We start from the raw sequence: 72,089 nt of genomic DNA, 5'->3' as shown, positions 1-72,089 counted from the left end.
GGCCAACGATGCAACACGCAGCTCTTATCTGACATGGCAGCCCTGGGCTTTAAAGCCTTTCTCAAGGACATCCAGGTGGGCAAAATGGTTTTACAAGAGAAAAATGTCTTTGCTGAAGTGCTCAGATCGCAAGGACGAAGTATTGAATTCGATCATTAGATTTTAAGGCCAAAAAGGCATTATTAGTTTAGAAGGATTAACGGGCTTCTTCCACTCCTCCTACCCCTTTGATGGGAATATGGCAGACACTAAATTGATACTGAACCTAACCCATGCCAGAAAGACATTATCCTCTAATAAAATACCTCTAAGGCAAAGCATCTTGGTTTGCTCCAGCAAAGTACTTTAACCAAACCAAATGGCTGTCTGTGACTGGGGATTACAGTTTGTAAAAGAAGCTAATATGATTTTAAAATGAACAGTTTAAAAACCAAGTATCAGAGACTACTTTTTTTTCACAGTTATTATTAAGGATTCATATCTAAATAGCGTATAAGAGCTTTGGACTGTGATTCATCTGTGTTGTGATAGATGGTAAATTCATTGTAAATTCATGTAAAAGGTAGTCAATGAATTGCCCATCGCTGTAGCTTATCTTGAACAGCTCCTGCAGATGTGCTTGGACACCTTTCGAACATATTTACAACATGCCTGTGACATCTGTTGAGCCACAAAGAAATAGGACCTTAGTACAAAGGCAAGGAAACTGCAGTATTGTACAATGTTACAGCCAGGACCGATGCCAACACCAGAAAAACCCCTCTGGGCAAGCCCGTTATTCTCACCAGACCTTAGTTTTATTCACGCAATTTCTTTCTCCTTTAGCTCTAGTTTGCATCTGGGCTTGATACAGTCTCAGGAATAAAAAGTCATCCCAAGGCATCTGCAAAGCCACATTCAGCTTCAGCATATTGTAGCTTTGCTCTGGAGGCAGCAATAAATGGTAGGACAAGTGGGTGAAGAGAGGCTCCTGCACCCACCATCCCTAATTGAAAGATTGCTTTGTGGTAAGGATTATTTATATTTTTCTTCCAGGCCCTTAAGAGCATACAGTGACTGCTCTATATTACTCTCATCCCTCTATCATTCTCCTCATCCCTGTTTTCTGTAGGATTTACAGAGTCAATGTCCTCTGCAATTTTATTTCCACCATTCCTCAAAACTTGTCACACACCCCAGACATAGCGTTCACCTTTTGTGCCTAAGTTCTTTCCACTCTTTTTCCTACTGTGCTTAGATTCCAGTAGTCCACAACATTTACCATTTCTTAACTAACAGACAGAAGAAACTTCATTGTGTGAAAGCAGTAGTATTTGTCTGGACCTCACGAAATTACAGCTCAATACAATGGCTTTGTCACAGGCTTTCTATTCTATTATTGCAATACCACAAAAACCTTCAGCAGTAACAGTAAAACCTCTCCCTCAGCCCTTATTCATATTCCTGCTTTGCACTCGAAACCTTCAAAGAACAGGGAGGCCTTTGATGCAAAAGACCACTGAGCAAAAGGGGGTTTGGTTTTCCAAGAAGGTTTCATGATAAAACTGAATACCAAAACCAGCAATCAGAGGCACGTGGTAAAGTCACCTTTCAATCAGTTTGAGAAGCTCTTTTGCCATGGAAGCAGCCTGCAAGCAAGCAACTGGACTGTGAATCTCCAACATACTTTTCTAAGGACAAAAAAAAGGCAAGCTGTCAAGAACTTCTGTAGAAACATCCCTGTCCAAGTCCTACAGTAATGTAATGAACAACTCTGTGAAGAAGTCATACAATGTGCTATTCAGACTGCTAAAGCCAGACGCTTGAATGTGCTGAGTACCCTCAACTTCCCATGACCTGAAGGGAGCAGCAGGTACTCAGACACCTTTACAGTCTTGCAGAACTGGGCACTGAGCAAACAAACTTGCATATGCTTTTCTCTTTAAATATGCATTTCCATATTGCTTAATTATCTGATTCTGAAAGCATTTTGTTAGAAGCTGTGTGAGGCACATTCCAGTAATGGAGTTGTATGGCAGTTTCCAAGATTTAGTTCATAGAAGCACTGTGGTAATGTTAATATTCCAGTTACTGTTGAGAGTACAGTAGTGCAATGTTGCATCACTGTCTACCAGTTAAGGTAATGATCAGGTGGCATGTGACAGAGGGAGAAAAAGGGAGAGAGGGAGAACAAGCTACTGGCCAGTGGAGGAAAACTGCCGTACCTCCTTGCTCTCCCAGCAGAGATTTTGTTCTCAGGCCTTTCACTCCTGCTCTTCAGATATCATCCTTCTCTTTCCTTGCCTTCCCTCCCACAATATTACTTGCATCCTCACAGGGCCTCACATCTTGGTTAAGAGTTTATTCCCCCACAGCATTAGATACTATTACACAGCAGAAAGCTGACATCACCTTCTGATAGATCTAAGGCGACAAGATCTCTACAAGCATATGTTCTGACCCTCCTAACTGATGTTCCTCCTCAGACTGCTAAAATTCCTTTCTAAGCATGCCTTTCCTCAGAAGTATGATCTTCCAGCTCCCCTCTTTTGCACAAAGGGGGAGCCCCTGCCTTGGCTGAACTGATAAAACTCTAAACACAACACAGGATGTGAGGGAAACGGGTGAGTAAGTCAACACACGAAATATCTTCACCAAAACCTCAACAGAAACTGTAAAAGTGGATCTGAGCATATAAATCCCTCAAGGCCATATCAAACCAAGGACAAAATTAACTCTTGCAAGGAACTATTCTAATGAGCATGCATTTTTACAGATTAATATTTTTTATTATTTACTTGTTAGAGGCTAGCTTCTAACCTGAACCACAATGATTTATACTCATGATCTCTACTACTGATCTTCTCCACACATTGTATGACAGCACACAACTTACTTGTATTACCAGCAAGGTTCCCTTCAGTACACTGGTCACCATCCACCCACCATGGTGGTGTCTGAAGTGATGGATTGAGAGAGCACAGAGAGTCACAGCACACAGCATTACAACTGCAGCAAGCTGTTTTCTTCTTCCTTGCCATTTATGTCTGAAAACGGGATATTATTGCTGGGCCTGGATGTGGAAACTCAAAAAAAAAAGCCTGGGGAATAGCAATAAGGAATGTTGTTTGCTCAGCAAGATTTGGGAAGAAAGGAAATGATCTATTTTGTGAATTGAAATTATCCCCTTAATGAATTTGGCTCACTATTTCTAGTAAAAAAAAAATACCCATGCTTTATTTTTATAATAAAAAAAAACCATCAGCTGTCCAAAAATACTGAACAGCTGTCCTGAAATAGCAGATTTTCCTGTATGTTTTTTTTATGATTCAGTCCATTCCATAATTTTGCAATGAGAACTGCAGACAGTTCTATTTTGCTTGCAAGAAATATGCACAATATGGCATGTGCCTCATAATCTTCTGTGATTAATATATAAAAACACAGTCAGAATATATTTATATGATGGCTTGTAGAATTATAGAGATTGATCTTGGTTTCACTCACAGCCAATGGCTAAGGAACACTTTAATCTGCTACAGGTGAAAAGGTAATGCAAACACTCTCATGTTTATTTAGGACAGCGATTGGGAATACTTCATGCCATATTTCAAATACAAATACTCTTTGGCCATCTCCGAGTGAAGGAAATATAAAGTCATTAGTATATGGTTTTCTGCAATCTATTGTAAATATTAAAATTACACAGGTCATTTGACCCAAATTGAGATTTCTGCCTAGTTTCTTCACAATCTTGGCTTCCAGGGGACTGTGAGAGGAAGCAGTCTCCACCACGGCATCACAGTGCTGCAAAACCCATTCCATAATGAAGTGGCAATGGTATTTCAGGACATTCTTGTCAAAGGCTTCAAGCCACCTAAAGACTGAGAGAGAGAGTGTGCTGTCATCTGAGTCAATGGAGAAGCCCCCTTTGACTTTCAAGACTAAACACTGCTTTAAAAAAATGCCTGATGCAAACTGTCTTCTTGAATCTCTTTTTTTTTTTTTCCCTGATGTACAGGTTAAGATCCTCACCTGCTGTCAGCTGGATTACTGTTTCATCATTTACATGAGAACCCTTACTAAGGAGTCTCCAAGGAGGAGCTTACACATGCCAGCCATGCTTAGTGTTCAGCAGGCTAGTTGAGATGATCATTTTATGCAAGCTTGGACTCATTTTCATAGCAACAAAGGAAATCTCCTACAAGGACCTACGACGTGAGGTGTCCCATGATAATCCACTCATTGCATAGACACGTCTTTGGTAGGGTCACAATTTACTTCATGTATTTCCTCTCAGGATTGTGTTTCTTCTGCAAGCTGAACTTCCAAGTCTAAAACTACCCAGCGTACTTCTTGTGCTTCACATGCTAAGGAATGACTCTCCCTCCCAAGTCCCTCATACAAAAATAATATCTTAATTTTCTTCCTATGTTTAGATAAAACACGAAGTCAAGGAACACTTAAACAATGAATGACAGGATTGTAGGGGAATAGACAGGGATCGGCGACCGGAAGATTACGGGATGTGACGGAAAGATAGACTCCTCCCCATAGGAGTGGCAGGAACAGGAACCGCAAGAGCTATATAAGCGTGTGACGCAGCCAAATAGACGGACATTTTGCATCCATCATATTGATGTCTGTGCATCACTGTCCCCAGGGTGGGTAGAGCCCTGTGTCCCGGAGGTATGCGGCCCAAGATAAGTTCTCCCGTAGAAGCGTACAGCTACACAGGATAAAACTCCAGCAGCAGCAAAGCGCTCATGCATCAAGTAGCATCCAGATCCCAGACACTTTCTCCTACCTCTTCTCCCCCATCCTAACCACACCATTTTTCCAAAAACCCCATCTGCTTAATCTCTTTTTTCGGTGAGTGCCTGGAAGGCCTCAGATTCAGTAGCTTTTTACAGTTCATTTCTGCTCTGTAAAACCATGGAGAGACGCTGGAAAAAACAGAAACAAAATAAAACAGGAGAGATCAAAACAACCCCAAACACATTTTGGGTCAAACCGGCATCGATACAGAGGCTACATCTTCACTGAAGTCAGGTTTTCACTGCATGAGTGTGCTCTTTAAGGTGAATTTGGCTGATGATATGGCCTGAGACAACTTATTGCCTGAAGCCTAGAGTACCTTAGCTCAGCCTTCCAGTGATGAGGAAACCGCATAAAACTGCAGAGTTACTTTTCATCTATTTTGAATAGGCAAGTGACCCAAGTAGTCAGTCAGTCATGAACAGCAATATATGAAGCCCTGGGCATTTTCAGTCTAACAGACTGAAAATATTGGACAGAAATTATAGCCAGTAGCACAGGGTTACTCTGAAAAATGAACTCCAGCTATTTGTTCAGGTGTGACAACAAACTTCAGTCTAAGGTTAGTTATAAAAGAGCACGCCTGGGAGACCTGGGTGCTGTACCTGGCTCTAACAAGGACATTGTATGTGATTTACACTCAAAAGAGTTACTATCTAATTAACTTCAGGCACCCGACTGTGACAGATGCCCTTGACCCCTTACCAAACCTAGCAGTAGTTTGGTACAGGCTCCAAAGGAGGTAAAGGCCTGAGCCATAGACAAGCAAAGAACTCCTCTAGTTTCAATCTGTTCTCTAAAAACCCAGAAAGGAGTAGAGTGACACAGTGAGCATTGGTGCATGTAAGCTTGGAACACCAATCTTGCGATTAACACATGAATAGTGGGTGGCTTTTCCAAGACTCATTTATCATGGAACAAAGAATGTTGTGGGTACAAGGAGTCTCCTGCCTACCTTTCCCACCACATGAAATTTGACTATAAGCCAACCACTTCATTCCACACATATGACAACCTAAGTAAGCCTTCTTTGAGCTCTCCCTGCTAGGCACTGTGGGAGAGATCTCCCCTTGAGCCAGGACACCTCCCAAGGTTGCTCCTCACGACAGAGACACCTTCTACCAATGGCAGACCTTTGGCAAGTGACTGATAGCATGCAGAATTTATACTAATGAAACATTACTAATCCTTGTCACTATTAAATATTAATCACTACAAACTTTGTGTAGATAGTTCCATTAGACATAAACCATTGTCCAAGTTTGAGAGTAAGATTGGACCTAGCCACACCGAAGCTCCATCAGGAGTTTAGAAAGCAAGGGGGTCCACTCTGAACTTCATGACTCAAGGGGAGAGTCTTCCTTACCTGTTGCATCTCCAGTCTCTCTGTGAATCATTCTAACCCAATTTTCCTTTGTATGTTTCTTCCATGCAGTAATTAATAAAGTGAATCTTGCTATCAAACTTATTGAACTTTGGTAAACTACTGTTAAACTTTGTTAAAGTCCATTGAATTTATTGAACCCTGTCAAATTATTATTCTATCTCAATAAAACCTATTGCTGCTTCTCTCTTTTGAGTGAGGTGTATTCCACTCTTTCGCTACAAACTGGCATAGTCGGCAGGATCCTACATCAGGATTCGTGACACTGACTTAGGAGCTAAGGATCCTCCACACACTTAATGAAAAAAGACCAGACTCCTGAGGTAGTGTGTCTCTTTAGCAAAATGCTACTACTCTACCTTGACTGCAGAGCAAATTTTATGAATTCCTAACATTAGGGGATAAATATAACCCCGCTGGGGCACAGCTCTTTCTCTTGCCCATCTTGCAGCTCTTCAGAACATGGGGAGGTATCAACAATGTTTACTTGCATCATCTGACACATGGGGGACTTGCATCTTGATGGAGTATGTGAGCAGTGGCACGTATGTCACTACAACGCATGCTGTCCTGCGTGAAAAAAAGCTGCAGTGGGGGTGGATTAGAAGTCTAAATGTGGCACAGGGTTGTACAATCACCGAGACCAATCCATTCCACATAATCAGTAACTTAAAAGATATGCTAACTGATGCTCACTGGGTAATCTTAAGTAGCTCCTTCTGAGCATGTAAAGATAAAGGCAGAGAGCGCTAACTGGAATGCCTTCACTTCATGCTCCACATGACATTGTCTGTGCAGAGGGGGCAAAGATGTGGACATCCTTGAGAATTTTCTCATTCTTGGAAAGGTATTCCTGCTGCAAGAAACTGGGGTGGGCTGAACATAGAGCACATGCGGAGAAACTGATGGAGTTACCACCTCCAAAAAAAACATTGATTCGCTGCCTTTCACAAACTCTAAACCCTTATGTTAAAAAAAAAAAAAAAAGAAAGAAAAAAAAAAGTACCGCTTAACACTGTTTCACATGGGACTTCTCACGCAAGTTTCCACAGCTCTACCCTACTTTGCCCTGGAACAGCATGCTTCTAGGCATTCAAACACAGTGTTAGTATGCGGAGAGGTTAGAGAGAAAAAAGTCAGATCAAAATATCATTTCATCCCTTGGGTCCACGAGCTATTGGCTGTGAATGTAAAGGAATTATCACACAGGAGCTTACTTCTACAGGCAGCCTGGCAGGAATGCATTCCCTTTCAGTTAAAGATCCTTCACAGGGAGCAATAGAAATGTTCTGTTCCTTCAATATCTTTTCATTCCTTTTCAAGCATTTATACGAGTATTCAGGGGCTTAACCAGAAATGAAAGAAATTCATTTTAGGTTATGTGTATTAAGAGGCTCTGGGACTCCTATACCTGTCTGACTGTGCTAAAGATTTTGTTAGCTGACTCTTTTTTTACTCCTGGTAACTACCAGTGAATCCCAGGACTGGATTATTCTGTCCACCTGAAACAAATTCTCTTTTCACACTGAGAAGCATTCAAAGCATTTGAAGATGTATGGGATTCATTTGGCATATTTACTGAAGAATTTTGTTGTAATCACTTATAAACATCTGTTGCATTTTAGCTCAGTAAGTGTAAATAACAGAAATAGAATGGCATGTGCATGTTGAATACCACCTCTTGGGGAAGAAAACAAACCAGGAAAAAACAAACAAGTTACATTTCTCTTACCCAGTACTCGATTGCCAAAAAAAAGGGGAAAAAAAAAAAAGTACAACATACTGCTCAGGGAAGCAGAGTTGATTAATGGGCTAGCTTGTTAAACCATCTGCTCTTGAGGACCCAGGTTTGAATCCCAGTGCCCCTAGCTGGGTCAGCACTTTTTCTGGTGCTGAGAAGTGACATTAACTCTGCCGGCCTTTGCTTTTAGGAAGGAAGAAATAGTCCATGGAATTTCATTCGCCTCGGAAAAACAGAAATAACTTCCCAGACTGAGCACTGATGCTAGCAAAGTTTGGTAAAAGGGAAGCATTGGATCAGCATCATCTAGGGAAAAAAAAAAACCAAACAAACAGGTAATGCTACAGCTCAAGAGGCCTGAGTTCAAAATGTCTCTCTGGGAGCAGGGAATAATCTGATCATCTCTGGAGTGGAGTGTCATAAAATTAAAAGGAAAATAAAAAGGGACATTGGGCTTCTCTTTGGCAAACTGAATGCGCTTCCTGGCATTGTCTTTGATAGGGTCCCTATCAGCTTGTCACTTGGGCAAAAGGTAATGCTGGCCTAGCAATAAATGCTGTAATAATGTTTTGAACCCTTTGAACTAGATCTCACAAATGCTGGAGGCAGTCAAAATGCCAAATAAAGTTAACTAAGCACAAGAGTGGAGGCCAGAGACAGATGCTGTGAGCTGAACATCAGATCAAGGGATGAAATCAACAAGGTGCTTTAAGAGGCATTTCCTGGTGAACTAGGGAATCTCCATCAACCTTTGTAATCTTTCATCCAAGCCTTATTAAAATAACAGAGCGCAGGTTTTATAAACGACATGGAGATGCAAATACACATCCATTTGAATTCATCAGATCTCACTGGAACTCTTTTGGGTAGCTGCTCTCCCCAGTGCAGTGTTTCAACTGAAGTTATCATAAATAGCATACAATGAAATGAGAGATTTCAGCTCTGAAAAACTGACATAACATTTGGTTTCTTGCCTCCAGTGCCAAGTGCCTTACTACATAGACATTACTAATAACTCCTTTTTTTTCCCTGTAAAACTCATTGACAATCTTTTTCATCAATAGCAACAAATAATTAGTAGTTTGCTGGTATTCTGTGTGTAAGAAGTATATGGAAAATTAATCATAACCATACAAAATAGTGTTCACTCCAATAAGACATTAGCTTCACAGTTAAATATGGCCTACATAAAAATTGTGACAATTCAAAACTATGAGCAACGAAAACCCAGCAACTATAAGCAATAGTGGAACAACTACTGTCTGGGATACATTGCACCTTAAGCATTGGCATAGCATGGGAAAGGCTTAAGAAACTGTGCCAGTAGGATCGCAAGCCCCAAAAGCCTCAGCTCAGAAAGAAATTTCCCTTTGGCTTCCACTGCCAGCACGTTACTGCAGCATTTCCTCCAGCAGCCACCTGGGAACAGTATTTCCATGGTGCCAGTGATGTCCTAGTAATTTTAAATACACTTGTCTTTCAACTCCGATTTCAACTCAGTGACTTTGTGCTGTGTTTAGTCCCTTACTATAGCTACCTCCCCTACATCATCATGATTATTTCAATTTGCAGGCTGCGGAGGGAGCCAGGAACTGGCACCTTAGAAAATAAGGCAATCTGAATGGCTTTTTCCTTTCATGGGCATAAATATACATGTGTTTGTACATAAACACATTATGATTTTTCATACTTGTTACTGACATGCTGCCATACTGTACAATAGAGAAGGTGGAATGTAGGTATTTCATTATACATATGCAGATACATGTACTTATTGGTGTTAACATGGTACATATGCCAGACAGATATTTTGATGACTTCATAGCAAATGAGGCAACATTCTCCCAGATGGGGAACACCAAAAGTGGCAATTTTTTACAACTCGAATGCAGTCATCAAATACTCTTGCCGTGCCTTTCACAACACAGACAGAATCGTGATCCAGTGTTTTCAGACTTGAATGATTAGCCATATGGGTTTCACTGAACATGCTGAGCCAGATACCACCACCAGCGCCCACTGAAATCCCTACAGTTGCATCAGAATAACACAAGAGAAAATCTGCCTCTGATTACTGAAAAGGATGCTGTATTTTCCTCACAATTGATAGTTTGTGTTGCTGGTAGTATACCATCTAACACTATTTTATGGTATATCTCTCCCCTAGTTCCTCAACACGTGAAAACATTACAGGAGAAAGGTAACAAAACTGTGCTGTTCTCATCTCTCATCTTTCATGTGCCTGTGTGTGGCATTGCTTCCTCTAACAGGCATTGATCACTGTTCCCACAGCAGCCCATGTATTAGCATCGTTAGGTGAGTCACAAGTGAAATCTGAGCCCTGTTGCGCTGTGCTCTGTAGGCATACGCTTCTAAAGATGGTCCCAAGTACCAACCAATTCTAAGAGATGAGATAAAAAATGGTTGGAAGGAGAAAGTACAGGTGAGACCAAATGACACAATGAAAGAGGAAAGGAGTCCCATTCATCCTGCCCAGAGCATTAATCTGAGGGCACTGCACTAACCCCCATTCATCTTTTGAAACGGGGACAGAAGACAAGCTTGAGCAGCAAATTTTTTCACATTGAATGGACAGGAAATGTTAGAAACAAGCAGTAATGGGTGGCTTCTGACTGAAACAGTCTTGACATATTGAACATTGTAGAACATTAAAGTAACGTCAATATTTATTATACAAATATGTGTATTGATTGAGCAGTAAAATGATCCAAAGTAATATATGCTATAATAATAATTTAACTCCATTCAGAAAAAGAACATTGATGTGCAGAGACGGAAGAAATCACAAAAGTCTATATAAATTTATTAAATTAGTTCATGTGGGCATCTGGTTACTGAGCAAATAGAAATAGCTACTACAAAGCACCAGACATCTTGCATGAGCCAAACAAAAGAAACTATGGCCACGTTTCTAAAATACTCCATTACAGCTCGTTGGGCTTTGCCAGTTTAGAGCAGCTGAGAAATTGGCTATAGCCCTCTGCAGTTTAAACTCTCTAAGGTGTCCTGTATCCTCTCTCACTCGTTTGCTTTTTCTTATGAATGACTAATGAATTTCTACATTCAGCGTTGCCACATGACACATCAATGCAAACACTGTGCTGTGCTTTGACCATGAGGGTATTGCCATTTACAGCATAGCAACTGTTAATTCAGAAAAGATTTGGATAAAGTAAGAAAGACTGCACTTTCTCCCAAATTCAAACAGATGTGGCACCTCTTTATTCCCCCCTTCACCTTTTTGTAACTGTGGATTAAGGAAAAAATTAGCCTGCTTTGGGCTTTTCTCTGTTTTTATTCTCTCTGGTGAAACTGGATTTATTTAACTAAACTGGCTGTATATTTAAGTCTCTAAGTTGACAAATTATCCACATAGTCTTCCCAGGCTCCATTTTGCCTAATTGTTGGTACCAATTCCAGCCATACGACTGCTTATACAGCATATTTCCCACTCCTTCACCAGATGACTGATTCTTTTTTTTTTCTTTTTGCTTTTAACAGGAACAATAATGTTTAGTATTGAATTCGTGATGAAGTTCCAATTAAAAACTGTGAAACTGTTTGGACTTGCAAATATTTTTAGGAGTATCCAGCTATATGGTACCTGGAACCCAAACATCGGCAAGGAACCAAAGTCATCCATTTACAAACCTGCTTGCAAATCTGATTTTGATTATTCTTGTTAGCCTTCACTACGCACTAACCTTGTAAACATATTCTGCCTTCCAGGAAAAGTAGTTGTGATATACCTTAGGAAAGGCCACAGTTCTGACCCAGTTTGAACCATGAAGCAGCAGAATTGTCCTGATGAATGTTTCCAGGCTGACTGCAAGCTAAAAAAGCTTTTTATAAGCTCTAGAGGAACATTTAGCATTTTGCAGACCCTCACACTTCAATTCCAGTAGTCATATGGCTCTGCAACACCTACACCTCCAGCCTGTACCTTCCAGGTTCATCTGACCTGGACCAAGAGCAGTCACACTAGGAAAAAACAGGATGTTGGTGACTTGCCTCACAAACCTGCAAGTATACAAACAGGTTCGATTCACATTTCATTTTGGACATACCCCTACGTACAAAAACCATATCTCTTTGCCAAGTCTGTAATGATAGTACAGAAGGACCCAATTTACTTCGAGTTCACTCAGAGTTGGCTAGAAACATGCCAGAGCTGTACAGATGACCATTTAAAGTAGTGCTAAGCTTAAATGCTTTGCTTCTCCATACTTTGTGTGTCTCATTTCATGCCTGAATTGCATGGTCACAAAATTAATCTGGCCTTGGCTAGTTGGATATGGCCTGCATTACTTGAAATAACAAGACCCATTTCAACCTGTTCACTCAAGTTGCTTCTACCAATTAACGCAAACCACAAGCAAAACAAGTATTAATATTTTTACAATTTCTTCAAATAGTTACACTGAGAACTGGGGGATTTCCCCATGACGCTGCTGGGCTTTGTCCCAGAGAGGTGGTTTCAGCATTTCCCCCAACACTGGCTAAACCCTGGACATCCACAATGGCAAATGAAAGCACATCCTGGAATGGCCTTCCTTATGCTTCTTTCTTCCCTCTTTGTTTTTTTGGCTTTGATTTTTTTTAAAATTTAATTTCTATTCTTTTCTCTTTGGTTTAAGAGCAGCTTTGATAGGCTTGCTAAAACTGCTGTAAGCAACGCATAGGAAAAGGCAACATTAAACAGCCTAAAGCAGATAAAAATTGGCCGGGAGAAAGGCCACAGTTGGTCTGTGTCTCCATGTAGCATGAAGTTGTAGGTAAGAGTCAGCATCAGAGAAGTAACTCCCCCGACTTCACTTTATTTGTCTTTGTGTGTTTTTCTTGTTCTGTCCTCAAGGCAGAGAGGGAATTAAGCTCTGAGACAGCAGCAACAATAATAGCTCCAAGACAGTCCTCCCGCCTCTGAAAAGGACAACTTATCGCTATTTTCTCCCCATCAGGGAAAACTGTTAGTCTCTACCACTAAAAGGAAAGCAACGAGAGGCTGTTAAAATAAAAAGAAAAAAAATGAAAACCAGTGCACACTTACAGAATAACTGACTCTGTAAGTCTTTAACTCTTGTCTACTTGTATTTATTGTATTTTCTAGTATGATAAAAAGATAGCTAATGATTTTTTGTTGAGATCTAGAGTAGACTGTGGTCTTTATGTTCAAAATACTTGGTTTTATTCTACCCTTTATTACCCACTGGCAGCACCAAGTTAGGTTTAAACTTTTGTTCCTAGACCATTTTTCCCAGCAAGAGTAAGAAAGCAAACCCCAAACCCCACCAGCAGGAGTCCACTGATGAAGCCAACCTAACCCAAAAATTCCTGTTTGCTATGTGCTCTCATTTCAGGAATTTCCAATTTCCAGGAAATTTTTGCTTCAGTAACTGCTCCAGCAGCCAGTGTAACACAATGCTACCAACACATGTTCCCAAGGTTAGTTTACTCAGGCACCTGCAGACGGTAAGAGCAACAGGCCATGCCATGGACGTACGGGGGAAGAAGCTCTCAGCCTGCATTCACCCACCAGCTCCAAGCCAAGTGCCCAATCGCAGCAGTGCCAACAGATGAGGAAGCCCTGCCTCACACTGTCTAGGGGAACCTGCTCTACAGCACTTTCTGGTGACCCTGCTGATGTCACTGTGTTTCAGAGCTGTTGCAATAGGACACTCCAGACCCTACCGGACTTTGTGGTGTGGTCTAGAGACATCTCAGTTATTTGACATTTCAGTTGATATATAAAAAAGGAAAAGAAAGAAGAGAAGGGGTGGGATGAAAGCAGAATCCAGCTAGAGAAAGGGAGCACAGTCTGTTTTGGTTTTGTTTTCAAAGGGCTTTTTTCCTGAACTGAAACTGGTTGCATTTAGCTTGCAGCCCTGTTTGTATGCTGCAGTTATGCTAATGATTAATGATGTGCTAAGTGGTTCAGAGAAATTCAATTCAGACCCACAGATACTTGTCAGTCCCCAAGGAACTAGAGCATTTTTAAAACTGACCCACTAATTACCCATTAAAAGATTCAGGTAGTAGAGCACACTTGACCTTATTCTCAATGGCAGCAGCAGGTCTGATTTCAGGGAGTTTCTTTTCCATCTTTAGTTTTCCTGCCTCAAAACTTGAAAGGCCACAGTGTAAGATCAGATTCTGTTCTTCAGTAGTTTCCTAAATTTTCCAGATTATATTTTTCACAATGATGTGTCATTTCATGTTGTATCAATCACATTACAGTACGTCGCTTATTATAGCATAAGGCAATATGATTGACACAATCTAAGATGACTTGTCACAACACAACATGTCAGCTGGGACATCTGTATGTTTTGGGTTTATGTACACATACACAGAGCCTTCAAAGGATGGGGGGATGGAAGGAGGACACTCTCCCCCCTTTAAAAGTTTTCACAACACTTTCCATTGCAGCGACTGATAAGCACCTGTTAAATATACTGAAATTTCTTCGGTTCTCTCTCTAGGCTACCTGTAATAATGAACTACCAGAGCCTGAGTTTATTCCAACATCTATTTATAATGGACACCTTCTCATGACATATAAAGTACCCTGTTCCCAAGAACAGCCTTATGGTTAGGGAGTGGCATAATACAAAAACTCATTACAATTAACCACTTGTCCCTTGGTGGCATCTGACGCTAATTCAGCTCCTAAACAATTAATTTGGAGTAACCTCACAAAGTGATCCCAAAGCAACAGTAATTGGCTAATTCCCCTCTACTTATGGTTATGCTCATTATATTACACACAACTTTAAATCAGGCTGTCATCGCTAGTTCTTGCTGTCACCAAGGCAGTTCAGAAGGATAAGTTACTACACCCACGATCACTTGTAACGCATCTGCAGAAGGAACGCTTCATCCAGGAGTGCTGGGAGGGTGGGAAATCCTGGGGCGAATTCTGCAGGGGATTGAGAACACAGCATGACTGCAAGAAAAGCTACAGAAGTTACAGGACTTTAATTCCTAGTGAAGAGGCGTGGCTTCTGCATGAAATTTTAATGAAGGTATGTTTGCCATAAGATCTCCAGGCAGCATGATCTGGCAGAGAAACCCTGACTGGGCACTGGGATTTGAGTCACATTATTGTATTCTTCTGTGTTCTCAGAGCAAGGCACAGACACCCACCAGTTAACCAGGACTACCAACAAAGAGAGTTCAGACATGTCTGCACCTACCTGCAGGTTTCATGTTGTTCTGCTCCGTGCCTCAATTCTCCATTTAGTGAGCTGAGCTTGTACTTCACAGGGGTGTTTTGAAGCTAAAACTCACAAATGGTTGAAAGATGCACTGGGACTGTTGAAAAGCAGAGTACAGAAGGATTTCACAAGCCTGTTAAAGTAAACTGGATCTTTCTTGGACTGTTGCCACTTTGTGCATCTGGGGAAATAACTTAAGAGTGGCAACTGTACAGCCAGATGTTGCAAAACTAATATTTTAAGTTCTTTTTTTTTGTGGCACAGTGTGGTGCTACATAGAGATATCAGAACATACTCTTAAATATGCCAACTCAGGTACCAGGAATGGTACGTTCTGTTCAAGACAGCTCTGTCATCAGTCAAAAGTCATAGCAAAAACTATGTAATTGACTTAGAATTTCCAGCACAGAGATCATCTGATTCTACCATGGCATATGGTGTATCCTGACCTGATGAGCAGCTGTAGGGAAGCCAAAACTGCAGATATCTGCAGGTACGCCATCTCAGATCACATCTGAACAGTGGTGCCTGGTCAGAAATACAACATCCCATATTTGCTCTGAGGTTGCAGAACTACAGAGGGTGAACAAGGAAAATACTAAATACAGTAGATTCAGATGAAAGTTGTCCCCCTCAAAAAGAATCTTCAAACACTAAATGCTTCTATTTTCCCCAATATGTTCACCAGAGTCTTCTGCAACATGGTGGTTCAACTCCTATCACCCATATGGTCAGCCATTTTTTACAATTCAACATGCAAAGATATTCAAAAGCAATCAGCAATTTGTAAGCTACTGTGAATCAAGAAATGCACTGTTCTGTCACTAGTATTTCTTCCAAGCACCATAGCTCTTCCTGCTCCTAACCCTGCATTTACATATGGGACAGAAGCTCAGTGGCATAGAAAGAGCAAGAAAACTGTATAGATGAGACTGAGTAGGCGTCACATTTCATTCATAGTATTTGTAATCTGGGGAATCAGAGACCTCAGAAGCACAGACTGTAAAATGGGAGACCACACCCTCAGGTAGTATATTGCTACAACTCTCATAATATCCAGCTCAGCATATTTAGTATATCATAAATGCCAGCTACAAAAAAAAAATAATCCACATGGAGCAGTAGGACATGGGATTTTTCCTTGCTGAAGAATAATCAAAAGTTCAAAGGCAGAGAGATCAGTACCAAGAATTTCCCTGACTTCTCCCAAAACCACAACATTAATCATCAGTCCTTTCTGCAGGTCATTGCTCACCGCTCCTGTGCCTGCCCTATCTCCCACCACCTGGTCCTTGGCTCAGGGAGGCACTTTGCCACCCAGAAAAATCCATTTGAGCACAGCAAATGTTGAACACACATGCCAGCTGCAGCGCAGAGACCTGACTGCAAGATGGATGCTGCTTCCATGAGGAAATGCTCATCTCCTTCCTCGTGCAGAGCCAAAGCTCTCAGTTTTACACTATCCCTGCATGTTGCTTATTGCTGGACTACTTTCTGTTTTAGGGAGAGAAGAATAGTTTTCAGTATTTTATCTGAATTGCAAAAACACAAGAGGATAAGCAATTGTAGACTGAGAATTGTACCCCAAGAAGGGCACATGATGAGCTGTATAAATGCACAGTACAACAACTAGAGCCATACTGCTCTCCCTCCCCACCTCCAAGCTACTGCAGGTATAAGAAGTCCACTCTCCCTTATGCTGTAGATTCATGAGAAATTTTCCAGTTTACAAAATTATGGTTTTAAAGGCTGGATCAATTTCCTGAGACAATTCAATACAAGGCACTGGGTGGTGGGAGGGACAGCACGGAGCAGAGACAAGCCAGCAGGTTTGGGAATGCCGTGGCTACCTGAAACAGCCATATCTCTGAACATGGAACCACAGATTCCATTCGGTTAGGTGCACATTGCATTTCTTTTGGTGGTCAAAGCAGTGCCTGGACGTTCAGTGATCTTTTGCAGCAGCACTTACCTGAGATAACTTCTTTCTGGACAGCTGGCCAGAGAATTCAGCAGGTTAAAAATAACCATGCAAATAAAAACAACAGTAACACCCCTGCCTCAGTATTTGAGTTAAATATAATCTAAACTATTATCACTACCAGGAAAATACTGCGTAAAGTCTCACTCACAGGGGTGGCACCTGAGCCAAAACCCCTCTGGAGCTCCTAGTCAGTATGATCTGAAGGTCTCGTCGTGAAAGGTTCTGAAGAAACATCACCTTTCCCTCATATCATGTAAATCGAGAAGGCTTAATCCCTACAGAGTACACCTACAGTATAAAACAATACTGATCCTCATTGCTGCACATAATCTGCATATAAATTTAGGCCAATACAAGATGATACACAAAAGAGGTCAACCTTTTTTTTTTCTTTTTAATGTTGTCAGTGACGTAATTCCCATTTATTTCAGAGGGGAACACAGCTGGGGGTTGATCAAATACATCACCCAATCAATGCACAAGTACCACTGAACACAAAGCCCGCTGGCTGCTGAGTTTCTGCATAAGCCCCCAAAATCAGCTTACAGAGTGTACTAACCTACCACTGGAACAAGTTGGCTTGGTAGGTTGTTCCAAGTCTTCTCCCAGACAAAGTTTCAGCTCACTGGGCTGAACAGCCAGTTACTTATTAAGGGACAAGGAAGTTCCGGATTTGAAAAACCCTGAAGCCAGAAACCCTATGGAAGAGCGAACTCCAGACCCAACACGATGGTCATGTGAAACTTCATTTGAACTTGGTATGAATGCCTTCCTCCATCCACACAGATTTCCAACCCTTGAGTTTCTACTTTGCTTTCCTCTTCAGAACAAGCCCTGACTCTTCAAGCAATCTTTGGCCAATATAGTCAAGTTTCACACCAGTTTCTCATTAAAATATCACACAGAACTTGTAATTTCATGTGACTTCAGTGCTCATAGTTATTTGAAACTGATCTCATGAACACCAAAAGTGGGTCAAAGCTCCTTCCGCAAAGAGTATTTAGAAAAGCGGGAGTAACGCCACAGTTTTGGCTTAAGCATTGAATCATTTTTGAGTTGTTAATAGCCTCTTTGCAAATGCTTGCAGGTTTGATTGCCAGCATCTCACATGATTTTAGCTGAACTTAAGTGTGGCTCATTATTATATCCGTAAGTGTAGCTAATATCACACATGGTCACAAGCTCTGCAGTGACCTCAGTAAAATTACAAATCAAGATTCAGCCTTCCATGAATTTTTCTACTTCTCTGTATTAAAATGCTAACATCACTTCAAGGTCTTTTATATAGTTTAATTATATACATTCAGTCTGGCATAGATAATGAGTAAACATATTGCTATTGATGAGCTAGAACTATCACCACTATTTCATTTATATAATTTGATGGAATAATGGAAGAGTACATTCTTCTCCTAGTAAATGTAACAAGGAATAGCTCTTGTTGTCGCTCTGAAGGAAGGAAAGGGCAGCTCTGCCAGCAGGAGCAGAATCTGTGCTGCAGACAGCTTGCTGCCATGGAAAACTGACTTGAATTAAAATAGTTAACTAGAGTGATCAAAGTCATTCAGAAGGGAGCTGCCTGGAACAATTCTTAGCAAAATATTTTTTTGATCAAAATATGCTGATTTTGTCAAAGCGGGAATATTTCACAGCGATATCTATTTCAGTGAAGTTTTTAAAAGGAAGATCTCTGCGGCCTGGGCTAGACCACTCTGTCACTAGCAAGGAAAGAAATTGTAAACCTGACTTCTTTCACAAAATTCCCTCCTGTGAAATGCTCAGGAGGCCTTGCCTCCATTCTAATGATGAAGAAAAACAAATACTTTAAAACCTCAAAAGCTGTTGCAAACACTGTCATTCTCTGGCTGGCCCCACACTGAAAAGCTATTGCTGACTCTGACTGCTAGCTCTACGTATTACAAAACTTGTGGTATGTAAATCCAGACCACCCAATAATGTGACATCTGTATCTATAACACAAATTACAGTGTTTTAAGATCAGATTATGCACAAAGGGATTGGGAGGGATATAACATTTTCTGTTTTAAAATGTAAAATATTATTATTAATTTCCTTTCTGAGAGAAGCCCAACATATGCAAATCAAACAGGTGTGGTACAACAAGCTTAACAGTGGAGTGGCCACAGAAGGCGGCTGTACTGATCCAATAAGATCAACTGTGAGGAGGTAAAGGTGTGTAAAAAAACCAAAAAGTAAAAACTAACAAGTATTGCATCTTTTAGTTCACTTTGTACTGGCACTTTATGCACTTTTTTTGAAGAGTACAAGAGTTGACACAAAGGACCTTGAAGGTTTAGCATAGGAAGAAATGTCTGCACCATTTAAAAAAAAAAAAGTTGCCCCCCTCAAGACTTGTGGTGAACTTTCCCTTAACAAGGTCCTCAAGGGAACTTCCAAAGCAGTCTCAGCACCCACTTCTTACCTCCTCTCACTGCCTCACTGCTTTAATTTCTTATCATGCCTTACTTGGCCTCTCCCACCTCACTGAGGAGCTCGTCAATCCTCTGGCACTCTCCACTGACCTTTCCAGTATTGCCCCAGCTGTCTCTGGAGCTCAGTTCTCAGGCTTCACTGCTCCAGGTTTCCCAAGCTACAGCATGAGCAGTCACAGGGCATGATCTCATCTGCCATGTTTCATTGCAAAACAACAAATATTAACACTTGCATGAGCTTTTATCCATCATACTTTTGCAAAAATATACATGGCAATAGTGGGGCACTCAGAAGCAACAAGGCAAAAAGCAGCAAATACAAGAGACCATGACGTACACCAACACAGAACAGAGCTCGCAGATCCTTCTGCAGTAAAAAAGCCAAGGAAATTTCAAAATTCAAAAAGTTTTGTGCCTCATATTGCATTTTCTAAACCTGGACTTTTTCAGGCCGCTAGAGACGCACATTTCAGAGACACACACTCTGCTTCACTGACAAAGCCGTGTTGTTGACTGCAGGGAGAATAATCACAGGAACCCCACAGATCATAACCCCCATGATAGGGCATGAAGTGGGGGTGGGAGGGAGAAGCAATTTTCTCAGCTAACCTTGTCCCAGGCCTTTAAGGGCTTAGTAAGATCATAACCAACACCTTGAATTATATCCTGAAATAAACAGGTACCCAGAACAGAGCACAAAGCTCAAGATTTATGGGCTAATAGTAGGTGACCTTCAAGAGAAAGGTTGCTACAGGCTGTACTTGCTGAAGTCCTTTGCAAGAGCAGCCCCAAGCACTGAGCACTAACCCCGAGGTGATGAAGGTGTGGAGCACATGCATCACTGGGAAGCCATCTCCGCTTCCAGAACAACCATAAAATGAAAGAAATAGTACCATGAGGATTGGAACTAATGAAGTCTGGTTTCCTTCTTATTTGATTCTTGTGGTTGATTGACTTCTGCGTCTAAGACAGAGCAATAGTCTGAAAGTTTCCTGGCAGCAGAAGTATTATGAGATTTCTTCCTGTGTGGATCCTCTGGTGTTAAATAACTTGTGAACTCACACTGAAACCATGCTTTCAATAAAGGCTCTGATAGAGTGTCTCTTCCCAATCCAGTTTCTTATTTTCCCCAACACTGGGGGAACTTAGTTACCTTTGAGTTTAAAAGTCTTATTTCACATGGGTTTAAGAATGAACACCACTCCTGAACTGTTATATAAAATAAGGGGGGCACATCCACAGATACAGATTGCAGATAACCTTCATTTTCTTTCAAAGCTAAACTAAGGTGACAGTTGGCTATATGGGAAAGATTTCTTCCCAGAGGCAGTGAGGGGAACCAACAATGACGTTTCCTGAAGAGAGCAACAAATTCATCTATTGACTTCTAGTGAGTGACCAAGGGACATCACACCTGTTTGTGGAAATATCATGAGCCAAAGGCAATGCACAAAAATTTGTTACAATAACCAAAGCAGGGGGTTCAGTCGCCCATATGGAACTGAAAGACCTGTCTCAGGGTAGTCTCTACAGGGCCAGTAAGCAGAAGCTAAAGTTTCCTTAATTCATCCGGTAGCAACAACCCACCTTAGCAAAAAGGGTCAGACAAGGACCGTGAAGTAATTTCCCAGCCTATTTAGGGCCAAAATCTCCTCCATGTCAGTGGATGGAGGGGTGGCACAAGAAATGGCAGGGCAGAGCGAAGAACCTGTGGTTTTCAGTTCTGTGACAAAGAACATGTTGCTAATTTCCAGCCCCACCAGTATGATAGGTTTATCAAATACTCTTTACAATAAGGCAAAGAAAATAAATAAATAAATAAGGCAAGGTACAGATTAGAAAACCCCGGGTCAGGCTGATTCCCTCGATACTGCTGAGTACTATAAATCAGTGGTGGTACCCATTTCAGCGGTACCAGTTTCCTGAGCTGATTCACAAACCTCTTAGTCCAGTTCTGCTTATGGATTTTATGTAGAGCTGGGAGACACACTGCTCAATCCCACTCTCCCTGCTCTCCAAGTCACCTGCAGATGTATTGGTCCTGAAAGCCACTACTTGAAGTTTCCATTAACTTCTCTGAAAAATAAGAGAGCTCAGTAACCAGCACCATCTTTTAAGAAACTATGAGCAAAACCAGGGTTACAGTGACAAAAGCAACAGACATCGGTTAGGCAGGTGGCTGAATTTTATTTAATCCCAAACCTGTGCTATAAGGAAAGATGAAACACAGCCTATTCTGTGTTGCAATTAATCCCAAAGGCTAATTTTATTGCGGGCACATTGTAAACAAAGGGGATATTTATTTCAGAGTCCAAGTACATTGCAACAGAGGGAAGGCAAAGGAAAGGGCAGTTTGCACTGCAGATTAAGAGAAGGCTGCAAGACCTGGCGAAGTCAGTGCTGACAGATTCCCTTATTAAAAAGTGTAGCCTTGTAGAAGGCCTGCCATTGACAGCTTTGACGCGGCCAAATTTCAGAAAATCAGGCACAATTGGAAGACTGTGCTGTGGCAGGGACAGTGGGGCTAAGGGGCACTTCTAATTTGTCAAAGTTGTATCTAATTCCACCGAACAAAGTTCGCAAAGAGAGATGAGCAGAATCCACAAATGATTGCTCATTCACCAAGCCCTGATGGAAAGATAGGCCAGCACACAGCTTGGGCTTTGTAGAGTAACCTGAGCTGCTCCAATCAACTTTGGATAATTCTGCCTTGTGGGCATAACAATTTTCCTTGTTTCTTCTTTAATAGGATTATTCCTCACAATATTAAAAAGATAACATCAGTGTCTTTCAGTGTCCCCATAAACTATTTCTAGGTATATGAATGGATGCTTCAGCTGGTTTCGTTACTATTTCTGATATAGACTTATGAGAAGTGAAGATCTAAGAGAAGAATTTTATTTGTCTGACATCTGTTCTGTAAATAAAGTAAAATCTCAAACTTCCTTTTAAAGGAAGGAATCCTCAAAACTGACACAGTAAGAACAAAAGAGAGGAAAACTACCTTGTTGACCATGGTTGTAAGCCAACCCTGGAATTCACTCCACTGACTAGAAAATCTTCCCAAATGCAGTCAAATGGCAATCCAGCTATATTTACAGTTAAGAGGAGGCTTTCTATTTACAACAACAGATGTTGGATCAGGTCTTCAAATAGCCAGTTCTCAGGCAAGAAAGAGAATTAATGCATATTTTAAAAATATTTCCCCAAATTAAAATGGAACACATAATATGTTCTGTCAAATCTTAATGATGTTTTCAGAAGACAAGAAGAAAAAAGGCAAACACCTTCACCATTCCTTTCCTCTCCAAGGAAAAAGAGAATTTATTATAAAAAAGTATCACCGAATCATATTATATTGTCTCCTAGGAACGAGCTCATTTCTGTCCTTGTACATTATTTTAAATGCCATATCCCTCACTGAAACTGTATGAAGGTAAGACTGAATAAAGCATGGATATCTTAATGCAGCAAATTAGGCAACCAAAATCAGTGTCCACTTTGAAACCATCAACAACTGAATGATTTGCAGTTACCTGACGCTTTCATGAAATTAAGTGCTAGAGAGTTAAAAAACTTGCCCTAGAAGATTCTCTCAGGAGTGTTTTCAATTTATAAGGTACATTATTTGGATGAGCTAATGCATTATTCTTCAATTAATTTAAACCAAGCCCCAGTAAGATGACCATTTAACTTCAAATTTGTCTACACCTGGATCTCGTACAGATTGCTCTAACACAAATCTGGTAGGAGAAAATTACTGCTTACTGGGAGGCAGAGCAAGCTTTGTCTGGAAATATGTTTCAGATCCCAGTGCTATTTACACGTTTTCAGCAGCCTCGGCAGGCCCTGTATTCTCCCTACATCAAACAGACCATGAACTGGATTCCTGGGATGCTATCCCCATGAGGATGACATAACAGCGTCTGCTTGATGCTATGATTCTGCTTAAAGGTGGTGCCCACATTTTTAAGTGTAGCTAGTAATTTCAGGTATCTGCTTACCAGCTATTCAGCTTGGGATATTGTAAAGTTATCTGAATTTCGTTATATATCACATAACTAATCTCATTTAAGGAGCATTAAACAACCTATGGTTTGAAGTAGTCAAAATTATCACAGATTTGTTTTATATAGATATATAAAAATACATTTATAAAATAAATACTTTTTTTTTTAACTCTTTTTTTAAAATTACCTACATCACCAGTAAGGCACTGGTAAAATAAATAAGATCATTCCACCTCTAAAACTGACACCCTAAAAAAATCCACTCCGCAATAATCTTTTTTATTTATTAAATAGATCCCTAATAAAGACCCCACCTTTGGCTAGGTCTTTGCATGCACATACCCACAAAATCCTGCTGTCTGAGAGGCAAGGACAGCCCTGCTCCTTTCCTGTGCTAAGAGAGAATATACGTATCATGGTGCTGGCTTGCTTTCTCTTTGTGGAAGTACTAGGGAAAATAAGGTTATAAATCTGTTTGGGTTTTGTTTATTTTTAATAAATACATTAATTTGAAGGCCAGACAGGACCATTTATCATCTAGATAATCATTTGACCTTCTCTCTAATCTAGAGCAAAAAAAAAAACACCTCAGGGACTTCTTTCATTCAGAAAGTCTTCATTTAAATATTCAATCTATCACATCTCTTAGGAAATTCTTCCACTGATGATTTAGCTTCACTACTAAAAATGTGCATCTTTTCTTTAGCCTAAATTTATCCATTTTACACATCCAAATAGTGGGCCTTGCCACGCTGTTTTTTCCTAAACTGGTGACTTTTAGTTTCGAAAACAAAGCCAAAAAGACTTAGAAGTTTTCTCCTGTGTAGGTGCGTGTAAACTCCTAAATCCTCTCTTGGAATAGTTTAGATCTTGCATTCTGCCCAGCATGTTACAAAACAACAAACAAAGCTGCTAAATTGCTTTTCCAAGCAACAAAGAGAAACACTTCTGTTGCCCTATGAAAGAGTAGGTGGAAAAAAAATTGGCAGAACCTGAGACTCAGGACAGCACCACAGCACATAGCCTCCCTACGCTCCCTACCTCTGCCACACCTTTTACAGGTTTGACTAAAAAAAGAAAAACAGAAAAATTCTCTTAACTGTAAAGATAACCTAAGCTTGTGCTTCACCCTTTGGCACTTCACTGCTCGTTCTGTTTGGCTTGTGCCCCTGCCATGGCATCCTGAAAACATCATGCAAAATCTTCTGTTGCAATTCAGCACAATTCTGATGAAGCTGACTGCATATGCGGGCTTACACCAGCTGAGGATCCGCTGCATTTCTGAGCACGCTTCAGGTATTGCAAGAGTTTTATTTATGCAAGCCGGTACAAAGTATCAAATACCAAACTATTCAATATACAAGGAAAAGAAGAAGTAAAAAACTTTTAAGATTGTCCCTCTAGCCACAGTCTGGATATAAAAATCCAGGTGTTTGCTGCTGTACCTAGGCACCCGGGAGCAGCTAGTGTATCAGGTTTCTCTCACAGGGGGCTGCCAATATCTGTTCATTACTTACGGAGGCAAACAGGTGGCAGATGCATTGAGTGACATGCGAAAACCCTTCTGGTAGAACCATGCTTATGAGGCTTCCAATGATCAGAAGAAAATTTGTCAGCCAGTCACTTGCCCCAGCCAGTTCTCAAGAAAGCTCTTGGAGGCAGCTTGAAGGTTAGCAGCAGAGAGAGCAGGGTGCAGGCTATAGGGCATCTCCTTAAATAAAAGGAGGAAATGAAAGGTTAGAAAGTTGAGGGCTTTACTTTGGGTTGAACTGAGCCTCAAATGGCATTTGAGAGCTTAGCCACAATCTGTCCATATACAAATAAGAAACATTTTCATTTGCTCTGAAGGTCTTTCCACAGCTCCCAGGGCCTTTTCAGATAGCCTTTCATGTCCTGACCTGACACCTCCAGCCAGAAGTCAAGCCTTCTATGGGAAGGGCTGAATACTACATCCATACCACATTTTTAGGTGCAGGGAAGCTGCTCATTAAGATGCTGGTGAAAATGTTCTATCACCTTCTGTCATTAAATCCAAGACCACTATAAGATCTGAATAAAACTGTATGACAGTTTTGTTATCATTACTCCCCAGTCCTCACCACCATTAGGTTGCATAATAAAACAAATCGCATTCATTTATACACACATTTTTGGCAAACTCATTTCCAGGTTTTCAAATTTTTTTTTCTGTAGCAGTTTTTTGCTTCAGTTTTTATTTTCTGGTATTGCTTGTTATTTGTTTACAACAAAAACTATTCACTAAATGTTATATTTCCTTTGCATTTTTTTCCAAAAGTCTTGTTTTCATTACAGCTGTTTGAATACCTGGCTGTTCTTTTAATTTTGTGTAGGTAACCTACATGGACTGCCTTGAAAAATAACCTTGATCCTATTTTCAATGTCAGCAAATGTTTCTGGTCATATTCACAAGCCCAGTAATACTGTTTAAGGAATTTTGCTGCATTGTTACAACATATTTGTCATGTAGGGTCATGCTATAGTGATCTCTTGGACGCCTGTATTCCATGGGGTTTAAGTATTAGGAGAGAAACCTTCAACCTGCTTCTGGATTCAGTGAAGTAGGAAAACAGCACAGGGCCAAGAGGTGAACTCAACCCGCATGTGTGAAAAGACAGGATGATGTGTTATTCCAGTTTAGGTGGAGTTTTTAGATTTGGTGTTTGAGGGTTATTTTTAGAATGCAAGTAACTTTATGATACCTGTCTCTCCTCCAACTGTTATTCTTCACAAAAACCACAAAAATTAAAGTACTTTCTGTACTTTCATTTCAAAATGACATCTTCTCACAAAAATGAATCTGCTATTGCTCTCTGCTAAAAATTCGTTTCTAATGCCAAAACACTTCAGATATTTTTAAGGATTTTCTAAAAACATATTTTTCCTGCTACAAATGGTAATACTTAAATGAAGACAAAAATAAACAGTCTCAACAGCAGTAGGAAAAAGTGAGGGGTTTGTTTCCACTGCAGAAAGGGGGCTGCCTCTTCTGATCCAAGAAATCTTTGTATCTGGGTAGAAACGTCATTGATGTCATTATGTCTACACCTAGCAAAAAGAGCATGGCCAGCTGCCCACATCACTGCCAAGTGAACAAGACATCCACCCTGTGCAGAGTTACTGGAGCTGCTCACTTGTAGCTCAGGAGTAGCAGGGCCATGCTCTTGCGGCACCTGGCCAGGACTTGGCCATTTGTCTCAGCAAAACTAACCACAACATCCACAGTCCTTCACAGCAATACTGCTTTTGCTTTGGAGGGATTGGCTAGCTCAGGAGTCCAAGCTGCTTTCCATTAACCAGTATGGACACGCACAGTGGGAAAACAAGAACTCTTCAAGGTGAGGATGATGCCTTCTGCATGCTCTGAAGAAAGCCAGGTGCTTCTTCAGGCTTCATAAAACCAATCACATATAATAATAAATGAATGAATCATATAAAAGGTGTTGAAAATGTTGCACTGGAAGACAAATTTCTGCTCTTTCTTTGCACCCACGCAGACTCAGAGAAGTCTCTATTTTAGCTTAAAGGCAGAGACATCCTTTTTTTTTTTTTTAAGCACCATCCACTTTAAAAAGGAGAATGAGAAATCCTGCCATTGCTTGAAGACTCAGCAACACTAGTCAAAAGGGATAGTGATACAGACAGGCATTTATGGAAGTCACTGGGACAATCATGATTTCAGGGGCAGGCTTGAAATGCTCTTTTTAGGCAGACGTAAAGAGCCCACTGAGTCTTTTTAAAGGTTTTACGCAAAGAAACTCATCAGTTTTCTAGCGTTGTAGTGAAATTAGAGTCCATATTGCTTCTGCTGAAATTTATTTTTTAAAAACAGTAGTTGTCCATTTATTTATTGAGCTTTTGTAATTGACTTGGGAAATACGGGCCCTCCAGAGAGTTCACAACGAGGTAGAAGTGTCACATGGTAAGCATAGTAGTTTTAACATGATGTGCAGTATTTTCTTGATTTGAAGAGAATTCTGGCTTTACGAGGGCTAGCCTTGTTTTTCTTCATACTGAGTAAAGTGATTTCAATGGGGAAATTTCTTTTTTATGCTTCTCCACTACTTAATATGCATTAAACAGCTGTACTCTATGGTTTCTAATGAAGGAGGAGTCAAGTATCACCTTAACACTTCACAGCCAATATTGCTACCACTGGAACAGAGCCCAGTCCTCTCACTTTTACTCTCCTAAATAAACCCTACTTCATACATTAGACATTAGGCAGAAGAGGCAGGAATAAAGTCTCCTTGAGGTCACCAGGATTACTCAGCAGAAAGAGGATTACTTGAAGAAATGTTGCACTGTGGAAGCATCAATTCTTAACTAATGGTGGAGTCAGTTAGCAACAGAATGGGCTTTAAGAGATATTTAATCCATGCACAATGCAGGATTCATCAGCTGAAAGCTGATACATTTCACATCAAAGGTGAATACCAGAGCCTAGTGATGACTCAGTAACCAGGTGTCTTTCTGCACAGTAGATAAGATGTGAGACCTAAAAAAAAATCTTAGCTTCCGCCTCAAAGAAAACAAAGTTTTTTGGTCCCTAAACTGCAGAAGGCAAACATGTAACTTAAGAACACCCATGACTAACTTTACAGACAGGATGGACCCCAGGAGAGGTGTGGAGTACACTGGGAGTTGGGGGAGAGCTGTAAATTCATTTTGCTGGTGTGTTAGCTCTGAAATGCAACTATGCCCATTTAAAGACCACCACCGTCAACTCTCGTCCTGCAAGGAAGAAAAGACATGAAGATTTGCATGACCTGCCATCACAGGCAGATCATTATGGCACTAAGACAGAGCAAACCTTTGCAGAATACATCTGCTTTTCTGGCTTTCAGCAGGTCAGTGTTTACCTGAAAATACGAAAGCAAATAACACCCTTGATAAAAATTAATCCACTGCTCCTAATCAAAAAGCTGTAACCTGAACACCTCCAACACCACTCCTCTGCTCCCATCTACTGGAATAAATCACCTGGGAGCAGATGTATTTCTTGTTCATTACTGTTATCCATGTTCTTGCCATAAAGAAGTCAGCTACTCTGCTGAGTGCGTCAGTGTGTGGTTCCACCCCACTGCAACCAGAGGAAAAAGCATCTGCCTGCTTATTCTGGTTTGTTTTTTTTCCTACAGACAGCACGCTATCTGCCAAGGGACTACAGGTCGTGTCCAGGACATTAGTTTTGACCTTGAGAGGTTCCCATCCTGTCAAATGCAGATATCACCCTTCTCTTAGTCACCAGTCCTGCAGTAATGATCTGAGGCAACAGGACTAACTGCTAGGCTCATGGATACCTGGGTGTGGGGCAACCTCATGGAGGTTGTTACGGTCCTCCAATTATTCTCTTCAGGACAAGCACTGTCTTTTCTTATATATCTGTACAGCGACCAGAATCCTGGGGCCCAGATCTCAGGTAGGGTCTCTGAATATTTTTGTAATACAAATAATAAATTAGAAGAATAGTATGTTGTAACCTACGGTTTTGGGGGTTTTTTTGTTTTGTTTTGTTTTGTTTTTTAATACGTAACAAGAAGATGAAGAACAAGGCTTGTATTTTACAGGACAAATACCAGTATGTATTCACCATTTCATCACACATCTCTACTGTAACTATTAAACACAGCTGCTGTGAACATTTTGTACTGCCTTGCAGGATTCTGCAGTAAATCAAAGTAATCTGCATTACAGTGCCAGGTTTCACTGCAATCTCGAGGAATTTTTCAATTGCCTCTCTTGCATTTCAGCTGAGATCATTTAGCTGAAATTATGAAAGACGCATTAGCGATTAATGCTTCCAAGATTCCACATTACTGTCAAATCACTAATACATTACCTTTCATAATCTAATTTGTTCACACACTAAAATACACAGAACATGCAGAGCTTAGCAAATGGCCTTCTAAAATGTCACAATTTTTTTTTTAATTATTCCTTAAAGGGAAAAGAAACACCCCTGCAAGCATCTAGAAAATTTTTATCAGTGTCCTTGCTTTGGGCAGCCTTCTTTCTGCCTTTTGTGCACCAGCTTCAGGGCCTGGCAAGGGACACAGCCACATAAACCACACTTGGCTACTGGTGAGACATTATGAACCTTCACCAAGACACGGAGCACTTGCTGTGACAGAAGCATCTCCTGAGGTGAAGCACGAATAAATCTTAATGGATGGAACTGATCCACCACCAGCTATAAAAGATTGGTCAGAACTACCAGACACCCCAATTTTTCTTGGAGGGAAGTAGAAAAACAACCAGATGCTTACTTTTTGCTTATACACCAGTCAGCATTTCCAGCTTAAACTATGGTACCTTTCAGTGCACCAAGTTTTGGGTTATTGAGCAGCTTGGGGGAAGGAGGGTTAGGAAGAAAATAGGATTTTTAAAATACACAACACAGAAGTCCTACAGAGTGAGTATCTGGTAACTATTGAGACATTTCTCCCTCTTTTCTTCCAAAGGAGAACAGGTCATACACCTATTTTTTTAAAAGTGCACAGCAGTACAACAGAAGTGAGAGTAGAGGTGAAATTCAGCACGAGTTTAGATTTCAGCAGGACCAGGTCTTCCTCTCTGAACCCTGCGAATCAGCTGGTATTTCTGCTCCATTGACTGCTCAATTAATAAAATCAGGTTATCAAGTTGGCTCTTAAGAGGAGAGTGGGGAGGAAAGGATGACCGACCAGCAACTTCAGACATCCTCCTCCTCCTCCTCTCACCTTTTCAGCTGCACAGAGGCAGGTGTGTCCTGGACAGCCCATGGGAGCACAGAGGAAGGACATCTGCTAGATCCATCACATTTGTCAGGACAAGGGAGACTCAGAGTAAGAAAGATGTTGACGCCTGTGTAAGGGACATGAGAAATGGGCAGAAGACAGAAATATGGCTGGATGAAGAATACTCAGAAGGGGAAAGTATACATTTTGATGAAGAATGGAACAGGGAGAAAAAGGTAAAAAAAACAACTAACCCTGGGAGAGGAGAGGGAAAGCAGAGGGCCTCACTACTCAGGAGATTGTCTGATGTAACAGAATGTTGGCAAAAGAGGTTACGGAAGATGAAATGAAGGAGAGAGCTTGGGGACCAGAGGTTAACAGGGTTGCAGGGCTAACACAAAGAAAATAGCACAGACAAAGCATTTTCTCTTGTTCAGCACAGGTTTGATCAGCAGACTCTTACACTTCCCCAGACAAGCTAAAACCTGCAGTCATTCTACTCATTGTAAAATTTTTTTTAAAATACAATTATAAAGGCACATTTGTGTAAAAGCTCTGACATCATTTGGTGGAAGCTCAAACCCTCTGCTTGAATTGCTCCAAAGGTCTCCTGAAACCTCAGCCTCCTCAAGATCTTTCCCTCCATTTGCCTGCAGATCAACCATATGAGCAGTCCCTCCTTTTTTCCTGGTCTCTGGGAGCACAGTCCTGTCCGTCTCTAACACATGGGGACCCATCTTTCAGCTCTTGCTCAGATGATGGCAGTGAAAGTTGACTCATGGCATTTCAGGAGCCCAAGCTGTACTGGCTTTGGAAAATCAGGGGGGGACATAGCTGGAAACACCTGACTGGCTACCATATAGGGCTAGCATACCCCAATTAGGAACTCCCTCTGCATGACTAGGGTTGACCTGTATTTTTTTCTGAAATGGAGAAAAGTTCTTGACTCCACAGCCCACCTGTTTTTAGAGACTCTTTGCAAACCTTTTATGCACTTTGTGTGCAAATACCGAAGTGACTTAAGTCACATTTCTGAATTAAAATTTGAAAAGCAACGTTTGAGACATACCAAGGTGTGCACTGCTTGCTCTACGTGGCACTCCATAAAAAGTCTTGTGCAGGAAGTTTTGTCTTCAGCATAAAACATCACAACAAAACTAAAAAACAAACAAAGCCAAACAAACACTCTCAAGAGATTTGGCTATATTCCTGTCTCTTCCACAGGCTGTTTTGATCCTGGCTCTCACTACCCACATGTAAAATAAAGCTTAACACTGCTCTGCGAATATAACCGTCGTTGTCGGGGCAGCGTTCTGACACTCGAATGCTATGATGTAATGGGTTTGGGGGTTTGGTGTTGTTTTTTTTTAACTGACTAGGAAAGTTGTATATTCATATACCATCCAGTGTAACTGCTTCATTTCTGTTAATAGTTCAGACTGATCCAAACAATATCTGAGCTCAACTGCTCTCAAGCCCTGGCATGCTGAAGTGTCCTCTCTCCCTGCGTATCATCCAGAGTCCTCTCGCTAACATGATTTATTACTTCAGCTGGTTTAAGTAACAAATATAAAATTGAGGCCCCAACACCCCTTGTCTTTGTGCCCACCGTCACTCATTCTGTAATCAAACACCAGGACTACAAATGACTACTTAAACACGGAGGAGCAGACAACATACACTGTGGAAAGAGACTGGCCCAGGCTGTCAGCTGGTACAGATTAGTACATACTGAGCCAGGTCTGTGTGCAGGATTGGGTCCTCAAACCTTCGCTTAATGACTTCACTCGGTCTCTGACCTCAGCCATATTGAGTACAAACAAAACCTGCACTAAAGACTGTGAAATATTGTGCCAAACTGACATCACTGCAGGACAGAGAGGTACATGACAGCAAGGGATAACACAAGCCAGCCTGTAGGAAATAAGCAACTGTCAGCACTCGCATATGAGTGATAAAGATATATATTTTTAAGTGTGTATTTACACAATCTCAGATATCAGAAGTTGGAGCTAGCCACATCATGCTGGCTTCACAGTCACTGCAAGGGGAAAAAAAGCAAAATGCTCTTTCCTATAGAGAGAAGGCAGCCATATAAAAACACATGCAGCCTTTTATTAGCTGAATCATCCTTGCTGTAGCTGGCCATCCCCTGACCTACGGATTTTTGTACCTCATGTTTTCAGGGAGATAATTTTCACAGCATACCTCAGCTTCTTAGAATGCTCTCAGAGACCAAAGTCAATCCTAGGTCACTCTTCCAGTGTAGTTTCCTTTGTACTAAATCCTACTTTCAAGAAAATTCTTGCCATGGTTCAGTGGTATTTAACCTATCATATAATATCCAGGTTTACTGTGTTAGAAGAAGCAGAACAGTATTAAGCTTTTCCCACAAGCCTGTGATTGCATTTGACCCAGTAACCTGTATTAGATTAACATTTATTCTACAACTCCACAGCAAGCCTTGGACCAGGCTGAGCAGCAGTTTATAGAGGACACTAACCATTTTTACAAGTGGAGCAGGAAAAGGGAATTGAATCTGAGGGAGTAATTCCAAGCAAGTATGTTGCTGCAGCGGTTAAATTGTTTATACGAGGAGTTGGGGAATTACATCTGACTGACCTCTCTTTTTATCTGCTTAAAAGACAAAGTGCAGGTCTCCATGGCAAGTGCTAACTCCTAGGGAATGCATTATAAAAATGCATCATGGCAATAGAGCCTCAATACCCACCAAGGAGGGAGACCTTCAAAGGAATGTAAGCAAGTTAAAATCACCAGGATTAGAAAGGTTTTCACGTTAGCCAGCCTACAAATAGGTTCACAAGCATTCCTGCTCACAAACCAGCCCTCTCCTACACTTGCCAGACAATTGGGGGTGTGTGTGTGTGTGTGTGTGTGTGTGTGTGTAGGTTGCTTTTCATTTATTTATTTAGCTTTGCATTAACCTTAACCTCATGCTAGTTTAGCCAGAATAGGATTGTTATTGTCAGCATTTATAATAGAGAGGGCCAAACCCTACACACCATTGATTGATGAAATCCTTTGAGGACTTTAGTTCATACAGTTGAACCAGCTTCTAAATACTATTGAAAACAGGTTATGCCTTTAACAACAACAACCAAAAAAAAAGGCATTAAAATCTGGCAGTAAAAACACTAGGGAAGGTTAGGCTACAGCAGGAAATACACAGGTCTCCTCCATTTACAAACTTATAGGGTCAGAAGATGGGCAGAAGGATTAGCATAACCACATTTCCATGAAGTTTCCAAAATATCTAAATTTATTCTGCTTATTATAATTTTTATCAGCCTCTTCTCCCACCAGTATTACACAACTAGTAGATGAGTAAAGGATATGTTAACCAAAAAACTCCCCCCAAAACCTCAAAACACATTAGAAAAGGAATTAAGTGAACTTCTAATTCACACCCATTTCTCCAAGCCAGAAAACCACTCAGTTTCTTGCAAAATGCGAGTATGCTCCCTGAAAACGATGATGCATCTGAAGTAATACAAACTCAATCTAGGATTTTCAAAGTTCAGCATTTAAGAACAAGAGAAGGAAGGGAAAAGAAAAAGTCCATCATCAGCATAATTTGGATTCATTCAGTCACTCTATGAGCCTCTCCTGAATGCAATGAAAGGGATTTATTAACTGAACTCCAATCTTCACAAGTGCTAGAGAGCTGGACAACAACAGGACGCTCAAAGAAAGTGGTTTTTTTCCCCCCTCCCACACTGAAGGACAAATCTTCAGCTTGCGCAGGTTGGTTTGACTCCAATGGTGCTGCTGCTTTGCAGTGAGAAGAAATTGTGCTGAGGAAGATCCCATGAACAGAAGAATCCAGTGGGAAGCTTGTCTGGGGTCAAACTTACTAGGATGGCACAAGGAAAGCTACTGGCTTGGTGTGGTTTTGTAGAGGCACAGATAGGCACTCTTTGAAGTGTATGATTGTAAGTCAAAACAAGTGAAATACCACTTAAAGGGAGAGGAGGCACATGCGCTGGAATTGTGTGCAAACCTTGCATCATTTTTCTGTTCCTCTAAGCCAGACTTTCAGGAAGGCTGTAAATCCCAGATCCCGAGGAATTCAAAGAGGATATAAATTGTGACCTGTTTATGAGACATTTACCTCTACTTGGTAAGGCTGTTTAGACTCAGCAGCACAACCTGCTTTGACCCTTTTCTATTTAGGAATCAGCCCAATTAAAGGCTGATGAAACACTCACTCGTACACCATGATCAATAGGTGCAATTCTGCAGCTGTCAGTGCTGTGTGGTTATGTGGCACTGGAGCAACTGTCCCTCCTGCGAGTTTTCATACCCCTATTACATCAAGGGCAGGTGGAACCTGGAGGCTAATCCTGTGAAGTTGTTACTCCGTGCCCAAAAGAAATTGAGGATTTGGCATGTGCTTTTCAAACCATTTTATTCAGAACAACAGAAGGAGAAAGGAGGGGATTGGGAGGAAAAGCAATGCCTAAGTGCACCTGGGAGATGTTTTGAAGACAGTAATGGAATAGGCCTAGGTCTTGGATAAGAGTGGAATCTGCCCTCTGGATGCCACCTACAAACAGGCTTGAGCATATTGACGAAACTGTTCAGCTGAAGCGATTTCTGTCAATACAATGAGCACTGGGTGGAAAGAACAGTGTATACAAATGGCCTACTTTAAAGCCTCTGTCAGAGGAAGAGAAAACAAAATATCTTTAAACAACAGAACCAAACGGTAAACTCTAGGCAGCCTCCCTTCTTCCTTCAAAATAATCTCGTCTTGGTCTTCCTTCTCCCACTGCGGACACTCAGCACAGTCCAACTTCCAGGAGCAGATGTGAATGGAGGGAGCTGGTTTTAGCTGACTGTGTGGGTTTTTGCATCCTTATTCTCTGCCTGGGCAGAGGATGGCTCATGGACTACCTCTCCCTTCAGCTGGTTTTCATTTTTCACTGTGCTGGCCACTGAGAGGCAATATTTGCTTGGACCTTGTAAAAAAGTGACTTTCCCAAAAAATAAATTTAAAAAATTATGAGAGGAAGATGACAATAGAGAATAGTCTCGCCAAGAGGGAGCTGTCTTTTCCACAGCACAGCCTGCTGTGGAAATGCTGCTTCAGTGGCAAAATGTCATTCTTCTCTCGCTACATGCATTCAAGGGCTGATCCTGCCCCCTGTGAAGCCGATGCCAAACTTGCCATTGCACCACTGGGCCCTGAATGATGGATGTATTGTGGTGGTGATGGATGCAAATCACCATCCTAGAAACGAGTGGAAGAAATTGGTTCTGATTTAGCCTGTTCAGCATTAGTGGGAGTCGTAAAGCATCAGGAAAGTGCTCCTGTATACAGTGTGGGGGATTTAAAGTTCCTGCTAGAGAAAATGTGCTCAGGTAGAGCCATTTAGCAGTAGGCAGTAGCATTAATTACCTGTGTAAGACACAATATGGCATCAATGCAGCCTTTGGATTCTGTACCCCTCATTAACTGTTTCCCCATTAACCTTGACTGGAATCACATTCTAAGTAGTAAGATTTTTCTCTTTATTTGTGAGCATCCCCATTTCATCCTTGAAGCTTCTCAAATTCTTATTCATTGTAAATGGCCCTGCTTGTAATAAAGTGCTAGTGGAAGTATTTGCTGTTTGCCGCTTAATTTTGTCCTCATGGAAGTCGACGGATGCCAGCTCCAACAGTAGTTAATATACCTTTGAGCACATGCTGTGACCTTTCTCCAACTCATGCCTGACTTCATTCTCAGATCTCATTAAACAGGAGAAATTATCCTCTGAAAGAGCAAAACCAGAAATGTGCAGATTTGCCGCAGAGCTACAGAGGACAGCTTGATTTAAAATGCACCGTGGCAAAGGGGAGGGAAGGTGGTGGGGGAAAGCAAGATCTTTCTCATATTCAGGCTAACAGTCATATGAAAATAAAGCTGCATTAGAAAGAAGCAGCTTAGAGAACCACTGTGTTTGAGTTCTTTTAGTCTTGTTTCTAGGACGTTTTTGATGTTTGCTCTTTCTAAAGCAAGCAATCTGAATGGAGGAGCTTGGCCAGTAGGATGCCAGGAATTTTATACTTGCACTCTGGCTCAAACACTGCACTGTTCAGAGATGCCTCTTGCATGTTTAGCACCGGAGGGCCTAAGTTCGGATGGAGGCACAATATACTACTCATATGGCTCCCCTCTTTTCCTGGTGCAGAGCTTTATTCTCTATTGTCTGCCATGGAAGCAAACACCCAAGCAATCCTGTTTGTCTAAAACCCAGCCAGGCAACTCTCCAAGATTTTCCCCTTTCAGTGAGTATACAGCAGTAGCAAGACACTATTTATGCATTGTCTCCCTAAAGCCTTCTAAACCAAAATTATGGTTTAGTTGCTGAAAGTTGAGTGTGCCTTGGCTGAGAGACAACTATGGGCATTCCAACACAAGGGAAAAAAAAGCTGTTCCATAATATACTGGCCTGAAAGCCCACAGGAGTGCAGCGAGAGCAATCAGAGATCCAGAAAACATGGTCTTGTGCTGGGGGGAGTGGACCGGGTGAGAGGGACATTAAAAGACTTGGAATGCATAGTCCACAGGAGACCGCAGGGAGCGGCAATGACTGCCCTATAATATGCCAAAGCCTGCTGCAAAGAAGAAAACAATAAACTATTTTCTATCTCCTCTGAGGATAAGGCAAGAAATCAAGGGGTTAATTTACAGCAAGGGAGATCCAGGCTTGTCCTTAGGAAAGGCTTTCTAGCAGTAAAGAGTTCTGTTTGGCGAAGATTGCCTGAGGAAGGGTGTTGAATTTCTGTTACCGGAGGTTTTTAAGAACAGGTTTGCTGCATATCTGTCAAGGAGGGTTAGATCTAGTTGATCCTGCCTTGGGGAAAGAGACAAGGCTAAATAACTTATTGTCCTTTCTAGCCCCATTTGATAGGGTTCAATACATCTTGCCGTACCAATACCAGTAAGTTAGAGTTAGGCAGAACTAAAAAAAAAAGTTTAAGTGTCTACACTGGCAGCCTTGTCAATTCTTTACAGGTAGAAGTTGTTTAGTAACACATAAGTGAGAGATTTATTCTACTGATCCTGACCTGGAAGTCCAGACAAGCCTTGATCCTGCAGCAGGCAGGAGGCAACCAGGCTGTGAACCACGCTGGGCTGCTTAGATGTGTGCAGCGCTGGGTGGCAATACCCTTCCCCAGTTTCAGATTTCAGGCCCCAGCAAGTCTGCAGTAAGACAGTAAGAAAAATCGTGCTGCCCTTGGAAGTTATCCTTCACAGAGAGGCATATTTACCACTACCTGAAAATTCAAGAGTAGCTGTAACAAAGGACATAAGAACAAACGCTACGAGCTGGAGAGCCCAAACCTAGCTGGCAGTACTTACAATGTGTGGAAAGAAAAACTGTAGCAACTCTGACCAAACCCAGAAATCACACAAGTTCCTTAGACTACTACTAAGACGGTGTGACCACATGCAAGCTAAATGCATCAGATGTACCCACTGTAACAGTGAGTCAGTGTTCCTGCTGATTTGCTGAATAAGAGGGGTTTGGTTGTGGTTTTTTATTTTGTTCTTTTAATCACTTTTGCTTCCTGCCAAATAAAAGTGGAAAGCTTTGAAGTATTTGCAACCCACTAGTACAGGTAAGTATACAGCTCTGAACACTTCCAGCCTCCTGCATTTGAAACTTGACTCATGGTTTTCTGAACAACAATGCCAAGAGAATCATTTAGTAATTTTATCTGGCTCAGAAATACCAGTTTGTATTTTTAAGTACAGACAGGAAATTTCATATTGTGCCCTTTAGATATCATTAGCTTTCATCTTTTATTTAAAAATGGTCTACTTGGGGGTGTGGTGGTTTTCTCCTTTACGATTCAGTCTGTTTTCAGTGCTTCTAGATTTCTTGCCTCTCCACAGAATACCTACAAAAGACATCTATTCTCCCACATTACCTCTAAAATACAGTACTCATGCTCAATCCTGGAGAACAGGAGCTTTTGAGTATAAACAGCTAAATAAAGGCTGTAATATCTAACCTGGCTTTACGTTTTTGTCACACAAAAAGGGCCAAGTATATTTTCATTTCCAGATCTTTTGGCCACTGCCTGCATTTGATGAATTTGTTCTTCTGTAAGACTGGGATTTCATAGATGGAGAGTTCAGACCATCTCTGCTTTTCTTAAAAGGTGATTGCAGTTACAAGCAGGTAACTATCACATTGTTAGAGTATTCACTGTAGTCCCATGTCCTCTTCATTGCTGATAAGCAGAACATGCATGAAAAAAAGGAATAGCAACATAACATGCTCATATTCTAAGGAGCACTGAGGTATAAAACAGAAAGTATACACACAGAGTAAAAAATAAAAGGGGGGGGACAGGGGAAGGACAGACCAGTGGCAGAAATTACATATAAAAAGCAACCTCTGTCAAGTCTTCTCAAAGAAGAGGCAGAAAGGTGTCTACTTGGCTGTATTTCTGTGAAGCAATAGCTACATCCAGTGGTCACTGGAGCTAACTGACACAGGGTCCTTGCTAAAATCTGAACAGATCCGGGTTTTGGGGAGGAGGGCAAAGGAAAGGTGGGGACTGTTTTGTTTTCTAATGCAACAGCCACTGTTTCTATTCTCAGGCCTGTCCTGTCCCCATACAGTTCCGGTTTAACTACAGAAGACAGGCCTAACTATTATGAACTGTGCTAATAATGTATTCTGTTTCTAATCACTCTTTCGCAGGGGAAAATCAATTATAATTTTAACAGCCTTTCAGCATGCCTTAAAATAATTATTTGCCGGTATTATATATACCAGTTCAGAAGAACCCAGTTGTTGCTTATCGACAGTTTCCTGTTCTGCAGGGGAGTTTGCTACATCCATTCAGCACTGCTACCAAAATACCTCCCAAAAGCAGCATCCCCAACACTCACAATACCTAAAACAAAAGGAAAGGCTACTTTCAGCATAGCAGGGGCAGCCTCGCCTGTGCAGAGACCACCAGGTCTGAGCAGGAGACACTTCTGCACAGCCATATACCTAGGCACACAGTCAGAAAAAGCAAGTGCCTTAGCGCAGCCTCATCTGAGCAGCTGCCAAACCAGCGACAAGGTAGCAACAGGATTCAGCTACACTAAAAAGACAATGGAGTGAGAGACCCATCTTGCTCTGCCTATGCAAGACATCACTTTCCGATCCAACCAAGAGGCCAAGAGCCTGTTCCTGGGTTCAGCACAGCAGAGGTGCCCTGCAGCATCCCAGCAGAATGACCAAGCAGCCAGTGGTTACACCCTCCCATCTTTCCCACAGCTGCCCAAATCCTTCAGCTATACAACTGGAGGTGTGAAGGCTCAAGGTTTTAGAAGCTAACTGCATTCATTAGTCCCTTTTCACACAGTCATGCAGAGGAGTAGCTTTGTGAGACCTGTGGTTTAGCCCAAGGAGAGCACATCACATCCAGTGTGTGGGGAATGGCTGAGGGCAGGGACAAGAGCACCTGAGGACAGAGCAGGCAAAATCCAAACTACCTCAGGTTGCGTAGCCCAATACAGCATCATTGCTTCTTCTTGACTTCTCTTGCAGGAGCTCAGGCATTTAATATAACTCACTGCATTAACAAGAAATCACTGGAAGATTTTTAGGAGCCAAGTATGGATTCTTAAAATGGATCAGAAGTATTTGTGGCTATTTCTGCCTAGTTATTCCAAAAAAGATCACTTTTATAACATTAGGTATAAAAACATCCCTGTTATGCAAAACTGTTACCTTTCCTCAGCTCAAGCAGCATCTGCACGTGACTTTCCAGTACCAAACATGCAGATGTAGCACGCAAAAAACATTCTTCCAGAGATTTCTGCCTCCACATGCCCTTCCCTCACTCCAGTTCCCAGCATTCCTTCACATGCATTTCCGCCCCCACCAGAAGACCCAAACAAAATATCAATGGTAAAGCAGCAGGAAACAGAAATTTTCTGTGTACAAATCCAAACAGCACATAGCACAGGGACAGAGAAAAAGCACTGAGCTACCTGTGGGCAAAAGGCAAGCCAAGGCCCAGGAGCCAGCTTCCATGCTCATACCTGATCTCCAGAGCACAAGAATCAGCATTTATGCACAGGCTCCAAATTTCACAGCTGCACTACCCCTTCCACCAATGCAAACTGCACTAAGGGAGGCACACAAAGAATCATCCATCTTTCTCCATCATCTCCTGAGGGAGGGGAAGAATGTGGTCCCCATCTACCAGTTGCTATTATTATTTCTTTTTGTGCTTGGCCTGATTTGCCCACTTGGGGATACTTACAGGCCTGAAGAACAAAGCAAAGATGGCACACTCTTCCTAGTCTCTGTGTGTTTCTATGCCTGCCTGCCTGGTGCTGTTAGGAATTGAAAAGGCTTCAAAAGTTTCAAAATACCCACGATACCATCAAGCCAAAACATTTAAGGAATCTAAATAAACCTCTACGGTTCCTGAAATCAGCTTTGTAGTTGTGCCAGCCACAGGCTGCCAGCAAAGCCAGTCTTCATCAAAATCAGAAGAGCTGGAATCAACAATTGCTGTGAGAGGGGGGGAAAATTAAACCCAGTGTTAACTGTTAATGTATCCGCCTTCAATAAATAATCTCAAAAGGATGCAGCTGAGTAGTTCTAGGAAAATGGAAAGTTGTTGTTTTGCCTATTACAGAGTGTTCAAAACCACAACACAAAGAAATTTTACAACAAGCAAACATATTTCACAGTATCTGGAAAATATAAGGGCTTGAGTGCCAAGGTCATTTTAACTGGAGATAGATGAACTAACAGAACTTGAGAATCTGCCTCACAGTCACCTTTCCAGGGCAGCTGAGGATAAGGAAGAGAAATCAATCTTGGGGCTATAACTATACTTTGATTCACCAAATAAGATCCCTTCTTTTCTTCAAAAAAAGAGAATATTGCTCCACGAGATGTCAGCTGCTGACACAGTGTTGTCACCCTTGTACAGAGCAAGCAGTGGAGGCTACTAAAGTTGGGCTACAGCCAAACTAACGTGACAACACACAAGAAAGTGGCTATGCCACCCCAAAATGTTCATGTCTGTACTGCTGTATCCCTTCCTGACAGAAGACAAATGCCCTGATGTTAGCTTTATCTGGATGCATTTATTTGAGAAAATAAACAGGCCGTAGTTAGTTTGGTTTTTTAATATTTGTTTTAGTCAGACATGTGGCTAGAAAGAAAATGTAGGACTTTAAAAAGGATGAAAGTTTCTGCGTTTATGTAGTATCAGACAGACTACAAAGGTCACTCAGCTGTCAAGATTTTGCCATTCCTGATTTTAGAAGACATTCTCCCTAGGAACATAATGGCTTTTAATGCAAATGGGGGCAGTGCTAAATCATTCCTCTTAACAGAAGGGGCGATTTCGGGCAAAGCAAGATATTTCAGCAGGTACAAACTTCCCTGGACAAGATGGGACGGGGGGGTAGGGGTTCAGGGAAGAAAGGGTTGCCAACTAATAGGATTCTTACCAGGAAGGAAGTTTTCAATACTTGGCATTTTTTTGTGAAGCTTTAAATCACCAAAATGAGGCGGTTACATGACAACTTAACCTGCCATTTCAGAAGATGTGTTTCCAGCCGCCAGCACCACAGGGACAAGGCTGAACAGTGGAAGCAAATGTGTTCTGAAAGCACAAAACCCAATATTCAAAAGCACCACAAACTACCTGCTCCACTCATATTTTGGTGCAGCCCAACTCTGAGTTTTCACTGTATGAAGCTGAGTAATCCCAGCTACATTTGGTTCACCAATGCTGCAGTTTTAACATTTTCAGTTAGGCCCAAAAACTAAAAAAAAAAAAAAAAAAAAAAAATCCAGTGTTATATCTGGGAGCAGTTTTGAACCAAGCCACTATTAGTTTTGCTTTCTCTCATAGACTCGTTAAGGTTGGAAAAGACCTCTAGGATCATCAAGTCCAACCATCAACCCAACACCACCATGTCTCCTAAACCATGCCCTGAAGTGCCACGTCTACACATCTTTTAAATACCTCCAGGAATGGTGACTCCACCACCTCTCTGGGCAGCCTGTTCCAACGTCTGACCACTCTCTCAGCAAATAAATTCTTCCTTACATCCAATCTAAACCTCCCCTGATGGAGCTTGAAGACATTTCCTCTCATTCTATCGCTAGTATCCTGGGAGAAGAGACCACCACCCACCTCACTACAACCTCCTTTCAGATACTGTAGAGAGTGATAAGGTCTCCCCTCAGCCTCCTCTTCTCCAGACTAAAGAACCCCAGTTTCCTCTGTCGCTCCTCATAAGACTTTCTCTCCAGACCCTTCACCAACTTTGTTGCCCTTCTCTGGACACCCTCCAGCAACTCAATGTCCTTCTTGTACTGAGGGGCCCAAAACTGAACACAATATTCAAGGTGCGGCCTCATCAGTACCGAGTACAGGGGCACAATCACTTCCCAACTCCTACTAGCCACACTATTCCTGATACAAGCCAGGTTGCTGTTGGCCTTCTTGGCCACCTGGGCACACTGCTGGCTCATGTTCAGGCAGCTGTCATCCAACACCCCCAGGTCCTTCTCTGCCAAGCAGCTCTCCAGCCACTCTTCCACAAGCCTGTAGCATTGCATAGGGTTGTTGTGACCCAAGTGCAGGACCCGGCACTTGGCCTTGTTAGACCTCATACAGTTGGCCTCAGCCCATTGATCCAGCCTGTCCAGGTCCCTCTGCACAGCCTTCCTACCCTCGAGCAGATCAACACTCCCACCCAACTTGGTGCTGTCTGCAAACTTATTGAGGGTGCACTCGATCCCCTCATCCAGATCACTGATAAAGACATTAAACAAGACTGGCCCAACACTGAGCCCTGGGGAACTCCACTCATGACCAGCCGCCAACTGGGTTTAGCTCTGTTCACCACAACTCTCTGGGCTCGGCCATCCAGCCAGTTTTTAACCCAGTGAAGAGTACACCCGTCCAAGCCATGAGCCGCCAACTTCTCTAGGAGGATGCTGTGGGAGAGAGTGTTGAAATGTCTGAATTCCAACATTAAAATGCAATATTAATTGAAAAAAAAATGAATGCAGTCCTTGATAACTGCATCACAGCAAAAAGAAAGATGTCAAAAATTGCTTCCTATGCAGAGGACATTTTATTCCCCTAATTAAAATGGTATTGAGCTCCAAAGGTGGGGTTTTTTTGTTTTGTTTTTTTTTTTTCTTTTTTTTTTCTGGACAGACCCAGAGGAGCTCTCTGGTTTCTTATCAGGACTGAATCACCCAGCTCAGAACTGTGCTAACTGCAAACACCTTGGCCTCACACATCCTCTTGCAGCAGCACACCGCAATAAGGATGAACCTCACCAGAAGGCAGGTCACTGCGTCAACCGTCCTCTCCTCCCTGCCCAGTCTTAACAGGATCCTTTTTTTCCAGAGCAACACCTTTCAAGTCAAACAGCTATTGAGCACTGCTAAAAAAGTGGCTGTGCAGGGGAGAGGCTGGGGCACCCAAGCTTTGGAAGGTCTAATCCTTATACAGGGAATAAAACTGAGACCTTCTGAAAATTCAGCAACAGCAGAAGAAAGCAACCTTCAAACAAGGAAATCTGGCAATAAGCTCAGACATTTCTGTCTGTAACATTAAGGTCAATCATGGTCTCTCATCATATCAGAGCTAAGTGGTTCATTCAGGTTCAAGTTTCTGATGATCTTGGAGTATTTAAACTGAAGAACTAAGGTTACAGCATGCAGTCATGTCAGGACAAGAAAATATGGCATTTCTTTCTTTTCTTGCTACTGCAGTGGCCAAGAAATTTTTTCCAGTATGGACTCTAGCAAAAGAAAAATAAATATGCATATGGTTTTCATCCCTACAGTTTACCTCATTGAACTCTGTAGGTATAAAGTGGATATGGCCTTACCTGTGCAACAATCACACATACACCATTCATGTATGAGACTGGCCTACCAAGCCTTCGTGCAAAATCCCTCAACAACTGAGTGAGCACATTCATGGCCATTGTAACAAATATGTTGAAATAATCATTCTCTAGCCTATGACATCTTTTTCTTCACCTTTTCCTGTTTCTTTTATTTCCCCCTTCAGTTTTATCCCGGTCTCAATTTTTCCAGTGTGAAAGACCACAACCTTAGCCTAGCCCTGGACAATCAGTAAGCCATGTGTTCATCTGATGCACCTTCTAATTTCCAGCTTTACTATCCTGTTTAAATTTCAGTACTTGAACAATGTAACTTAAGAGATTTTAAGACACATTTCTGCTCAAGCAGGAAAAAAAACCCCACAAGACCACCACCATCTTTTACAAAAATGGAATTCATAAACCTATGATAAACCTTGCCAGCAGCTTGAAAGGGAAGTTTACACATACTAAAGTACGTATCTGTCCAAATGTACACACAGCCATCAGCAGACAAGACAATAAAAGAGCCAAGTACCTTGCACTGAAGTATTTGCATGGTTGTTTTAACAGGTGATGCTCCCTATTATAATTTTCTTACCAAAATAAAGGATAGATTCTAGACTTTGCTCAAAGCTCCTTTTAAATATGTGTTTTATCAATTTTATTAATGGCTCTACATTTTTCTGGTTTTGAACTGCTGAAATTAGTCTTTTACCCCTGCCATACTCCAAGCAAATTCAGGCCTTACAGACAAAAGCCTTGCCACTGGTTGCTGCATAGACAGCAGCAGAGTTGCAAATCCTCTTTGGGCTTTTGTATTCTGCCTTGGGACCAAGCTGCAGATGTCCAGAGCTCATGTGCATGAGGCATTACTGCTTGCACTAACACTCTCACAGACTGGAACAAATACATTCTTTGTGAAATTGGTACAAAAGATGGGACATGTAATCCATACTTACCATTGGTTTACATGCATTCTGCACCCTAAAGCAGCTTGTTGTTTGTGTTTGTAAAAAGCTTGTTTTACAGGTCTGGCTCAGCTATCTGTTGCAATCAGACACCAGCCTGCACTGCCAGTACTGGGCTTTGGATTCCCCACGCCTGGTCAGGTCTCTGAACCCAAGCAAGGTTCAGGCACTGTCAGCCTGACCTCCCTGGCACAGACACTCATTGGTTAGGATCCTTATTTTGCAATGCTGGATCTACAGCCTACCTATTATAAGCTAGAAGCATCCTGTCAAATCCCCAGTTGCATAGACGTGTGCTCCAGAGAGCAATATTCTCATCAGATATCTTGCTTTAGGGTTTAACTCTTCAGGAGCTTGCTGAAAAGAAATATCTTAGCAATACACTCCACTCAGAAACAAAGCAGTGGAGTCAGGAACCTGGGCAAGAAATACCAGATGCTGATCTGTCCCCTTCAGTGTCCATAATGCATAGTCTTTTGGGTTGCTCGCAGTGTCCTGTGAGTACCTTTCAACACCCCACTTCATTTTCTGACTCAGAGTCAAGCCTCTGGCCAAGTAGCTTGGCCTGTCTTCCCCACCAGACAGCCCCCTAAGCAAGACGTACAGTATAGCTAACAGTCAAAATAACTATGGTAAAATACACTGGAGCTGGCAGACTGAAGTAGGCAGTAAGATATATATTAATTTATCACAGCTTGTAACACAAAACAGTAAAAACCCAGAGCTTCATGATGTGGCCTATATGCCCCCCTTGTGCATGTAAGTCTCATTAAACTTAATGGGAGCTGTGTGCCCATCATATGGGGAGTATAAACTCTGAACAGTGAAATGCACCATATGTTTCTCTATCAGAAAAAACACCAACACAGAAAGCAATTGATACTACCTTTCATCCTTCTGGGAAGCCATACCTGACGGGACACTGACAGCTGGACACAGGGCCTGAACTCCTTTTTATACAGTGAAAACGCCTCCTTATACAATGATTGACAAGATCAAGTGAGATGCAGATGGCTTACATTTCCTGAAAAACCTCCAGGAGTTTGCTATAATTCAGAAAAAGAAGAGATGGGGAAGCCTTTGATGTTGGACCTCCTTTTTCACCCTCATTTTTACCTCCTGCCCAAGAATCCCATATCCTCCAATTTTTGCACCAAACCCCAGAAAGCGTTGCATACTCAAAGCCATTTTCACTCTGGTAGGAAAAATTAAAAAGAAAAGTCACAAGCCATGTGAAGCATAAAGTGTGGAGTTCTACCTGCTACTGACATGCCTCTGCTGATAAAAGGAAAAGCTCAACTTTCAGAGAGAGCAGAACCTCCAATTCTCAGTGCTCGTAAAATGGGGAGTTCAGAAGAGTCAGTGGTGAACCACTTTCTTGGAACTTTGGGAGTTTTTAAGCCCATTTAAGCTACAGCATCACTGAATCAAGGATGCTGACTCAGCATTAGCCACATGACTTACAGCCAGGATCTTGGGCAGAAAACCTGCTGGGAAAACATCTGCTGATTACTTCCAAGACCTGAGATGCAAACTACGAGATGAATCTTTGGCCTCCAAAAAGGTCACTAGATATTTGCAACACACAGCAGCTCTGCCTGCGCCTTCCTTGGTTTTCTGTTTCTTTACGACACACAGACTCCTACAGAATACAAAACATTCTCATTGTCTTGCAGCCTCTTGGAGAGTGTTTTCTGCAGACATTGCAATGAATAGAGCCAAGTGGTATTAAATAAGTGTGAGAGAAGCTGGAAAGACACCAGGCATGATAGAGAAACTCAGAGCTCGTTGCAGAGTTTGGGGAATAATTCTGTCAATTGCTACTTTGCGGAACACTGGGTATTTGGGCAGCATTTCATTATTCTTTTCATGTTTGTCAGACGTACTGCTCAGCACTCTGCTGACTTGTCAAATGAGTGGAAAAATACTAAGTGGACAATAAGCAACCTCAAGTAAGTATTAAGCCTTCCCCTTCTTTCAAAAAAAGAATAGAGAAATAGTTTGATCAGGAAATAAATAGTTTGACCAGGCCTTAGGCCAGCTTCCAAGTCTGATAAATAGCTTTCTCATCCTCATCCTGTCAACCAGACACAGTGATCTCGAACCAATCTAGTAGGACAATTCACAGAAAATTTAACACCATTCTGGGCATTTAAAATAACTCTCTCTTGCATAGAGCACTGGGAAGAAACCAGTATTTTATCTCTGAGCACATGTACTACATGAAAATGACGTTTTGAGTTTATTCTACAGGCAATACGGGAAACTCCATGTTTTTGTGCTGCATGCATAACATCTGTACAACATCAGGGTTTGGTGCAGACCTTACTAAACAAGGTATTGGCAGTCAACACTTGCCACATTCCCGCATCAGTCGCAAACATTGGCACAGAAGTAGATGCAGAATTGCATCCCCCTCTCCATTTTCCCTCCTTGTAGGCAATCTTGCACACAGCCACACAAGTCAGTGGCAACAAGTGTAGAAGCCAAAGTTATCCGTTTCATGCTTTACCCTTGAACTTATTACAGTCAACTACTTGTTTTTAGGAGGTAAAAGGAGACAAGCTTTCCCCTTCAACTATCTGTTCTCTCATCAAGGAGTCGTCTTTGCTCTTCTCTAGGAGCTGGGCTTATAGTGATTTAACTGGAAATCAGGAACGAGCATGATGATCCTTTGCTGGATCAAACCTTCGATATCTCATTACAGTAGCCAGCCAGTACATGCACCTTCTTTGCCTTAAGCAGGACCCTCTCAGATGCATCCAGTGAATCAAAAGAATCTGCCATACCTCCTTCGTGGCAGGGGCAGAGTACAGCATGGAGTGGGTGAAGAGCATAGTTCTGGGGCTCTAACACAGATGTAGCTTATTTTAGAAGTGCCTACAGAAGTTTCCAGAGCTGATGGAATGCCCTGTGCCATTACAAGGAGGCAGGTCAAACCCGCAAACCAAGCTGGTGATTTTTCATTTCATCTCAGCTTTACCATGATTTGATTTATTATGATCTATTTTTTCCTTCTCCTGCTGGAGCTAGAATTGGTCACCTTAACCACAGCAATCACCTGCCCACGGGGCAGGGGGGCAGACACTGTCTCTAGGGAACATAGCTGAGACAAGCCTACTTACGTCTGGGGTAAAAAACCAGTTTCATAAATTTAAAACAACATGCACAAGGTAGAAGTGTGACTGCACTTTTTCCACGTAAATAATGTCATACTTGTGAGGAGGGGGCCTTCAGTGATATTTCATGAATGGGCTCATTATGTTGCACCTGACCTACAGACATTTCAATTGCCTTTTTGTTTTATTATTTTTCTTATTTATTTTTGCTTAACGAGTTGTATATAACCAAATGCTTTATAATGCTAAATCTTGTTAAGACATTGCACTTTGCAGAGGCATAATGTCAGTAAGTTTAATCAATCTGTAATTTTTGTACAGGAAGATCCCACTGTGACATTTAAGCATTGAGTGATGCTCCAAGGAGGAAAGAAGGGCTCTATCCACAGATATTTTCAGAGCCCCACATAGTCAGAGTGTTCAGAATAATTTAAGGTTTGCTTTTATTATCATCATCATCTTTTTACAAATAGAAAAGTAAGAATAGCATTAGCAGGAGTGGGCCAGTCTCCAGACAGAGGCCCTGTGGAAGAATTTGCACAGAGTCTACGTTAGCTCAGATTCGTATCGGCCTCCAAGAAAAACATTCCGGAGAAACATTAAATCCTCTGAAGGGAAATATTAACAGATAGTCATGAATGGAAACTGATTATTAATTATTTCTCTCTCTCTTTCCCTCTGTTTTATATTTTTAGTTTAAAATGTCATGTAAAGCCTGACATTGATAAAAATGGCAGGAAATGTTCCTTGCTCAATTAAATTACCACAAAGACCAGCTTAACATCTGCTTGGCAAACCCTTCATCAATGCATGGCATTAATATTTAATAAAAATATCTATAGCTTCAGTTGGTACTGGAGACATTTCACACTTTGCTCACACACATGGTGTTTCATATAATTATTCTCTAAATGCTGTCACTTTAGTCCTTTAGCAAAATAAAAGCTCCAAGGATGATTAAATATAGGAAGTGTATCTTCTAGGACATAGTCTTCCCTCCAGGAGGCCATTTCTACTGACTTTTACATTATAAGGGAGAAGCACAGAAAGGAGAAAGCAGAGCCAAACTAGAGGAGAATAAAAGACAGACCTTAATACTGTTGTCAGTACAGTCTGAGTAAAGTCAGAGTTGGTAGGTTCAAATCATACTCTACAAAGCAGAGCTCATACAGAGCAAAAAGGTGGGAGCGATTCCTTACCACTGTTTAGTCAAAACATAACACCTACTTGCAGGGAGTTGCACCTAAAACCTGATCACTTAATCTACTCCATTTACATGACTTATTCCCACACCGACACACACAAAGCCACTGCACAGCGGCTGTACTACTGCAAAGATACACAAATCCTTCATTTCCAGCAGCCAGAGCCTGCCAGAGCCTTCCAGCACCTGAAGTCTGCAAAACTTCCTAATCCCAGAGACTATCCTATAGCAAGGTCAAGCTGAAGCCAGATGCTCAAAGCAGGTGAGAAAATGGTAGCATTACCTACACAGCCCAGTCCCAGCTTGTGGGATCTGAGTGCAGAGACCCGCTGGTCAGGCCCACCTCAGGGAGCCAGCAGCAGGCCCTTAGGATTGCCAGAGCTGGAGAATATCCTTGCAAAGTTATCTGGCATCAAAGAATATGTGATTCTGTGAAAACACATAAAGCATGAGCAGGGGACACAGGACGCTGGCCAGTATGGCATGCCCTGTTTATATGCCAGTCTGCCTTAGATATCTGCTTTCAGGATAAGGCTCGTGCCCAAGCAATTCAAGAAGACAATACCATTTTCTTGCCTAACAGCTACACATACCTAAATCCTGCCCTGCTGTTTTCCATCCCACTATTGCTCCCCCAAAGTAGCTCTCCACATAGGTGGTCATTATCCTTAGATACTATGCGGAGGGGAAAGAAGGCAAGTATGCAGAGACTGTTTTATTCTTCAGCTTGAAAGTGCACCTGGGTAACGCATCACACAAAAGGCCAGACACAGCACTACTAAACAGAGATAAACCTTTCTGAATCACAGTCTGAAAGGTATCTTGTCCATTTCCATACTTTTCCAGATGCTCTGATATCAGTCTAATGAATGTAGAATTAAAACCCACTTTGAATGAGACAGATACCAGTATTGTATTAGAAGTTGTTGGTATACATTTGAAATTCAAAAAAGTTCTGGAGAAACAAACAAACCAACCCACCAACCAACCAACCCACAACGCTTGCCTGCTATGATCTCAGATATATGGGCATTCCCTAAAGAAGTCTTGATCAATAGATATATGCTGTCTTGTAGTGGTTTGTCAGCACTGAAAGCAAAAAACAAGTACCTAGATTTAAAACAAAACAAGCTGCACACACAGAGCATCTCCTGCCTCAGGAGACTTCACTCAACTTCAGGGAGAGCAGCAGCTTTATTAATTTGTGGCTGCCTACAAAGGTGAACAAAAACGACAGCATCAAATCACTTCCAGCAACAACATGCATCTGAAATTATAGCTGCTCTCATGGCACATTTCAGTGCTTAGCCAAGACTCAGCTACATTAGTTTTAGACTGAAAGATCTGTTTCAGAAAACAAATGTGTCCCACCACCACCACCATTGCAGACTGTCCCTGGCACAGGACAGGCCTCCCTGGGTGTTGAGGAAGGGGTATGATTGAGTTCACACTCACCTTGTTCAGAGACTCAAGTGCATTTGGTAGAGCGCACTCAAAAAAAATCACTGACCAATGAAATTGAGCTGGTGTTCAAGGACCTCTCTTGCAGGATTGATGTAGATAGAATTTAACCTGGCAAAAGGATAAGGGTGAAGACATATTACAGTACCTTCCAGGATGTACTCATCATTATTCCATAACTACTTAATGCTACAGTAGAATACAGTACTTATAATAATCAGTAGACAGATTACTTGGGGTGTTTGTGTGAAGCACCTCCAACTATTAACACTTCTCATCTCTTGCCAGAAAGGGGAGAGTAAGAAAGGAATTTCCTTAGACACCAGAAACGGAGAATCTTCATCTTAAGTCAAGCCTTGGATTCTTCCTCCCAAAGAAGAAAGGTGTTTTTTCCCTGTGAATGGGAAAGATTTTTTTATCAGCTGGCTCAAGGAAGTATAACTAACTAGAAGTGATGGGATGAAACTGAGCACAGAGGTGGGGCGAAGATATGGCTATCTGGAAACATTTAGCAAAAGTGGGTATATTAGGCTGTGGAATAATCTCCCAAGGGAAACAGCTGAGCCTTATTAAGTCTTTCTGAAACTACCTAGACAAAGGATGAAAAAAAAATGACAGTATGGTACCGTCCCCCATCTGCAAGGAACCGAAAAGATGGTTTTCAGTAAGCCTCTCCCACCACTAATATTGATAGCCCCTATTTTGCTGAGCTCTCTGTTGGCAGAAAATGAGTTCAACTTGAGAGTTTGCGGCTGGTGGGTAGGGGGCAGCCCTATGAACCCCATGATTAAATGATCTGGCAGTCTGGAAGACTGAAACTCTCTCCATCACATTGCCGAGATGGGGATACAGACTGCAAGGCAACAAATAGGTTTCACTGAACATGCGTAATCTTTGCTATGAGTAAAGGGTCAAGAAGCTGAGACAGAGTTCAAAGAGCAATATGAAAGAATAATGTATTTGAGAGTGTTTGTGTCCGCTTTGAGTGACTCAATCATTTATTAATAAGTATGGACTTTACTGCCCTACAGAGTTCAAAAGCAATTAAAAAGGCTTATCAGATGGGAGCTTACCCTAAGGATCTGTGTAATTATGAAAACATCACCATAAAATCCACCAAGGAGTAACACAAAACTTAGATAAGCTTTAATGGCATAAAAGTTACAGGCTACGTCCTTGACCCAAACAGATCAACAGAGCTTTCTCCAGTCAGTGGAACCACTAGGATTTACATCATTAAAAATCTGACTCCAGCTCTGGAGCCGACTCTGGCAATACAATAGCCTTTGTGATCTGAACATAACAGAGCTGTCCTCAATGTACTTCTTAGTATCTCCCTTTGACAATAATATTAATTTTTTTTTTAAGAGAGACATCTGCTCAAAACAAAGCTGTGAATTCTGTGAAGTCTGAATTGACTTTTTATGGGATGTGCAGTTCAAAATTTATGCTTCCATCTTATATTCCTTCATAGTTATCTGCCAATACCCAACACTGAATGCACGATTACATGAACCTTTGGGTCTGACTCGGTATGATCAGTCTTTTCTTAATTATGACCACTTTCTGGCACTGAACAGTCTAATCCTTGGTTAGTATTTAATGTAGATTTGCAATGAAGAAAAGACAGCGACGAACACCTGTGAAACATGCTGAAAATACATCCTAAATCCACACTTCACATCCTAAAAAGCAGCTTGCCATGTTAAAGCACAGTTTTATGAAAAATAGTTATGATCACTGAATTATAGGAATGGTAGCACATTGCGTACATTAATTTTGTTCACTATTTCTCTAGAGAACCTTCAACAGGGAGACAACTTACAACAATCCCTGTTCATTAAAACAGCATTTTATAAAACTGAGAGCCTAGCTCAGGCTTACGGCTATTTTTCACTCGCCCTTTCTGTTTCCCCAACTGCACTTCCAATGTTTTGCATATGGCTACATCAAAGCTAAGCATAAATAAAAGTTAACATCCAAAGAGCTATTATAATAGTGCACTCATAAAGTGCACATAAATAAAAAGTGACCTTTTGTTTAAAGCTTATGATTTCAGCTCTGCACCTTAAAGATAAATTAAAAAAAAAATCCCAACTAAGTTGTGTTAAAACAGAAACTGGTAGGAAAATGTCCACAGCTGGGGCTGCAGCACAGTAGGGCTGCAACCTCTGCAGGCAGCCTCAGGCATGTGTGCAGGAAAGGACAAGGTATAGGCAGAGCATCTGCGCAGATCTGTGTAGGCGGGGGGCTGGGACAGACTAGTTCTCCTTCCCTCACTCCACTGATCAAATCAGAATCTCTTTCTTTCTTGTCTGATGAGGAGCAGGGCTGGCCCATGGCTTTCAGCAGCCCTAACAAGATTAGGCATAGATCCACAGACATTACTGCAAAGGTCGTATACCTCCTTTGCTTAAGACAATAATTTTGGTGCTTTAAGTGACTGCTTTTTCTTGAAAGTTGCCTTAAATTTATTGAGTTCCACAGGGATGCTGGATAGTGCTAGTTTTCCAAAGATGGGGTCAGTTTTGGCAAAGCAAATGGTGACAGAGCTTCCAATTCAATGTTTTGCAACTCAGCTTATTCTCTCCATACAGATTATTCAAACTTTGGTCTTACCTGCTCCAAACTCATCCAAATCACTCAAGATTATTCTTAAGTGGTGTCTGGCACAAACTGAAAAAATTACTGGAGAGCTATTGCCAACTCTAGGGAGGGTAAAAACCACAGCATTTGCGTGTTAACTTCACTTTGTATTTAGTCCGCCTGAAAGATTTGAATCAGTCACTCTCTACATCACTGTCAAAATACTGTGCACCATCGTAACTTCAACCATATTCTCACTGTTTTCAGATAGTTAGCAGAGTCTAGGAAAACGATATGCAGCATAACATGCTCTATTGGACAACTTCCCCACTAATATGCTTCTCCCCTTCAAATTTTCCCTGCCCTCCTGAAAATAGTAATATGCTATTCGCGTTCACTTCCTCACCTTCCCCCTCTGGTAGCTTTTCAGTGTCTGACAACAAGCTGTTTTGCAAGGCATACTTGGAGAGAAAGTACACACTATTATTATTCAGTCAAAGTATTATCCTGCTCTCCCTGCCGGTGAGAGGAACAACAAAAAAAAATCCCTTTCAAAATGTCAAGCATCACACACTTGCAAACAAGTTGCAGTAAAACTGCAGCACAGCAGCAAGACACCAATGATACTACTTGTGCTTTTCCCACACCCCTCACTGCAGAGGGGCACGGAGAAAAGAACAGACGCAAGCAGCAACGCATGATGTGCAGAGGGGCAGAGACCTGTACACTCGGGAGAGGTGCTGTATAAAATGTGCTAATGTGTAATAGCAGAGCATATTGAAATGATAAAGACAGGACTGTCTGGGGCATCGTGCTTCTGTTTTCTAATGATTATGGATTCTGCAGAAATGCTAATGTTTGCACTAAAGGCCCTCTCAGCAATATTTTGCAGCCTGAATAACTCTTTATTTTGAATTGTTTAATTAGTTAATGAGGTTGGGGAGAAGTCCATCTTAGGGATCATTAGTTAAGACTTTAAAACATGGAGATTGAAGACAATTACTGTCTGAGGGAGTAGCGAAACTTCCCCACTTGTCAGCCAAACACATAATTACACCAAGTGCACGAGCTGCACCAGCAATTTGCTGGTCTCGACGTCCAGTCCTGGGCCAGGTAGGGTGCAGGTACATAACCTGAGACAGTTGCTTGTGACTTCTTACATGAGTCCCCCCTATCCAAATCCATGGCACAGTGACAACACACAGGGAAACAGCATACCTCAGCAAGTAGATCTGATGAGCATGTTTCCTCTCTCAATGACCCCAAAAAGTCAATCTCCGTAAAGGTGTTTAATCATTACAATAGGTATGACATGCCTAAGATTCAAGCACATTTTTAACCACAGGAAATGTAATATTGCACTGACAGAGAGATACAAAAATTGGGTGAGAAAATTCCGATTAGTTAAGCGCAGAGTTTAATTTCACTTGATAATACAACTAACAGAAGTAATAAATAAATAAATAACATTTTTTAAAGGATGGTTTCCATTTCTATTGTCCATCCAGAACAATTTTTCCATTAAGGCACTATAACAACATGCCAGTTTTGTGAAGAGGGAAGGAAGGTAGAGGCAGAGAGGTGAATAACTCCAAAACACAAAGGTAAGCTATCCAAGTGCGAGGTGTATCTAAACAAATGGCTATTTAGTCCTTAGGGATCTGTGTGGAGTCTATGCTTCAAGCCAAGCTGTTTATAACCTGTAGCACTTCTTAATTATTAACTTTTTATAAACTATTTACAAGCAGAACTTTAATATCAAGTGCAAATCTAAAGCCCATTACAGGAACAAATGTACTGTTCCAGGAGACCAGTTACTGTAAGAGTTTAATATAATATGAATCTGCAGTTTTTCTAAAGCAGCTAGTTCTAATAAAGTCTGTACTTACACACATAAACACACACAACCAGTTTGCTTTTGCTACCATCAGCTACAACCACTCAGTGGTGTGTACTGAATTATGACACACTGTTTGTATGAACAGAGACACACATGCACAGGTAGGTCTCTTAAGAGAATAGACGGATAGGCCACATACTGTATGACGGACAACGTAAGAAGCGGGAGTTAACTAAACTCTGCTACTGTAAGGGCTGGGTAAGTATGAATGGTACTCAGCCAAAAACTCCAGTGAAAACACAATGAAGCTCAGCTGGAAACAGACCCAAGAAAAAGAAGAAAGTGATCGGGGAAGAAAAATACTCACAGAGCAGCTTGAAAAGAGCATTGCTAACATCAGGGTTCTTGAACAGCAAAACTGTAATAAGACTCAACACTGGGATTTCGTTCAATTTTTTGTTTTCTCAAAACAGAGCTGATGGGGGAAATAGGCTTTTGTCTAAGCCAGAACATAAAACTATTGCAGTGAAGGTCAAAGAAGGAACTAACAACTGCTTGTCACCTCTGTTTTGCTTAAGTGAGCTTACTGCATGCTGAAGCTCATGTAAAAGTCTATTCTTCCTTCTTTTGAAAGTCTCATCCTTATTTTGTTACCTAACTGAGCTCTAAAAGCCTCACCATGAACGTGTCTTCAGAGATTCAGAAAAATCTGGCCCCAGACTACCATTCTTCCACTCCAGCTAAGATGCATTTCACACAGAATCAAGAAAGTTTTAAACTTCATAGACAAAACTATGTTTCTGGAAATAATGTTCATATTAAGCTGCTTTTTTGTCTCTTTCACTCTCAATTCTACTCTGTGTAGCTTAGAGAAACCTCAAACTTATCCCAGCTTTCATATCTTCATACCTCCAGCTGTGGCCCCTGGTGTCTTTACTCCAATTCCTAAATTTCCTTTCTGGCCCATGATGTAATTTCTTATGCTACCAGTTCTTCCCAGAAAGCTGCTTCTTTAATAAAGTGGCTAAGGGCAATACCTTTGCAGTGCTGAAACAAATCAGTAAATACAGTTGTTCAGTTTTGGTTTTTTCTCTCTTCAGGTTTCAGTAACCTTTCAGGAACATACCTCCTTGCAGACCACTAGTAGAGGAAACAGCTAAGTAGTAAAATGCCAGTTCATTATACTTGTGGGGTTAAGAAGATGCAACGAATGCTACATGGCAAATAATTATCTTAATATTATAGTAAAAGAGTCAGAAGAAACAAAAGTATTTCTTGAGTTTTCAACACCACCAGAAAAATCCCCCTATGGTACTTACCTTAAGAGTTGGGGTGCTATACCAAAATAAAGTTTACCTGCAGGCTAGTTGGAGGCAATATCAACTAGCCTTGTTCACACCGAAGTATATTTTGGTTACAGCCCACCTGAAATAAGGCTATTAGCAAATGGAGTTTTTACTCAAAATTAAAACTTGAAGTAAATTCAACCCTGAAAGTATATTTTCCATATGTGCCTTTTTTCTGTAGCTGCTTCATGCTCTTGTTTTGTTCTCTGGATCAAGATACAATGATCTGGCTCATACAGGCTTCTACTTGGTTTTGACGTAAGTTTGGTAAGTATCCTCAATCAGAAAGAAAGCTCATACATAGACATGAACATAGTTCTCCTAAAGAAACACTTTTAACTACTATAGCTTTGGTCAATATTAACAACCATGGTTTTAAACAAACAGAAAAACAAACCAAAACCCAAAAAGCCTTGCTCTGTCCCCACAACTTCCTTGTAATAAGTAGAACATACTTGATTTCCTGTAACAGCAAACTGCAGCACCTCAAGCACAACACAGTAGAAAACGAACAACCCATTTAGTTGAAAAGTTTCAGGTAGTTTATAACACAGAAACCAAAAATCCTGTTTACATTTTAACAACATCATTATACTTTCAATGACATTTGAGCCTGGGCATTTAGATCAGCACAGTGAGCTCATTAGGTAGCTTGAGTAGCTGTACCTACAGAGAAAATGTTACGGGATTTGGGATAAAACCTATTAAATTACTGCAATCCTTCTACAGTTTTCATTCAAATCTGGATGAAGCATTTTGTCTTCCACAGAGCAAACCACAAATCTTTTACAAAACAAGCTTCTGCATTTTTCAGAAGACTATTTTTCCAACAAACTGTCAGGTAGCACTGTGTGAACCATTCATTTTCAATTTGGCAGCTGAATGAAAACAAGAAAAAAAGAAAAACCCCTTCACTTCAAGCTGAACTGAATTTGAATGGGTTTAATTTTTATCTCGTTGAGCCAACAAAGCTCAGACTTCAAAAAAACCCACACTCTTTCACTTGACACAGACATTTCCACTGATAGAATGTAATTCATACATAAAGACAGAGACTTACCACTTATTTTGCAGTCCAGGGCAGCCAGCCATAGAGAAGGTGGAGGGTCACAGTTCCACTTTCACCCATGGAGATTGCAGTCCATCCTTTACTTCTCCACATGCACAATGTATCATGGTGAAACACCTACAGGTAGAAATATTGTTCTCACTTTCCTCAAATGATACTATCAATGACAATATTATAGCATCAAAACCTACGTATTTCCTAGAGCAGGGCCTAGAAACAGGCTCTCCTACATGCCTAACTTCCGTGCACCCACAAAAGTCCTCCCTCTCTTTAGAAAAGCAGATTTTTTTTTTAATACAAGTGAAACCCCCACAAGAAAAGAGCGAGACCCTGGCCCAGCTTGGGGACTGCTGTGGGACTGCACCCTGGTGGGGCAGCCACTGCCTGGTCCCTGCTCTGCTCACAGCCCCCTACTTCGGTGCCTCAGCCTGTGCCATAGCTTTCCCCAAACTGGGTGCCACAGGGCCAAGCCCCACAGCTCTCCTGGCCAAGCAGGATAAGCCCCACAGCTCCTCCAAGCCATGGGGCCAGCCTTCCGTCTCTGCTGGAGCCAGCCCCACAGCTCTGGGTGAACTGCCAGACCCTGCAGGAGAGCATGGCCTGTGAAGGAGAAAAGAGTTGTTGACACCATCATGGAAAATTAAGTTACAATAACTTATGCCAGAACATTTTAAGAGCAAAGAAAAAAAAACAGCTATTTTAAGTCTTCCACTCTACAGAGGTTATATTCAGCAAGTTGCCTCTTTTTAATTTGATTAGGGAAGTTTAAAAGGTCGCCACAGACCACAGAATATTTGCAACCTGGAAATGAGTCGGCTTTCAGAGCATGGGGTTGAAACGCCTTGCTGAAGCAGCCTGTCCTTCTTGCACCTAAGACACCGAAACTATAGGCTGACACATGGAGGTTTATGTCTGCAAAGCATTTTCTGAGCTAGCGTAATTATATTTGAAGCTGTAGCATGATATAAACTGCTTTTAAGCCCCATAAAAAGCTTGTGGTGGTCTGCACAACAAACCTGTCTAGTGCTACAGCTAGGTATTAGTAATGAAAAAATGTTTTGTTTTAACCTTTCCCATCAAATACTCAGAAATTTAATCAAAATCACCCACTTTTTTCCATATGCATTTTTAATCTCGAGGACATGTCACATGTCACAGGGAAAAATTTGCTGCTACAAATTTCAACTAGTCCTGGTAAAGAGCTATTTCTCTAGGAACAAGGGCCCCAACAGTGCTGAAAAAAATACCTAAATATAGCACATGCAATAGTGAAATTTGCTCCTATTACTTCAGACTCCTGGGATTGAGACACCAGGTTAGTCATAAATGCTCTCTGACATTAAGTCTTCCAAAGATACCAAAGGTTTGAGTAGTAAACCATAAATTTATGAACACCAGAAAAGTCAGCAGGCAAAACTGAACCTTTAGGTTAGTGGAGGCAAGTCCAGTGATATAATTTTATTAGCCCCATACTACTTCACAGCTCAGAAAGCAATGAGCATCCAAACTAAAGCAGTATCTCCACATCAGATACAATTTTGTAAGGAACAATTTGTGAGCAATACAAAAAAAAAGCATAGATTACGCTAAGCTTGGTATGGTAAACTGATGCATTCCTATCTTTTTTGCAACCGTACATCTTCCTACAAAGTTTCTAACTCAAAGACCAGAGACAACTTGCAAAGCATCATGTCATGACCTGGTTGAGCTTACACAGGAGATATCTGATATCTGAATAGTGAAGGTCCCCCTCTGCAAGGTGAGGCTATCTGATACACGCTACTTCCCAGTCTGAAATAATGTTGTTGAATCTGGTGGCCTCTTGGAGAAACTGGACTGTGTGTGCAAAGAAGTTTTTTTAACAAAAAACTGGTAGTGACAGAGCTGGAAAGTTGGTGGCAGTCTGATATCACGAGACTGAATGAGGATTTCAGTTCAGAAGACAGGAGGATATGCAGCCTTGAAGGAAGGCACAGCTCAGCTCCCAAGCCAGCTTATCAAATATGCTGCTAGTACACAAATGGGGAGCCTTTCCTCCAAGTGTAGAAAGGCTTTTGACTGGCAAAGCCAAAATGCAAAATAGACAAAACAAATATAAGCACTAAGACAGCAAAAGCTTTAAAAAGGTGGAACTTGCTTTTGTGTACAGACCACACCCATTGTTGAATATGCTCAGGGGCAAAGCCAGCAATTCACTCCTCCTTCTCATCCCATTTTGGGATTCAAATTTGGTGCCATCCTTCCTGTTGCCACAATGCAGTATTGCTACCAGTGAGAGTGCAAAATGCCAGGACACATTTCTGAAAAGGGAAGGCTTCTCTCCACTCTGAGGAGCCAAGCCAAGCCTGTGCTTGCAAAGAGCCCTAGGGGCTGCCTGCATGAGACCTCCAGCACTCCGCCACAGGCTGCCCTGCATCATGTTGGGGCAAAACCTCCACTGGGCAAACTCTGGTGGAGCTCACAGCCAGCAGCACAGCTTTCATATACATGGATAATGATGCCCTGGAGGAACTGGACTACGGATATGGGGAAATGGGAGTCTCGCACTGGAGATAATCTGTCCCAGGTCCCACTCTGTTCCTGCCGCTACCCCAAGCAAGTACTCCATCCCACCCCACCGCATCCCACAGCTTCCCAGGATCTGCTCCATGTCTTTGAAAGACAGTGACCAAATAAAGATACTATCTGACCAGCCGTTTACAACCAGCTTGTTAGTTAATAGCCTGAGGGAATCTGAGGGTGTTTTATGCTCTAATACTCTGTTCATTAACTATAGTAACAACCAATTTCAAGGTGATTACTGCTATTATAAGCTATGATCAATTTTTAAAAACGTGTTTCCGTTTTTATCCAGGTTAAATCTGGTACATTAGAGCAAGGGGAGCAGCTGTGTTGAGAATTAGACTTTTCCCCAGATTAATATCTGATTTTCCATCAAACAGAATACAGGACACATTCTGTTAGGTTTCTAATTGCTTCTACCATAAACCTCCACCACACTGAAATATGATCTCTAATAATTTTTAGTTTGAACTTCCTATACATAATCCATCTGACTAGATGGTCCTCAGCAAAAGCCGTTAAAGCAATTTGTTTCACTTACGTAGAGGAATAAATCAGTGCTTAATTATCTGTGGTTTATTATTAACAGCACTGGCGAGCTGACCATATGCCATGACTTCATCTTTTCACACAGAAAAATGAGAATATACTGATTGTTTTTATTATGTTTTTCAACACTCAGCCAGGGTTCCAATGAAATGAAGACAGAGAGTTTTGCAATGCTACTCAATGATAAATAAAAATATTCTATGATTCTTTGCCCTTGTTTTTAGGATTCACCTTTATATGGTCTTTTACTGGAAGTACTCACTAGCATCTCCCATAGAGGAGAACACATAATTATAACTTAGGTTGTTTCCAGGAGATATATGATATGTAGCATAGTAGGTTTCTTCATGGGCCTTCAAATATACTGGCTTCAAAACATGGCATATGTTCAACTCCAGAATACTTGAGATACAGTATGCATTTAATGTAAAGACCAGAAAGACACACCTTCCTGATTTTTTAGACTTAATTGAGTCCATGCTGCAAACCCTTATGAAGTCAGTACAGTACCAAATAACACAGGTTTTGATCCTCTGCCAGGGCAGCCTTAAACTCTTTAGTAGCCACGGCGGCAAAATAAAACTTTCTTGAAAACATTATGGATTGATGAACTGCTTTGGAATAGGTCCAGCTGCCCAGACTTTCTCTACTCCAGATAGACCCCAAATGAACCAAAAGTTCTTTGAGATGCAGATCCCTGAACCATGGTGGCTGACACAGGCACGACCTCAATTCAACTAATAGCAGGTGGTTTACATTTCTCAAAACAGGAGCAAAGCGCCTTCAAATGCAAAGGAAGCTATGAAGTAGTTTCCTCTTGGGAACAGGAAGAGACTGCTGCATCTGACACGTTTCTGGGGAAAGGTGAAGTTTGTCACCCTGAGAGGCACTGGGTCCATTCTCAAAGATCTTTAAGCACAGCTGCATACAGGCTTTAAGTGGAAATCTCCGAAGTGCCAAGGAGATGCAATGTGCCCATCAACCAACAGGGCCAAGGAAATTAGCAGGTACATACAAAAAATCCAGAGAGGAGTCTGTCCCTTCTAGGCATCTATATTGCAAGTTGTGCTTTAGAGTCAGCCTCCAAAACTGCACCCTTTTTCCTACCTCTGCACCATGATCTCAAGATGTGAGATCATGATGCTTCCACACACAAGCATAAATGGTGTCCTTACTCTGATGCATACCTCTGTTGTAGATCAAGCCACAAGCTAAGAGTCCTGGGCTGCCTATGATTTTCACTGGCAAAAGAGGTTGGCTGACTACTGAGGAACCTCCACTACTTTTTGAATAAGAACAGTATTTCTGGACTATGCACACCATAAAGAGACCCAGAGCTTGACCAAGTGCTTTAGAGGGTCATGATGGGAAAACCATGGGAAAACCAGTTCCATTCACACAGACGTCCTCTGGCTGTCTATTCCCTGCACAACCAGTTGCAGCTTTAAAACAAATCCCACCAGAGTACCAACTCCATTGTAAGGGCCAGCATCAAGAATGGGAACCACGTCCTTCCTCCACTAACACCTTCAGGCTTCCTGTCCCACAGCACAGAGAAGATGCTGTGCTGGCAGAAACTACAGTGCTGCTTACTAGCTCATTCACTCTTGTGTCACCCAACAGAGATCCTTAATCTCCCTCTCCTGATGTGTGTTTCATGACTTAATCGCCCACACACTTGGAACTGTGCTGTGACCATCTGCTCTTTTCTCACAAGTAGAGGGGTAATGACTTTTGTTCAGCCTGACTCAGCGCCCGAAGGAGTTGCTCTCCTTGTTAATACAGGTGTGGCGGGGGGGGGGGGGGTACTGGGCCAAAAATTAGGACTGTTTTTACAGCTAAGACTCTTGTTCCTCCAGAGAACTGCTAATTTCCTCCTTCTCCCTCCTCCTCCTCCCTGCAACACCAGGCACTTGCTCACTGTCAGCTGACAGCCTCCTCAAAGGAGACATCACTGAACTTTCTTGGTTGTTTCCAGATCTGAAGTAACTGTGTTCCCTCCCCAGACTGGATTCTCTGAATAAAAATTCTCTGACAGGGCAAGAGTGAATGTACCAAATTTCCTCTTACTTTCTCAGGACTCTCAAACTATCAGCATGCAGTACTATACTTTTGGTCTACCTGTAGTCAAAGGCTGGCTTTAGGGACAGACCACTGCAAAGGTGAGTAGTGAAGGACTGTTCCAGCAACGTAATAGAGGCAGGAGACGGACAGGGCATTTATAAGTAGGGCTGGTGGCTGTTCATACCCTCCTCCACATTTTTTCCCATTCCTACATTGTCAGGCTCAGATCAGGGACATTTTATTTTAGTTTCCTCATCCTTGGGGCAACAAAATCCAAATCAGCCCATGTAGCCAAGAAGCCTTGAACCAGACCAATTAAATCAGTGTTGTAATCAGGATGTAGATGAACAGCCATGTGCATCAATATCCATAATCTCTGTACCTCCAGCCTGTTTGCCATCACAAGTCACTCATTTGAGGCTTCTGTGGAGACCTAAAGAAACATTTGCAACTTGTTTTGTTGCTTGTTTTCCCCTTCTTAATTGGCTCTGCATAAACTCCCTGCTGTCCAAGCAACTCTAGTCTTGGGACAAGGGAAAGAACAAGTTAGCCTTGTCTCTAGGCAAGTTTTTATTTTCAGAAAGGATGGCAAGAAGCTGCACAAACACATGGCCTCAGTAGCAGCTCTGAATTTGGAGGAGACTGGTAATCCATCAATTCTTTCCAGTTTGTTGAAAAGATTTCACTTGAAGGAAGACCACAATCCAACACTTAAAAAAGTAATTTGAACAGTGCCGTGCATCCATGGATCTCAAAGGGCAAAGTGAATGGAAATGAAGTACAATACACCAAGGCACGATCCCATAGGAGGCACTGTAAACATGGTCAGACTGAACAATAAACTGAGGCTAGTTCAGCCATGAGCTAGCATGATGTGGCCTACCTCAAGTCATTGCAGCTCCAGGAAAACCATCCAGTACCCTGATCCAGCAAAGCACTTGAGCGCTTGTGCAACTTGAGACCACAAGCTACAGCACTGGTGTAAGATAACGTCAGTTTAAATGGAATGTCACTTGTAGGGTAAGTTCCTTGTTTTCCTAAGTGGTCTGGATCGGGGCCTGAGATGCCTGGCCCTTGATACCTGTTCTAATTACATTTCCCCTCCATACAGGTATTGTGAATGAGATCTAGAGGCCGAATTTGTTCAGGAAAGGGGGAAGGGACCTATATTTGGCATAAAGAGATATTATCCCCCATGTCAGGTAAAAGTTTGGGGTTTTTGTTTGTTTGGGTTTGTTTTGTTGTGGGGTTTTTTTTGGTTTGTTTGTTTAATAGGAACTGAACAGAAAGGAAAGGGTTGTGTCTTCCAAAAACTGTCCACTACCCATTACTTTGAAATAATTTGCTGATCTTTTAATCATCACATTCATCAGTTGCTGGATGTCATCTCATATTCTCCATGGCTCCTGGCACCTCTGTGTGGTACTAACAATTAATGGCAGCAGCATGTTGACCTCCAGCTGCCAAGTGCTGCTGGCCAGCACCCTAAACTTTTGGGTGGTTCTTCACCCTGGCAGTAAGAACTGTTTCCAGTGTAATCAGGTCATCCATGAGCAAGGGAAAAAGAGCAAAAGAAATTGTTAACACATACATCTATAGGAGTGGTATATCAGCAGAGAAAGAGTGCCTGGACCAGTTCCTCAGCTGGTGCAAATCACTGGATCATCAGAGAAGACCACAAGGCTCTGTGATTCACAGCAGCCTAAGACCTGGTCTTAATTTTCTCCAGCCCTGCTTCTGTGATTTACACTTGTGCTGAACAAATGACACAGGATGTCAAAGGCTATCAAGCTGATTGATACTGTAAACCAGGACTAAACGTGCACAAAATACAAAGGCAGCGAAGAATCAGGCCCTGTGTATTTATGAACAGCCCATGGGATAGAGCTGATGTGTTGCTCCACACTTCCAAGTGACGGAAACAGCTCTGTGTCAACTCTGCTCCTGCTGGCAGCCCCTAAAGAGTTTGTTTCTCCTCCTCTTTCTCTTGTCCCCACAAACTCCCTTCTTACACTATTGCCCACAAAAAGATATTTTACAAAGATATCTTCCAAATCTCCCCTTAAATGCAACAAGCTAAATCCTGTCCCCATTTTAGCATTTGCCAGTGTATGTAATCAGATTTAGCCTGCCTCTGTACAGGGAGCACAGAGATGTGATGATGGTCTGTGGCAAATCTTTGTAATGCGTGCCCTGTGGTTTGTGAGAGCATCTGCCAGCCAAAAAGAAAATAATCTCTGGTATTAGGCTAAAAATGCCTTACCTGGTGTAATTCAGCATGCCTATACCAAAGTCAGTGAAGATGGAGCCATTTCCTCCAGATGAGTATCTGGTCCACTATGTTTAGATCCAGTGCTTAGCAGTCACATATCCACTAATTTCTCTCCCATTTCCTAACTATATTCTGATCAGCTTGCTTGGGGCTTTTTTCTCGTATAGTAAAGCTTGCTGAAAGTGCCTCTGTTCCAGGGCACTCTCTTTGAAATATGTCTTAGCTTCTAAGGGTAATGAACTCTTTTATAATAAACGCCTAGCTATAATGTGAACAATACTTGGCTTCCAGGAACTGCCTTATAATTACATGGCTCGGTATTGCATGTCAGAGGTTTGCTTCATCTTTAATATTTTATGAAGAAATTCAGATTCTGACAGTAAAAGTATTTAACCCAGAGGACCTAGAACCCTGACTATTATTTTGTAAAGTAGCCATCCAGCTACACTTTTGTGTACCACCATTATCCCTGGTGCATACTCACACTCTTTGATACTCTCTAAGTAGACACAACCACATGCTGTCCAGATGGAAACCTGGCTGCATCATTACATTATATTGAAATAACCCAATACCACCTGTTTCTGCCGGGGTTTCAGCCAACATTTTCCCATAAAACATTTATTTTGCTAATATTTTAGTTGGTCACCACAGAAGGACACTTGAAGTTAAAGATTTACCATGTGTGCAGCCGCAAGGAAAACCCTTTTTAAAAAAAAAAAAGCAAAGCTCAAGAATAGCTAATGCCTATTGTTTAAAACACGGATGTTCACCTAGGCATTAGGTAATAACACTCTGCAGGGACTGAAAACTAAACACAGGTTTTTGGCAGTGTACATCAAGTGAATTATCTTAACTGTGTTGGTATGCACCTCTCAAATAATTAAAGAAAAACTTTCATGTGTGGATGTGTGGAGTGGGACTAATATACAATAACACTAATGAAAACTCATAGGTTTTTTTCTTTTTCTTTTTTTTTTCATATTAATCTGGGATGTTATAAAACTCCCATTCTTCTTCCTCTCCCCCTCAGCAGATAAAACGGGTTATCCTCAGTTAGTCTGTAGAAATGAGAAAGGCATTACAACTCCCAGCCTACTTGGGATGTTTGAAGTATTTATGAGATACCCTCTACAACAGTAATAGGATTTTTTATTTGGAAACTATATTTTTAGAGACATTTCTCTTTAAAAAAAAAAAGGCAAGAAGCACTTGATTTATCAAAAGCATTTGAAAAAAATCTTCCCAGCATGTGGTCACTCAGGTTTATACCTTTTACTTTTCAGCATTGAGCTCTGTACAAAAGCCCAAGCACTAGCTGTGCTTCACACAAAGACCTTTTTCTTCATATACAAAATTTTGTTTGAAGAACAATGAAGGTTACTAATGATCCACTACTTCCAGTATATTCACTGGGCATCAGTTATTACTATCCAATTTTAAAACTTTCTGCCCTACGAAAGCAGAAGTAAAAATGCCATGTGAAGTGTCCAACAGAACCCCACGAATTCCCAGGAGTAAACCACTGACAGGAGGTGTTTCTTGAAATGCAGTTGGACAAACACATGTGAATTACTTGGCAAATGGCAGGCACATCAGTAGAAAGAAGGACGCAATCAATAAGAAAAAAAAAAATCCACAAACAGAACAGACGTACAAACTAAGGCAGTAATCCGTATCTACAAATGAGAATTTCTTCAGCTGTAAGAAAGCTACAAGACAAAAAAAGAATGAGTTGGAAAAAATAGAAATGTGATGGGTTTGCTAGAAATTTTAAGATAGCTCCAATTACATTGAACTGGGAAAGTAACAAATAAAAATCCACCAGAAAAAATAACAGTAATTAAAAAAAGAGTTAATAAAACCAGCTTCAAGTTCACTTGCTTAGATTTGTTCTAAATATAGCCCTATTTATTTTCATCATGTCTGAGAAACATAATACTTTTCTAGATTGTAAAAAAATAGTGCAAAAATTGAAAGGAAAGAGAAAGGGATCAGCCAGGAGTTTGGCCCCATTTTGTCAGTTTCTCCTTTTCATCTTTGTTCCACATTCCATTCCCAATAAAATCACCCGTATATAACCAAATCCCTGGCTGCTGGTACAGAAGTAATTTAAATTTTTTGCCTATTTTTAAAAAGCCAACTTATAACCTGCAATCATTACAGTAATTGATTAAATATCACAAGCAAAGCAAAGTACCTATTTGACAGCTTGTATTCATGGTCACATACCTTCCCTGAAGACAGGTAGTTAGATAATTAAGCAATCCATTTTGCTGCATATATGCTATATACAAAAGAAACTGACACACAATGAATCCTGCTAAGCTTTTGTTCAACATATGAAATACTGGATAATCACCTTTTTTATGAAAGCACTTGACCTTTAAATTGATATCCCCCCAAAAAAGATGGTAATCGCTGCTCAAAGAGATATTGAATGCGCTGCTGCTAATCCAGAAGATCATTGTCCATTAGTCATTATTAGATTTTTTTAATCTAAAGGTGAGCATTTGATTATAACAAAGAGGAAACGAAAATACTAGTTAGGTTGCTGTGAATGCCTATATTTTTCTCCTTGCAAATCACAGTGACAATCGGAGTTATAGATTGACTGTAACGTGAATATCGTTTACACATTTGATCCCTACTCAGAGAGCAGCTTTAGAAGCTTTGAATGACATAAAGCAAGATTATCAGTGACAGCGATTTTAAATATTATACATGTTGCCTGTATCACAAGTGTTTTTCTTTAGCAGCTGATGAGTATTGTATTCTTTTGTATAATACATTGGAAATATATTTCTTTTCCTCTATTCAGGGAAAAATGTAAGAAAACTGTTTAAATGCAACAGAGAAACTGTGCAGCCTTCTAAAAAAAAGGACACAAAAAGCTATTCTTTCCTTTTATTACATTTTAACTATTTCTCTGTTCACTTTTTATGTGACATCACTAATCATATGCTGCATTCCAGAAATCATATTTCAACTACAAGGACAAGCAGATGGGTAGAACACTGGCCGGATGACCATGCTCAAAAGGAAGTAGTTACTGGATCATACTCTACCCAGAGGCCAGTGACAACGGGGTAGCACCAGAGCCCATGTTGGGACCTGTGCTGTTTTACACCCTTATCAGTGGCCAGGAAGAGATGATGGAGAGCACTCTCAGCAACTTTGCAATGACACCAAACTGGGGGAACTATTGATACACCCCCAGGCCGGGGCTGCTACCCACAAAGGGGCCCAAATGGGCTGCAGGAAAGGGCAGGCAGGGACTATGTGTAATTCAGCAAGGACAAACACAAAGTCCTGCCCCAGGAGAAAAGAGCTCCTGGACACAGTACAGGCTAGGGACAGGCTGGCTCTGCAGAGAAGGCAGCCAGTACATGTTTCTGAAAAAACACATATAACCAAGAACAGTCAGAAACTGTATTCTTACAGTAAAAAGCTTCTCTGAGCATAAAATTGAAAAATCTTTATGAAGAAAAAAAAAAACCACAGTATGCTTTTAGACTTTTTAAAGTATAAGTTTAAGTATATAAAGTTTAAGCCTTTTAAACTTCATGGCTATTTCACCAAGGTATGCGTGACAGATTACCTATTGTTTTTTTGCATTAGAGCTTACATTTAACATTCTTGGGCTCAAAGTAAAAGTAATTAAGAAGTTCTTTTCATATAAGAAGACAACCTAGATGACCTTAAAGGTCTGGCCTTCAGATCTGTCAATCTGACATTTTCAAGCAGCCCCTTTCTAATCAAACACTCCTGATATTCTTCATGACTGTTTTGCCAGTACCCAGACACACATCTACCAGTCAAACTCAGTTCAGTCTGACCCTCTCCCACATTTACATGTGAGACCTGATATCTGTCCAGCTGTTTGTAAATCGTAACGCAGGACACAGCACATTCAAATTTGACTCAGTTTTCCTCCAGGATAGGTTTCGTCCCACCCCTCCCATAATCTGACTTTAGGATGTATTGAAATATTCCCCACCAGCATTTCTCTCTGCGTTGGCTACTGTGGGCGCTTTCATAGCCAGCCTCAACCAGAACCAAATTCCTTCGTAGCTGGTGGTAGTTGCAGTGCATCCTGTCCTCCCCCCTGAGACACGTGGGTAACTGCCTTACCACCTTCTCCAGTTAACAGAGGGAGGTAGGTTCTGCCAGAGGGCCAGCCTGTCTGCTATAGGTGACCTATATTACCATACAGATGTCTCTTACCACTGAGCAGAGAGACTGTACAGGTAGATCAGCCAGCCACATTAAACAGCCAAAATTTGATGAGGCTATTTCTGTCCCAGTGTAGAAGTGACTGAAGTCATGCTACACAGTTTTTTTTAATGCTAACCCAGAATTCTACTCCCTGCCTTTCACAGGAACTGAAAATCATCACATAGCCAAGTTTTCTACACAAAGTCAATGCACTATTACTATGTAAGAGCAAAATCCAATAAATTATTTAGGTAGAAGCTGAATGACTAAAGACAAAATTGTGACTCCTCATCTTACTATGTATCTTCCCAGTAGAGCTGAAAGTTTCCCCTCATATCTAAAGCTCTGCATCTGGGTGTCTGTAGGGCTTCCCCAGTCCGAAGAGCTCAGAAACTCTCTGGAAGCCATGGAAAAAACAGCAGACATATCTTTCCAGACTTGTAATGATAATTTGCTGCATGAAAGGTAATCAATATCTACAGACCTAAAGAGCACCTGGCACCATTGTGCTACAGCTGTTAAGAGTTCACCTTCAGGATAAAGCCTAAGGTGAAAGACCTCACCATCACTCGAAAATTATAAATATTTGTTGCATTGCCACTTTGCAGAACTAATCATTATGCCTATAATTACTCTGCTTTTGTCTCTCTCACTCTCTCCTGAGCAGCAGAGCTTTGTCCAGCCTTGCATAGGCTTCTAATCTCATAGGACTTCTTGCCTACCTCCTCTCTTACAGTTATTGTTCATAACTTCTTGTGTGATGCTTCCGTGGAAAACTGCTGCCATATAGACCCAGAGCAGCTGATGAAGTGGTTTCTGTGAGACATCTACAAATAAATCACTACTCTCATTTTATTTGTTACCCAATTGTGCCAAGATCTCCATTATTAAAAATTTGCTTTAGCAAATAGCATCATCATTTATCTTTATTGAGGGCATAACCCAAAATCGGTAAGGTTTTACTTCTTTCATACAAACAAAAATTAGCACCACGATTATTTATTGCCTGTGTTTCACAGTGCTAGACTTTACAAACACCAGAGCAGTTTTTGCTCAGAAGAGGAGCAGAAGTTTTCATTGTGGTACAACATGAAAAGACCCCGGAGAGATAGTGGAGGTGTTTTGAAAATTTCCACAGGAAATAAAAGATGAGGAGGATCTGAAACAAGACTTTAATTTATGAATCCCTACAACAGATGATTCTGTATTTCATAATTTTATCCATAATATTTGAGTTTGCCTTTACTTATTTCTTTCACCCACAGACTGCTCTTACTTAGACCCCACCTGAACTCCCTACAGCCAGACCCCTTCCAGCCCATAGTCACAAACATAAATTGAGTTATGCACAACGGAAACAAGAAATGCAAGCGTGCAAACAATTACAGTAAGAAGCACTCATTAATCTCTTCTGAAAGCACAACTCAGATGTTGAAAGCACTCACAAATAGGCAGTGTTTTTTAAGAAAATCAGCAGTATTGAGAGATAATGATCGTGTTTTAAATTAGAACTACATATATCTATGCATAGATCTGGGATGTTTGGGGATTTTTAACCTCAATCCTGTGAGATATAAAACTGCATGTCATTTGCAGGCAGTGATATGAAAGTGTAGGCATTTCCTCTTCAAAATCTCTAAAGAGCTCCTTTGCTTTTAAAGCTCAAATGAAATCACCCTACCATGCTAATTTATTATTTACACCGGTTATTCAGATATTTGTCTATTTGTAGGGGGGGAAAAATTAAACATAGGTGTATTATGTTGATACTAAAACACTTGTAAAATTTGATTGAGATTACATGGGTGGAATCAGAGCGAATAAAAACCTTGTATAAATTCTCGTACCACTGTTGCTTTGGTTTAAAATCTGTGGCAAATATCTTCTGTGGCAATCAGATGCGTAAGACACTTCCATTTTCTTCCTACACCTAATTCACAATTTTAAAAAAATTGTCTTCCATAAAAACTCCTCCCACAGCCTTCATAGATACTTATCTTTGGATGGGATTAATCAGTTTTTTGGAGATGCCGCTTCTCTCTGTGCTGACTAGAGAGAGTCAAAACAAGTTGCTTAAACAACTTCTAAATAGCTAAAGCTAGAGCAGTAAACCCCACCCAGAACTGAGTAAAAGGTCAAACCCAACTAGCAACCAGAGACAGCAGCAACACCATTACAAATAAACACAATTTGAAAAAACATATATATGAACAGGGAACATCCCTATAAACTCTGCTTATACAGCCCTCTGGCTACCATATCTCAGCATTTAAACCCAGACTGGATCACTGCAGGAAATCTTAGTTTTGCAGTGGGACCACATAGGAAAAGAGCAAGAAGATATCTTCAAAGGCAAAACCAGCAGTTAAATGGGTTGTTCCCACTGAGTTCCAGCAAGAGCAGAGCTTCTCACTGGGACTGAGAAAGCCTTGACTGGAGACATCCAACAGAGTGACTGCAGGGCCCAGTCCCCCACAACACACACACAAAAAGAGCAGCAGAGATCAAGGGCATCTTTGTCCTCCTCTGGACAATAGTCAGCAAGTCATTCTTTTTAAATCCCTCTCGAAGGAGTCTGCCAAAGGAA

General features: G+C 41.3%; 1 long non-coding RNA gene across 1 annotated transcript; it reads right to left on the bottom strand.

The window, feature by feature from the left end:
* Nucleotides 1-24,897: 24,897 nt before the first annotated feature.
* On the bottom strand, nucleotides 24,898-57,945 carry LOC135312841 (uncharacterized). Its single transcript, XR_010372463.1, has 2 exons — nucleotides 57,829-57,945; nucleotides 24,898-25,315 (listed from the first exon to the last, which is right to left on the bottom strand). It is a non-coding gene; the product is annotated as an uncharacterized LOC135312841 (long non-coding RNA).
* Between the last annotated feature and the right edge of the window lie 14,144 nt (nucleotides 57,946-72,089).

Source organism: Phalacrocorax carbo, chromosome 3, assembly GCF_963921805.1.
Source record: "Phalacrocorax carbo chromosome 3, bPhaCar2.1, whole genome shotgun sequence".
NCBI lineage: Eukaryota > Metazoa > Chordata > Aves > Suliformes > Phalacrocoracidae > Phalacrocorax > Phalacrocorax carbo.
This window is presented reverse-complemented; position numbering and strand designations above follow the sequence as displayed.